The sequence below is a fragment of the Calonectris borealis genome, chromosome 4 (genome assembly GCF_964195595.1).
Source record: "Calonectris borealis chromosome 4, bCalBor7.hap1.2, whole genome shotgun sequence".
Classification (NCBI taxonomy): Eukaryota; Metazoa; Chordata; class Aves; order Procellariiformes; family Procellariidae; genus Calonectris; species Calonectris borealis.
In genome coordinates, this window is record NC_134315.1 from 66999317 (window position 1) to 67068799 (window position 69483).

General features: G+C 46.7%; 2 protein-coding genes across 2 annotated transcripts in view; one reads left to right on the forward strand and one right to left on the reverse strand.

Annotated features, from left to right (window-relative positions):
* Positions 1 to 2580, reverse strand: part of NKX6-1 (NK6 homeobox 1) — a 2825-nt gene extending 245 nt beyond the window's left edge. The window contains exons 1-3 of the mRNA XM_075150623.1: positions 1971 to 2580; positions 1149 to 1321; positions 1 to 7 (exon numbers count right to left, since the gene is read on the reverse strand). The exon at positions 1 to 7 is cut by the window's left edge and continues 245 nt beyond it. Coding sequence (XP_075006724.1) covers positions 1 to 7; positions 1149 to 1321; positions 1971 to 2580 — 790 coding nt within the window. The remainder of the gene's footprint in view (positions 8 to 1148; positions 1322 to 1970) is intronic.
* A 29396-nt stretch (positions 2581 to 31976) lies between these two features.
* Positions 31977 to 53798, forward strand: CDS1 (CDP-diacylglycerol synthase 1). Its single transcript, XM_075149958.1, has 11 exons — positions 31977 to 32048; positions 37095 to 37192; positions 39517 to 39656; positions 41403 to 41461; positions 43656 to 43738; positions 45225 to 45312; positions 46376 to 46444; positions 47256 to 47408; positions 50019 to 50138; positions 52097 to 52200; positions 53391 to 53798. The coding sequence occupies exons 1-11, from the start codon at positions 31992 to 31994 to the stop codon at positions 53518 to 53520; spliced, it is 1101 nt and encodes a 366-aa protein (XP_075006059.1). The 5' UTR covers positions 31977 to 31991; the 3' UTR covers positions 53521 to 53798.
* Positions 53799 to 69483: the final 15685 nt, after the last annotated feature.

Genomic DNA, 69483 nt, shown 5'->3' on the forward strand with positions numbered 1-69483 from the left:
ACCAGACCTGCCCCCGCCGCCACCGTCACCATCACCGGCACCGGCGCCGCCACCCGCGCCGCTCTCCCCCCGCCGGCGCGGCCGAGCCGGGCAGCCCCCACCCCGCTGCCCTGCGCTTCCCCGTCCCTAGCGTGCGGTAGTGACTCCCGCTTCGCCAGCGGTCAGACAATTTCCCCGTCAACGAAAAGCAGCCCGGCACCGCTCTCCCCGCAACCGGAGACACCCGTCCCGCCACGGGTCCCGCCCAGCGCGGGCGAGCAGCCGCCCCCAGCCCCCCCCCCCAGGTCCGCGGCGGGCCCGGGGCGCTCCCTGCCCTACAGCCCGGGGGGGGAAACACACATTTCGGGCTGAATCCTTCCCCAGCCGCCCCTGCCCCGCCAGATGTATTTATTCTCTGGCAGGGCGCTGCCAGAGGAGGGGGTTATTTTCATTGTAGAGGCTACAATAATTTATTCGCAGCCATTGGGACATATTTGCAGTGACAAAGGAGGGTCTCTAGACCAGCCTGAAAGTGTGAGCACGGCCGAGAGGCCCCTCTGGCCCAGCCCGCCTCGTGTCCCTGCGCCCGCGGAGCAAACGCCTTCCCGCATGTCCCCGGAGGGCTCAGCCCGGTCTCCCAACTCCTCAGGCCTCCGCTTTGCCCACAGCTCAGAGTTTAACTAAAACGGAGAGTTTGGGGCGGGACAGTGCGAGTGGGGTGCGCGGTCCCTGCCCGGCAGGCCGGGGCCGCGGAGCGCGGCCGGCGCTGAAGGGGCCAGGCAGTTTTGTGTGGGGTGCGGGACACAGACGCCACGCCTTGACACCCACCCCCCCCGTGCTTTCCCAGCATGGCGGCCACCCCCGTGGCGTTCAGGCTGAACGCACCGGGCTTCTCAGTCTTGCTTGGATTTGTTGTATTTTTAAATAAGATACGCTTTAAAATATCCTTCTCGGCCCCGCCGGTAAGGTAATGAACGGTGAATTGCTGGTAGCTGCCGGGGAAGCCCTCGCCATGTGCCCGCGGGCTCGGCCGCCCCGGCCCGCCGCATCTCCGGCCGCCCGAGATCGACCCGGTTTCCGCGACGGGACCCTTTTGTTCCCCGATCCGAGCCGGGCGCTTTGCACTCCCCCAGCCCCGCACCGCTCCGTGCGTGAGCCGCTCCTCTCACCTTGACTTGGCTCTCCGTCATCCCCAGCGAATAGGCCAGCCGGGCTCGCTCCGGGCCCGCCAGGTATTTCGTCTGCTCGAAAGTCTTTTCCAGAGCGAAAATCTGCTGGCCAGAAAAAGTGGGTCTGGTATGTTTTCTCTTTCCGTCCTTATCCAGCAAAATTGAGCCTTGATCTGGCGGGGGGGGAGAGAAAGGGAAGGCACGGACAGACACGTTAATCTGCGGATTTGGGAAAGCGCTTCGCTCTCAAGCCGCCCTGGGGGACGGGGGGTTTCTCTCCGCGTGGGGGGGGTTCTGTAACAAAATTGCTGCCTGAACAACGCAGCGGCGCCAGCCTCCCGGCTCCCCCCGATTATTTTTCCTTTAAGGAAGGAAAATCTGAGCGGATAAACGATATTGTTTTTTAGAAAAGCTGCAGCCATGCAAGCGGGCGGTAACGGAAAGTCCTGCTCGGGGAAAGTTTGTTCGCGCCCCTAAAATCAGCCCCGGCCCCGAGGGTCCCCAGCGGGGACGGTGAAAGCAGGCGGCAGCGCGGCCGCCTTCCCCCGAGAGGGCTTCTCTTTTCGGCAGCAACAACCGACATTTTACAGGGTTTCGCGCCGACCGAGAGGGAGGGAGAAAGCAAAGCAAACTTAAGAAACAAAAACAAAAGAAAGCGAGGCAAAGCCAGCCCCCTCGGCCATGGCCGGGCCCGGGGGTGGGGGGGCCCGGGAGGGTCTCGCCGCGATGCCGGGGCGTGGGGGCTCCCCAGCACCGGGAGCGGACTCCCGGCGGGGCTCCCCGGGCGTGCTCCCCCGCTGCCCCGCGACGCTGGGTACTTACGGGGGGCGCAGGCGAGGCGGGCGTCCCTCCAAGGCGGGCTCTGCATCACCCCGGGCCAGAAGATGGGCGTCCGGCCGGGCAGCTCGGCCAGCGGCTTGGGGTAGCGCCCGGCGGCCACGGCGGCGGCAGCGGCGGCGGCACCGGGGCTGAAGTAGAGGGCGGGCGGCGGCGGCGGTGGCGGACTGAGGCTGCCGAAGCGGGGCAGCCCGGCCAGCAGCCCGGCGGGCGCCGCCGAGGAGGCGGAGGGTGAGGCGGAGGCGAGCGCGGCGCCCGGCAGGGGCATGGAGGGCCGGCTGAGGATATCGTTGATGCCGTGCGGAGTGGCGGCCGAGAGCTGCGGCGGGGCCGAGCCCAGCGCCGAGAGCCCGCCCGCGGCGGCGGCGGAGGCGGCGGGTGCCTTGAGGCCGGGGGAGCCGAGCGGCGGCGAGGGCGAGGCGGAGGCGGGCGAGGCGGAGGCAGAGGAGGAGGAGGCGGGCCCGGCGGGCAGGGGGTACGCGGGGTACAGCGGCGCCTTCATCTCGGCCATACTGTGCAGGGCGGCCAGCGGTGGGCTGCCCAGCAGGAAGGCGCCCTGCCGGGGCGCGCCGTCCATCTGCCCCAGCGCCAGCATCCCCGCGCCGCCGCCGCCGGGCCGGGGCGGGGGGCCCGGCCGGCCCCTAGCGCCGCGGGGCCCCGGCGGCCGGCCCGGGGGTGCCGCCCGCACCGGCGCCGCGCATCCAGCCCGCGGGGGCCGCCGCCTCTAGCGGGGAGCTGCGCGCCCGAGCGGCGGCCCCGCCGCCCGGCCGGGCATCAGGGCTGCGCCTCGGCGGCCGCTCCCGGGAAGAAAAGCGGTGCTACTGTCGGCGGGTGTATATATACGTGTATATGCGCAGGGTCCGTGCGTGTACACGTATATATCTCCTCTCCCTGTGCCTGCGAGGAGCTGGGGGCTCACAGCGCCGCGGGGGCCACGCTCGCCGCCCCTGCCTCCTCCCCGGCGCCCCGCATCCCTTCCGGCGCTGTTCCCGCTGGCTGGCTGGCTACCGGCGCGGCTGTCGGGGCTGCGGGCGCGGGCGAGGCTCGGGGCGCACTGCTGCGCCGCCCCGCTCCCTGCCTCCTTTAGCGGGGGCACGGCCGGCAGCGGGCGCGGCGGCGGCGGCAGCGGGCGGGGGCGGGGCGGCGGCCGGCCCTGCCCACCCGCGCCGCGCCCGCCTTGCCGCCAACTTCGGTCTCGCCTTGCTCGCCTCTTCTCTCCTTTGCCTTTCTTTTATTTTCCCCTCTTTTCTCTTCTCCTCTCCTTTTTCCTTTCCCTTTTCCCCTCTCCTTTTTCCTTTCCTTTTTCCTTTCCTTTTTCCTTTCCCTTTTTCCTTTCCCTTTTTCCTTTCCCTTTTTCCTTTCCCTTTTCCCTGACCTTTCCTCTCCTTTTTCCTCTCCTTTTTCCTCTCCTTTTTCCTCTCCTTTTTCCTCTCCTTTTTCCTCTCCTTTTTCCTCTCCTTTTTCCATTCCTTTGCCTTTTTCTTTGCTTTTTCCTTTCAGGCTTTCTTTTTCCTTTTCTTTTCCTTTTTCTTTTTCCTTTCCTTTTTCTTTTTCCTTTCCTTTTTCTTTTTCTTTTTCTTTTTCTTTTTCTTTTTCTTTTTCTTTTTCTTTTTCTTTTCCTTTTTCTTTTCCTTTTCCTTTTTCTTTTTCCTTTTCTTCCTCCTTTTCTTTTTCCTTTCCCCCTCTCATTTTATTTTTCACTCTCTTTTCCTCTTTTTTCCCCCTTTCTCTTTCTCCTTTTTCCCTCTCTCTCTTTATCTAGTCACATCCCCCACTCCCTCTCTTTTCTGTTCCTTCCTTCCTTCCTTCCTTCCTTCCTTCCTTCCTTCCTTCCTTCCTTCCTTCCTTCCTCTCCTCCTTTCTTTCCTTCTTTCTTTCTCCCTTTTTCCTTTCTCTCTCTCCCTCCCTCTGTCTCTGTGCCCCCGGAACGACTCCGGGGAGCGGAGCCGCTCAAGTCCCGGCCGGGCCTGCCCCGGCGCCTCCCCCGTGCGGCCGCAGCGAGCCGGTGGCGGGCGGCGCGGCTCGACCCGACCGTCCCCGCACACTTCTGGACCCGCGTGGGTGCTCTCTGTACCCACTGCACGTCGGAACCGCGTGTTCGTCCCGCCGGCCCCCCCTGCCCGGCAACTGGCCGATGTTGTACACCCGAGGCCCGCGGTAACGAGCCCCCTCGACACTTGTCCCCAGCGCCCCCGGCTGCTCGCCTCTCTTCCCGTTGCCTGGGGCTGGAAGGGAAAAAATCCCATGTGGCCCCTACAGAGCGTCCCACGGAGAGAAGAGCGGTGCAAAATCACCCTAAACAATTTTTACCCTGTGCTGTCTGTGCCCGAGTGCGTGTGCCTGTGGGGAACTCTATTTCCTCCAGCGTGGAAAAAGGGGCTGGCGTGGGTTTCGATTTTTTTTTTTTTTTTTTTTTTTTTTATAATTACGGATCTTAGATAAAGCGGAAGCATGTTGATCCTTTTGACCTGCGACGGTGTTCCCTTCTATTTCTAAATATCGCCTGTTGCTCGGAATTGTTTTAGATTAATTTACAAAGCCGCGAAAAAAATACACTTAGAGAAAGGGCGTATAGAGCAGGATCTTGCCTCGCCATAACTTTTGCACAGCCACACAAACTGCGCCTCCGAGAAGCTCGCTTTTAAGTCTCCGGGTTTGGTTTTTTTGTTGGGTTGTTTTTTTTTTTTTTGTCCTTGGGTCACTTCTCAAATATTCTAAAAGTAAAACCAAAAAAGTCCTTTCCTGCCGGTTTCTGTGGAGCCAGAGAGCACTCGGCCGTGGCAGCCCCGCACGGCCGGCCCCGCAGCCCCGGGCGCGCCGGGGCTCGGCTCGGGCAGCGGGCGTAGGGAGGGGGGAGCCTGCCTCTGAAAGTGACCGATTTGCATTTTAATTGGGGGGAGAAAAATTAAACCGGGTTTGGAAGCGTAGAGGCAGGCGCGGGGCGGCCCCGCTGTGTGGCCAGCACCCAGGGGAGCTGCTTTTCCTCCCGCCTGCAGAGGAGACGGTGCAGGGGCCGGGGTCTGTACCGGTGTGACTCGGGCGGGGGAAGACAGGGGCTCGCCCCGCCGCCCCAGACCCGCTGCCTCCCTCCTCGGAGCGCCCCGAGGGAGTTTTGCCGGAGCGGCCACCAGCAGCGGCGGCAGCTTCAGCCGCGGGTCCGCGCTGGCGGCGGGGGCAACCGGGGCCTGAGCCCGCAGGGAGGGATCGGGCCGCCCTGCGCCTGCTTCTGCAGTGCGGTCCTGCCGGCCCCAGCCGCGGGCTGCGGTACCGCTCGGGGCTGCTGCGGGCAGCTGGCGGTGCCAGCGCTGTGCTCAGCCCCCCCGGCCCGGTGGCTCGCAGGCAGCCGCGCCGGCTGTTCCCCTCGCTCCGCGGTTCCTTCCTGGCCAAAGCGGGGGTTCACCGCCCCGCACCTCTGGGTTTGTTTTCTAGAGAAAGCAAAACAAAGCAATCCCTCCCGCACAAACCGCTTCTCCTTCCTTCCTTCCGTAATGAACGGGTGGCATCTTGAAGAAGAGCGTTTATTTGGGGGCCGCCTTGTGCAACTTCTTTCCTAAAATAGCATCACAGGCGAGATGGCGCCAATAGGGCTGACCCGTGCTTGAGAAATAGTTCGGATTCAAAAGCAGCCGTCAACATTACCTCCTTTCTGTGTCTTTAATAACTGTCACCCAGAAATATTTGAAAATATTGATATTTAGTTCCTTTTCCGCACTCAGTTTTTGTTTTTCTTCAGCACAGCCGTAGGCAGGCGAAGTTACTCAGGCGGCAGCCGGGGGCTGTGCTCCGCCGCTCAGCACCTGAGCAGCGGGTGGGGGGCACCGTGAGCACCCTAAGCAGCGGTGGGAGTAAAAACCACCCCAACAGCAAACTTCACTAACGGGGTGAACAAACCTCAGCCTGAAAACGCCGCAAGCAAACCACTCCTTGGGCACACGCGGGTACTGAACGCGTCCGCTGCAGCCGGGGGCTGCTCGTTAATACCTGGCTGCGTTTCTAATTTCACCAGGTCTCATAAGCGCTTCACCGCCTTGTTGCAGATAAAGCAACTACCAAGTTAAATAATAAAAGAGAGAGTAGCCGCCGAGCGAGCGTGGGGGTGAGGGCGGAGAGGAGGAGCGAGCAGCCGGCCTGCGGGACGGGGCAGCGGAGGGCAGGGGGCGAGCAGCCACCCGAAGGAGGGAAAGCCGCGAGAGAAGAGCAGCTCCCGCCGAAACCCCGCTGGGCCTCGGGGAGGGAGCCCGCGGAGCTGCCGGCAGGGGCAGCGGGTGCGGAGGGGTCCCGGGCAGCGAGGGACCAAAGGCTGGAGGAGGCGGCGGGCAGGGGGGCGGCAGGGAGGGGCTGAAGTTGAGGTGGAGACTCCGATCACACAGAGCGGAGGCGAAGGAGAGGTATGAATTAAGAGGTATACAGAAGGAGCGTTGTCAGAAAAAGCTGTAGTTATTTGTTTGCTCGTTCGAGGCGCAGGGAGTACGACTGCTGGAGCAGCTGAGCCTCTGAAATTCACGTTGGCTGGAATGGTCCCAGCATATCTGAAAGGAAAAAAAAAAAAAAAACATGAGAACATCTAAAATTAAAAGGTCCAAAGTGCTTTGGCATAGCAGGGTCAGATATTCTTCAAGCTGATGCGACGGGGACCCGAACTTGCTGCCCCGTGCCACCTGCGGTGTCCACTGTGCCTGGGGTGGTGCCTCCGAGGGAGGGCTGGCTCTGCCCTGCCCAGAGCTCTTTCAGCCCTCCAGCAGCGGGGACAGATGCCAGGGACCCCACCTTGCCCAGCTTTTGCCCCGGGAAGTTGTCGTGACCGGGAGAGGGGTCTGTCTGAACTAAATCAAGTAAGCCTGGGGTTTTTTTAGCAAATAAAGTGCTTTGCCATTATTACCGTATGTTCTTCATTGCAAGCAAGCAGTCGGTTACTTTCTTAAAGTGATGGATAGGTATTTAGACACCTTTTTGTTGTAGCAGCCACTGTAAAGCCACTGAATCATTTGTTGCCTGCCCTGCATGGTGGAAAGGAACTGAGCCAGGAAAGCCTAATGTTCTTCTGGGTGCTAATTCCAACTCTTAATCAAGATCTGATTACCAAAAAGGAAGACAGAGCATAAAAATGCTATAAAGATTTAAAATTTTTCTATCTTGCCCATAATTCACGCTGCAAATGTGTCCATTATGGCATTCACTTTAGCAGGAAATTTGTGATGTTGTTGCAAGATTCCCTACAGCAGAGCTGCTGCCAATGATGATGAATAATCTCAGTCCATATGCTAGCTCTATACAGCTCTATAGTACCAGCGTGCTCTCATTCTGTTTCTGCTTCCTCAAAAACATGGAATATCTGAAGAACAGTAAAAGCTAATTAAAAATAGTTAATAGGTTAATCAGACTCGGTCTGATATTTGTCTAATGCAGAGCACTGATTCTTTAGTGATGTAGCTTTGAGGCATTACCACGAGCCAAGAAAATGAATCAGACATTTAATGGAGATGTGGAAACGGAAATTTCTTGTAAGACTACAAAATCACAAGCCAATAATACACTAAAATATAATAAAGTTATCATTAAAATTCCATGCATGAAATGCCATCCTCTGTGTCCTTTCTCGCTAGGTGATAAACCAAGGCAAAGATGGCCAGAAAATTTTTCAGGAGCCAGGCCTTTGGATCCATCTCACCTGCTTTTTAGCATTCTTGTCCCAGAGTGTCTGCCTGCAGACCTCTGGTGACAGCCAAAGGCAGAGCATCACTTTGCAGGCGACCCCACTGTGGACCCCCTGGTTTGCTCTTCACAGTGCCAAGGGCCATGAAACGCTGCCACCTCTAGCTGGGGGGTGTCCTGGAGACGTCAACCTAGGACTGATACTGCTTTGCGTTACTTATTTGGTCTGACCGCGCAGGAATGGTTTCTGTGGGTAACAGCTTCCACTTTCCAGCCAGTGGCGGATGCTGTGAGCTCTGCCTTCCCCAGGGACTTCCAGTCACTTTTGAGGACACGCTCACGTCACTTCGCTGCTCTAACGCTGTGGTCCCCACATCCTGGCCGAATTTCTGTTTCCATTTACACTGAAGTGTATCCAGAATAACTGGGAACGGAGGCTGAGACTGTAATGAGACTGAGTGGAAACAGGACCTGGTCATTGCCTTTTTAAAAGAGCTGCGAGGACGAGGAGGGTGTTGCAGGCTGCTGCTTACAGTCACCTCTGTTGCCATTTCAATATTTCTTTCGCTTTTCTTAAATAAGATGTTCAAGTATTTTCCATATCCTCAGTAAGGCAAAATATTTTTCTCCTTTCTGGAGCATTGAAAATATTTGATCCTGGAGCAGAGTAGTTACTTTTACTTTTGATTTGTGATCATTGGTCCAGCCTGACCCCTGCTGGGGAAAACCAGGAGGAGAGAATTGCAAGTGCAGTGTCCGTCTGTCCGGGATCTGCAGGTTCACCACAGACCATTGCTGGCGCAGTCCTGCTCCGAACCCTTCTGCCACCCCCAGGCCCGTGCCCTGCTCAGGCTCTGCCCTCACTGCACACTCCCCTCTCAGCAGTACAAGCCTTACCTGAAGTTTGTCCAGCTTACATCTCCAAAGACTGCCCACCACCTCCATTGTTACGCTGTGGAGTGGAAGCGACGTGTATCTATTTAATGTGGCTGCAGGAGCCTGCTGCAGGTGCACCCAGCGCTCCACTGGCATCCTGGCTCTGAAGCTCTGCTAGCAATAGCCGTGTGGCATTACTGATTACCAGGTCTCTGTTTATCCTAACTAATTAGTGCACAACAGATTTCTCAACATTGTCATGTTTGTCTATTCCTGTGTGGTGTTACCAAGAGCTGCAGCTGGCACAGATGTGCCCGTGACGCAATGTGGCATTCAGACAAGGTATTTCCCTCTAGCCACGTGCTTGTGAAGGACTGCAGCCCTTGCGGTAGGGATGGCCCTTCTTTCCACTGGAAATGGGAGCAGCAGCGCCGGGGACCGCCTGCTGCCTCTGCCTGCCTCAGTCTGCAGCATGATCGCTTTTGAGTGACCTGCTTCATTTCCAGGTGGGCTTGGGGAACCCCATGAAGAATGGACGCATGTGGCTGATCAGACACAGGCAAGGAAACTATTTTAGAAACCTGCTATTAACAATCACGCTGGAATGTACATATCATAGGCCAGATGTGTAACAGCAGGGACAAGGAGCACTGGTGCTCCATCTCCCTCATTTATCTTTGCCTAAGGGCTGTGAAGGTGCTACCCTTCCAAAATTACCTTCCTTTTTCTTTCCATTGTGCATTGCTGCACAAAAATTTCCTGCTGTGTGGTGTACGTGCACGAGGTGTGGATAAAAAATGCCAATTTAGACCCAACAGATGTTCACCCATCATCCCCAAGCCCCGGTCAGCCAGTCGAGCCACCCAAGCACGGGCAGGGCAGTGAGCGTCCCCCACGGCTGCAGTCGTTGGATATGGGTTCAGGCACTACCCTGGCATTTATGTGAATGCTTTCTTGATGTGGATAACCAGGTATGCTGTAGGGCTAAAACTAATGTCTGGCTTTACTTTGGTTTCACATCAACAGCAAAAATGTATGGAAATTTAACTGGCATAGCTGGAGCTTTTATATAGTTTCTTCCCTCTGTGAGACAAATATATGTACGGTAGGCCATCGCTGGCTATCGATCTCTAAGCAGCCCCCCCATGGAAATCAGCAGAGAAAGCTTTGCTTAGAAATTGTTGGCACAGGGTGGTCCAGTGTCAGGGAACTGGAAATCGTTAAATTGATGATCTAAATGGGAATGGGAGGGAGAAAGCGGCAGCAGTAGCTATCATTATGTGCATATTTTTATGATTTTTAGAAAATCGTATTACAGCATTTTCCATCACATCGACGGCTGACAGGGCTGCATTGATTAGCAGATTCAGACTAAATGATAGAGAAAATTACTGAGAGCGTTATACTTCATAACACGACTTTGTTTAAGAAAAGATCTTGCTTGCTTCTTTTGAGTTTCAGTGTAACGACACGTCGAGGGGCATCAGCGGTGTGCAGGCGTAGGGAGCGCTCCGGGAGCAGGGCTGGGACACGGCGTGTCTCGGGAAGCCCCAGGAGGTTCCCCCGGAGCCGGCGGGTTCCCAGGCTGCAGCCGGTCGGCAGCGCGGTGCTCGCTCCGGCAGCTCCACCTAGCGAGGAGCGTTCTCCCCGGCCGGCGGTTCTGGCTCTCTGGCGGCTCCCTGGCGCTGGAAACCACAGCGCTGTGTCCACAGGGCAAGGCAGGTCCTCCCTGTCTTCTCCATCCTCCTCAGTCCTGGTCCCACCAACCCAGCCAGGGGTCCGGCGGAGGCAAGCTCTCCTCCAGCCTCGCAGCAGCAAGGACCACGTCAAGCACCCAGCTCTCCTGGCTGAGCCTCCCGAGGAGCAAGGCTGGAAGAGAGAAGCCCTTCTCAGGGAAGGGCACGAGGAATGAGGTGGAAGCTTGATGCTTTCAGCCTCTCTCTTACAACCTGCTGAAAAAACACCTCAACTGGTCTACAGGGGTTTTATCTATATAATGAACTTTATCTGAACTGCCATCCCTAAGCTTTTTGCCTGTGAATCACCGTAACGCACTCGGGTCACACTGAGCTTCTGTTGCTCCAAGTCCCTTGCCTCACTTCTCTGAACCCAGGTGGGCTCAGCAAGGCCCTGCTGGTCCTGGCCTGGCACAAACCGGTGACAAGAGGACAAGCGGCCGGTTAGTCTCAGTGCGCGGGCAAATATCAAGGTGAGTCACTACGCACTGCCTGGGCCAGTCCCCCTGCCCCAGCAGAGCAGCAGAGCAGACCCTGTGGTCTCCTTCCCACCACCGTAAAACCTTACCATGTCATGTCCTGCACAGAGGCCGGCTGCTTGCTTTGTAACTTTATTAGAATATAATAAGGCAAGATACAAACCTATTTGTATAATCGTGAAGGACACAATGCTTCTGCCTGCCCTGTGCCAGCAGAGGCTGCTGTGCCATAATGGAAGGGGCAAGAGCATCTCTTCCCGGATGGCGCCAGGGCTGTAGGCTGCACCATTGCTTTAGGTATGCATCATTGCCTTCCGTGGGATTTGCTGGAGCAGGGCAGCCTGGCAGCAGGTTGAGCAGCAGGAAGGAGTTACTTTCTTCCCTTCCGTCGACCTGTGGCACCATCCAGCCCTGGAAACTCCAGGTCACCTTACTGGCCCCAACAACAGCGTGGGGTTTTGTTACAGGGGCTGCAAGTGCTATGCCATCGAGAGCTGAGCGGCACTTTCGGAGGCCTCAGGGGATGTGGTGTCTTCTGCCAGGCTCAACCCCATTCTCCAGCGGAGAGGACGAAGTGCCTCGTGTGACAGAGGCGACAGGCCTGCAGCCACTCGGGGCTGCGGGGCTGGCCCTGCGGCCGTAGGGAAGTGCAGGACGGCTGGACCTGCTCTCCAGAGGTGTGATGGGGAAAGCAGGGAGAATGCTGTGGAGCCTGGGAGCTGCTGAGGGAAGCAGGAAGACTGATGGTCAGTTTTTTCTCTAATAAGCCGAATCCTTAGGAAAGGAGGGTTGTTCAGGGTTTTGTATTTTCCCTGTGCTTTCCTTTCTCTAGCGAAGGATAGGAGATGCAGACCGCTAAAAAGACTGCAGCCAGAAGGGGCAATTTTGTACTGTGGGAGTTTGAATCCAACTTCCCACCTCAGTTTGCCAAGGACTCCTGGGATAAAGCATGCTGCCATTTCTTGCCCCACAGAGGAAACTCTCATTTTTCTACAGGTTTCTCAGTCATCTCTACCAGCTCCCACTCCTGTTCACATTCACGCTTTCCTTCTCATCTGTCATAACCAGTGCTGTCAATAGGAGTCATGTTCTGCAGCTTGTATGAACTTCTAGTGGTACTGGGAAGCAGGGAATGCTTGGCTGCAGTAAGATACCCAGGGGTTTTTGTCTCTTCTGCCTCCAGGCGTGTTCTTGATGCTTTGCTGTTTTGAAATAATTTCTTCCAGTACTAGCTTAGGTTAGCTGTCATGGTGGCAGGAAGGATGCTGTCCAGAAAGCATCTTCTGAGCGTGTTGGTACAGCAGCTGGCTGAAAGTGAGTCGTCTTGTATTGGCGAACAGGGAATTTCTTCGGTTTGCAATTGCATTAAAAAAACCTGGATCGAAGAGTGAGTGAGCCTGAAGATATGGTTCTGGGCTTCTTTCTCTTGTTTGGCTTTGCACTGCAGGCTTCAGGTAAGCAGGCAGCCATCTGGCGCAACAGTAGAAGCAGCAAAAAGCCACTTGTTGTCGTCGTTCTCCATTCCCATTTCGGCTCTTGCTCTTCTGGCAGTACCTGACTGAGAACAGACCAGTTTGGTCAGAGCCCCAGAGGGAGCTAAAAATGCTAAGAGGCAGACTGGTGCCTCTTTTGGGCCACCAGTACCTGATCCTTCTAGGGTTGCAAATCCCTCCTTCACCATGATCTCAGCACAAGGCAGGCAGCCAGCTGAGGGACGGGTAATAGGCTGATTGACCCCAGCTTCCTTGGCCCATTTAGCACAGAGAGCATGTCTCTAGAAGAAGCTGTCTGTTCAGGATCAGTGTTTTTCCAATAAATCTGGCATCTCCAGGTTAAAAAAAGAGGCATAAGAAGAACTTGCCGACAGCTGCCCCTGTGTGTGCTGGCAACTTAGGGAGGAGAAAAGTGAGATCAGGAACAGGAGTGCTGTGGCATACATCCAGAAGTCACTAGCCAAGATTTGCTGAGGAGCTTTCAACCACAATCCTGAAAACTTAGAAGAGGCCTTGAGTCTCTGTCTTTTGTAGCTCACGTTTTCTTGGGTCTTTTTAGGCGAGAGGAAGACATTTCTCTCAACCTGTATCCCCCTAGTAAAGAGCTCGTGTAATGCAGTTCCAGTCCACAGGGTTTGGAGAAAGATGGCAAAGATGCCAAAGGTATAACCAGTTAGTGATTTCTAGTGTATTTTTATTACTATACCACTGGAAGATAACTCTCAGAGAATTCACCTAAGTGAATGTAGGAGCACCTTTGTAAAGCACAAGATGTACTTCAATCTGAAGACAACCACAACAAAATGGCAGCAAACCAGGACTTTACAGGGCAACCTTTCCAGATCGTGACTGTAATACTTGGCTTAATTGCATCCTGCTGACTGCTCGCCACTTATAAAATACACTCCGAGTGTGCCATAATGCTCCGCCGGTCCCTTGAGATAAGATAGTAAGATGGTATTGCTAGCAAAACAGAGTGATATTTCATAAACTGCTAAAAATCAATGGTGATATGCCTGTTCATACCTTAGATGAACTTTTCTTATGAACTGGGAAGTAATAGGGTGGGTAACACTAGGGTTCGATTAAATGAAATTACATAAAACTTCTTGAAAGCAGTATAAAAAGGAGGGCAGCAAACCCAGTGACAGAAAGCAGAGACAAGAGCAAGCTGTGCTCTGCGCACCACAAATCAAGTAAACAATAAATACTTCAGGTGGAAGCGTTACTCTGACCTGAGAATGGGAGAAGATGTTGCTGAAACTGCAGAACAGCTTTTGCCTTGTGTCGTGGTTTAACCTCAGCCAGCAAATAAACCCCACGCAGCTGCCCACTCGCCCCCCGCTCCGGTGGGATGGGGGAGAGAATCGGGAGGGCACAAGTAGGAAAACTCCCGGATTGAGATAAAAACAGTTTAATAATTGAAATAAAACAAAGTAGAACAGTAATAATAACAATGAGAACAACAACAATAACAGAATACACAAAACAGGCAATGCACAATGCAACTGCTCACCGACCGCGCATTGGTGAATGAACTGGGGGCGAGCTCCCCCCCCCACCTAGTTTTTATACTGAGAATGATGTCCCATGGTATAGAATACCCCATTGGCCAGCTGGGTCCACCACCCCGGCTGTGCTCCCTCCCCGGTGCAAGCATCACCCAGCAACAGCCAAAGCATCCATGGGCCATCAACGCTCCTTTCACACCAAACCCAAAACACAGCACACCCCCAAGCTACGGGGAAGAAAGTTAACCCTGTCCCAGCCGGAACCAGGACACCTTGGCATAAGAAGATGGCTAAATACCCACTGATGGGACTGGGGTTCGGTGTCGTATCTGTCATGTGAGGGAGCACGTGTCTGTTGCAACAGGATGAAATGGGGATTGCAGTAGGAAAGCCCCTTCCCTGAGAGCCCAGCCGTCAGAGAGCTTTGTGGTCTGCTCGGTTACATAGAAAGAACCAGAATGACCTGAGACTGAAGAGGGAAGATAAAGTTTGGGCACAAGCACAGTCCCCTTGAGATCATGCAGAAGGGATTATCTCTTGCAGATGAAAACAGCTGACTGTTAGATGCAGGCACCTGCAGTGTTAAGGCTGGTGCCAACAATATATACGTTAACATAAATGTTCTCCGCCTCCAGTGAAACCGCTGGGAAGCGCACTGGGCATAATGAGTTTGCTTGGCCAAGTTTCTCCTGTCAAGGAGGTTTTGCCAAACAGAGTGGTGGGGTCTGTGTAGGAGACAATAGGCCTCCTCTTCCTCCCTCCTGCCCTGCCCTCTGCAGGCTATGGGTTAGGGTTCCCAACCTTGTCCTGTGGGGTACCAGGTGTCCCAGCACCCCCTGAGTCTCCACCAGACTGGTACCACTCTGAAGGTGCTGGTGAGCTGCCGCGCGGCAGACCCAGCTGTGGAGTCACCCAAAAGAACAATTGTGGATCTAGTGAGGCCTTTATAAAAGCATCTTACAAAACTTTATGCAGAGTGGTTTGCTCTACAGTCCTGCCCAAAACACCCAGAGAGTAAGGTATTTTCTCCAAAGACTTTAGACTGAATTTGGTGGGGAACAGCTGATTCTGTCAGTGCTATGTTTCGTGGGACTTGTCTAGAACAGAGCCAGTTCCTCTTTTCTCTCTGGCAGTCACTTGTGTTTTGACAGAGTGGTGTCGTCAGTCCCTTTAAGTGATCCAGTGATTACCCCTTCAGCCTTACCCAGCTGGAGTTGCAAAGGTATAGTCTCTACCCCTGGCATTAGCCAGTCTGTTTCCTCATCAGGCTTGTCCCCACCTTTTTCCATGCCCACACACTCCTTGCAAAAGATACCCCTGCCAGCAGTGAAGAGTTGCAAGCCGATAAATTATGGTATTCCAAACAGAGGTTTGTATTAAAAGAAAGGATCTGCATGGATAATATAATATACAGTGCATGTGAAATCACACAGGAAGGGTGTGTTGCAGATTCATGGCGTGTTCAGACAATTGCAACAAGTAAGTTCAAGAATTAATTTCACATCTTATATGAAAAGAGCAGCAGCTTGCCAAACACCCACCGCATATGAACTCTTTTTTGGGACAAAGCAAGAGCATCTCAGGGATTGTGGTAGGAAGGAAGGCTCAAGAATAACTCAGTAGCTGTGCAATACTCAGCCACTTGGACCAAACAGAAGGTGACAGCTGCCTGGAGCAAAGGTTTCTGCAGCCAGACCTTTCACAGTGGTCACTAGATTATGTTCCTCAGACTTTGGTGCTTGATTTGGAAATAAAGAGGTCAGTTTGTTTTGTGGTTTGTTTTTTCTGGCATACAAGTGGCCTATTTTAGAAAGTTCAAATGTGCAAGGAATAAGCAAATAATTCTCAACCGCAAATACTACGGACTATGATGTTTTTATGCCAACTAGCATCATTGGCTTTCGACCCACGTTAAACCTAGCAAGACAGTATTAGAGCTCATGCTGTATTCATTTAGAGAGGAAAAAGCAGCCTCTTGATTGATTCATACACTCCTATATTCCAGTCCAGCTTTCCTTTTTTTCAGCATCTGAATCTAGTGCTTAGAGCTGGAGGAGGATCCATCTCAGAGTGCACAGGTTGTGTAATAACAAGCTTCTGACCTGGAATTTCAGCTTCGAGCGTATCCTGAGCACCTGGGCTCCGGCACCCTGCTCGCATGCGCCGTCTCAACGCAGCACCAGGCAGCATTTTGCAGCTCTCAGTTTTGTCAGGGGAGCACAGGGTATTAATAGCTCGCCTTGTGCTTTGGAGAACAAACACTCAGCGTGATCTGAGGCTGTTGTATCGTTGTTGTCTCTGCTTCTTTCTGGCTTGGAGTTATTCTCTTTATAATGATCTAGGGATGCAAAAAGATTATAAATTGATTAAATGCAGCACATTACAATATCATTCATAATTAATATTATCTGAGGGGATACCAAGCCATTGTTGACATCGTTTGACATTGCTCTCTACCTGACCAGCAGGTATCAACATTTTCCACTCATCTCACTTGTTCTGCGCATTAGGAGGAATCCATTTAAAAAGCCCAAAAGCTGCAAACAACTTGTGTTTCCGAGACTGCCAGCAATAGGGCTCCTCAGTGTTACATCTGCAGATGTGCCATTCTTTCCAGCACACATTTTAAGCTGGGTACCTTCTGTTCATCAGCCTCTGAGCAGACAGCGGACGAGTACCTTCCAGTTGCAGCAGCAAGGAAGCAGCCCCGCTCTGCTTCTCTCCTGTACGAGGGGCTTTCTGTTGGTCAGTGGAGACAACAGTAGCCCCTAGCTCGCTGCCTTTCTGTCGAGATGCTGTATGCAGCTTATGTAAGTGCTTTAACGCAGGGCTTATATAACTGTTTTAATGTCAGGGCTTTAGTTTTGCGTCTGCCTGCGGAGAACTCCCCCTTCTGTACAGAGGTGAAGGCACACAGCAGAGAGGCAACTCTGAGCTAAGCAGGCAAGGCAGACCTGCCTGCTGTGGATAACTGGACTGCGGGGCAGGGGAGAGCGTGGCCGCAGGAGGTGACGTGTCTTAACTTTGGGCATGTGGGGGAAGTGCAGGGATGTGCTTCTTAGGGGCTTTCCTCCGCTGTAGAAAATATTGCGCCAGGTCGCTGAGATTTGGGTTGTCTGCTGGCAGCTTTGAGCCACTAAATTCATGTGGGAATACAAGAAGGCGGCAAAGGCAAGACAGAGCAACAAAAACCTCCAAGGCCTCACACATCAAGATTCTGAACTTCCATACAAGAGAGGTGATAATATTTGCATATCAGAAAAGTCAGCGGCTGACATGCTAATACCTTTGTGCGCAGAGAACATGGAGGTTTCTGCCACACGTTCTGAAACCACGCAGGGTCACAACGTTTGGAGAAGCGATGTTACATTCCAGCCAGTGTAGTTACTTGCCCCAAAGGAACCTGAGTAACAGGGTGTTGACTTGGAAAATTCCCATCCAACCAGTCTAACCAGCTGCAACTCCAGAGGCACACTGGGCTCCCATGTCTGCAAGGGGCTGCAACCAAGAAGCGGGACAACCATGGTCCCACGCTCTGCTTGCTCTCTAAGCCCCCTGCCCCACAGCTCTTCTGGGAGCCCCTTGCCTCTTTCCTCTGGGCTGGAGGGGCTTGAAACACTTTGCTGCGATACAGCTGTTCGCTGGCCCTCCTTGCATTTCTGAGCACTCCAGGGGTGAAAAGATGCATGGCAGCAGCAGGAGCACCCGGCTGGGAGAGAGAAGGAGTGAAGTTGGGGCTGGGTTCCCACCTGGGAACCCTGCTGGAGCCTGGTCCTTGTTTTTAATTCTCTCTCTCCTTGTGGCCCTGCCCAGAAGATTGCTCATCCCTCACCCCACTGTCACCAGTTGTTCATTGCTTGCTCTCTTTCTTATTCACAAAATGCAGTGACTCATCTTCTTGCACTCATCTTGCCTCTGCTCATTAATATGTTTCGAGTACTTCACCTTTTCCTCCTTTGCCATTATCGTTACTTTATTCCATCACACCATTTGCTAAACAAATATTTTTTCCTCCGAGCTTTTCTAGGTGAATTCTTTTCCCCTTCACTGTTTAGGTTAAGAATGGAGCAAAGATGTAGGAGAAATGGAGGCTCTTACTCCTCTCCTGGATGGGACATAAAGATCTGCTTAATGGTCTTTATGCAGGTACTGAAACACTGTCTCTGTCTTGTCGACCACAGAAGGGCCTTTTCTGTGGCAAAATCGTAGCATCTAGTCATCCTCAGCCCTGTATTTGTTAGGCCAGGTTTACCAGAAAAGTCTATAACAAGGCATGTACTTCTTTAGCTAAACCCAGCTGCTCTGTGGTGGTTGTAGGGCAGTCGGTGTCTACCCCACCCCAGGCTACTGACCCACGTGTGGGATCTGCGCGCCAGGGGAAATAGCCTGGATGTCTGCCCCATGTGCCGCAGCCACCACGGGTGGCAAACCTGTGGAGCCCAGACAAACCACTTCTTATTTTCTCTGCACAGAGGAAATAATTTTTTATGCTTTCCTCTAGACAGCTAGTCCCATTGCAGGGCCAACAGAGTAAATGCATGTCTTGCGCTTGAAGTAAGGGAAACCGTGTTTTTTTCTGAAAGCTTTGCTGGAGAAACGCTCGCAAGGGAAAACTCAATAGTAGAAACATACTGAAAGAGGAGACAGTGGAAAGGACGCCTCGTTACCCATTGGGATCCACTCTGCGCCCAGCTCACCCTGTATGATTTAGGTTTCTTCGCTGCTGGGGAACTGTCTCCCATGCTCGCATATTCTGAGGAAGGAGAGCTGAGTTTTGACTTCATTTTCCCCCATAATATTTCACTTATGGAGAAATACATTTAAAATTATACTTAGTAAGAGTGAAGTGTTGGAGGATCCAGGCCATATGGCCATATTGCTGATCTGCAGTGGGCTGCCACTGTCATCTTTGTCCATAAAGGACCCAATGGCAGAAACTGTGCCTCTGTGACCTGTCTGTTCTGGCGTTGGGTCTCGGGTTTGCCTTCTGCTGGAGCAGCCCTTCTCTTAGCATGCAGGTTTTTGCACGTGCTTGGTGACGCTGCAGGCGTGTTACCTCCTGACACTGTCAGCAGTGCACGGGTAAAATATTTCATAGAAACAGCTGTTCTTCCAGAACACCGGAGAGTCTGCGCTTCTCAACAGCAAGGTCGGAGTTGGTAAATCGACGCCATAATCCGTGTCCGCTCACAGCAGCTCGCACTAACTTCCTGAACCACAGCGTTGTCATTAAAAACATGCCAAGCATACCTTCAGAGGGACATAATAATAATGTTGTTTACATGATAAAACTAATTCATGAAATAAAACCAATCAAGCTCGGTGAAACCAGTCACCATAGGGATAACATAAATGACAGCAGACACGGCTAGACACTGCCTTGCAAGAGGTGCTGGCCCTGTGTTTGCAGACACAGTAAGCCAGCATGCGGACACCGAGGTGCATCTAGATTGAGTGTCTTTATGGGAATGTTCTGCGGCAGCCAGCTGTTGCCATGGCCAGACTGTCAGTAGCCATACAAACATGGTGAAGTGGGACAGGCACTGTAACAGGGCGGCCAGAGGAATTCAACAGGCTTTGTGAAGCGAAAGTAGTGTTTGCTCTCCTCATCACCCAACAGCAGTGTGCTAGAGCCGAGAGGCACTCCGACACGGTCCTTTGAACCGGACCTGAGGGCCGGGATGACACCAAATTGTAGCAAGCCTCAGCAGACAGGGGTAATTTCCAGACAGCTCGTCAGGTCACGGTGTTCAGCAGGGTCTGCTTGTCCCTGCACATGGATGCGTCTCATTCTGCTGCATACCCAGGCCTGCCGCCGATGTCTCCCGCACAGGTGCAGCTCGGGTGAAGAGGGCCTGTGCACTGTGTGCCTTTCACACCCGCCCTCTGCACAGCTCCTGGGGTAGCCTGTCTAATAAACAGTGGCTATTTCAAGAGGAAGATAGAGCTGACAGTGTAGTTTCTGTTACAGGGCATGTGTAACTGCCCATGCAGAGCATTTGTCTTGACTGTGAACTCTTAGGCAGGTGCATTATGTTTCTGTACATGCTGGTGGCACCATGCTTGGCAGGGCACCAAATCTGCCTTTTTAAATGGACGTACAGCAGGTGGGCATAAGTATCCCAGAGGAAAGCAAAGCACTCCACAGATAACCAGCAATGGCCATGGGGGCTGCAGCACTGGCGTCCACGGGTGTCGACACGGAGCTGGTACCAGGGCTGTGTGGAGATGCCTGCCCCCGTCTCTCTGGGGATTTCACCGATGGACTGCAGACACGCAGCATGCCGGAGCCATTCTGACACCCAGGAGAAAACAACCTTGAGGTCCACGCCCGTGTTGCAGGGGTTTGCGGGGAGGCACGGGAGGAGGCACGCGAGGGGGTGGCTGTCCGGACGTGCGCCGCGGTTGCGGGTGCCCACCGCACCAGTCATCCGGCCCCTGGCCGACGGGAAGCACCGCCGCGGGCAAGGACCGGGCCGGCAGAACCGCGGGCCGGGCTGGGCCGGGCCAGGCCGGTCGCTCCCCGCCCCCCGCGCTACCAGCCGTCGGCGCGGCCCCGCCCCGCCCCGCCCCCTGCGCCGGCCGGGGGCGGGGACAGTGTCGGGGGCGGAGCGCCGGGCGCACCTGGGCGACACCGCCCCGCCCTCTCCGCCCCAGCCGCCGCCGTGGGGACGCGGGTGCTTCTCCGCTCCCGGGGCGGTGGGGTCCGGCCGCGCCCCCGAGCCGTGGCGGCGGCGGCGTCCGCAGCGAGAGCGCCCCCCTCCCCGGGGGGCGTATAGCGCCAGGCTCCTCAGAGGAGAAGAAGAAGGAGGAGGCGGCGGCGTCCGGTCTCCGCGGCGCGGCCTCCGCGCCCTCCCCATCCCGATCGGCCCGGCCCCGCCTGCGGCCGCTCGCCGGCGGGTGGGCGTTGGGCTCCCGCGGCGAGATGTCGGCGCGGCGGCGGCGGAGGGCGGCCGCCGAGGAGGAGGAGGAGGAAGAGGAGGAGGCGGCGGAGGCGGCGGGTAGCGACAAGGTGAGGGCGCGCGGCCGGGGGCCGTTGGCGGCCGTTGGGGCAGGTGTGCGGGCGCGCGCCGCTCCCGCTCCGCGCGGCGAGGGGAGGGACGGGGGCCGGGAAGCGGCGCTGCCTCCCCCCACGGATCGCCGGGCCCTGACGGCGACGCGCGTGGGGCGCCACGCTGCGCCCCCTGCCTCGGAAAGAAATCCTCCCCGGCCCCTCCCCGTGCTGTAACACTGCTGTTCGTTCTCCGTGGCGGGAGCAGGGAGAGCGCGACGTGCCAAGTGGCCTCAGCGCCCCGTGCGCGGGCTTTAGCGGCCCGTGCGTGTCCTGCCCCACTGCCACCCCCCCTCTCCCCCTCAGCGAGACTGAAATGGGAGCGTCCGGTTTCTCTTCGGGCCCACAGCAAAAGCTCAACGCCGCTGACCTGTCAGGCTGCGTCTTGTAGTTCACCCCTTGCCGAAGTAGCTGGGCCAGGCAAAGAGCACGCTTCAGCGTGGTTGGGCCAGTGTGGCAGCACGGAAACAACCACGGAATGGTGATCTGCTCCGGTTCAAGGCTGTGTCAGCACTTCCCCAGCAACTGTTTGTGTTTTATGGCCTTTTAAGTGATAGGCATTCACCTCTGGCCAGGAAAGTACTTACAGTATGACATTTCTGCTAAGCAAGAGGTTTTCGAAATACTAAGTCTATGCATCGAGTTCATTATAGTGGCAAAACAGCCACAGTGCTGTTCTTTTGTTTGCCGTGGAGTTAAGGCTTATCTCTATAAAAGCTAAGCACATCACGGTTGCTAATTGTCTGAATAAAATGAAAGAGATGTTCTCATTTTGGTAACTGGAATTAGGAAAAAAAAAAGCTTTGTGATTGCTAAATTGAGTTTGCAATACATGGTGGAGGGCTCCTGAATTGGTGACTATTTAAACCTTCATGGATGTCAACGTTGCAGAGTGTGCAGTCTGCCTTAGGCGTTGTGGCAGGGAATTGGAAAGTGAAACACAAGAGTCGGTTTTTATTCTGCACTTTGGTTGCGTGAACTCAAAGCCAATGAACTTGAAAATTGCAGTACTGTGCTGCATTGAGGGCTGTGATCAAATAAGGTAACATTTAGACTATCGCTGTGCAGAGAGTATTTCTCTGTAGATGAGAATTAACTTTTAAACATGATTTCTTGTAACAGTATGCTCAAAAAGCTGTTTTTCTGTGGAGTTGCTCAGGTTTGCTTTGTTCTGTAGGCTAAGTTCATTTCTGAGGTGTGCACTGAGCTGCCTTCAAAGAATTCTTCCCGTTCAAAGCCTCTACTCTCCGGATGTCAAAAGGGTGCACCTAAAAATTGCTAAAACTATTCTTGGTTTACCTGCGTGATTTCCAAAGAGGAAAATGCTGTTCTTGCCTACTGCACTTTTACTTTAGCTGCTCGGCAGTCTACTGTTTCATCCAGTTTCAGATGATGTTGAACAGAAAGGACTGTGCTGCTGTGTATGCAGCTAGGATGTTGGTTACAGGAGACGAATTCCAATATGCATACGTTTGTGATGATTGCTTCAACTGTTAGAAATGGAGAGCCTTTTCTGCCACACAGAAGACTTTTTGATGGATTATTTGGACTCTCCTTGTTCCCGTTAGAGTTGTTCAACCTATCTGCAATGTGCACAGCACCAGTGTCCCCTTGTCATGGCTCACAAGTGACATTAAGGATTGATTTTACGTATTAAGCTGTCTTTAGTACTGTTGGTAACTGTAAAGATAAACCAGCATTTTGTAATGAGTTTTCTATCAGTGGGTCACAGTTTGTGTCTCTGTTTTGAACACGAGTACACAGGTAATGTCTGCTGTAGGTGATTTGATGGGAAGCATCGGGTCATCTGGATTCACACATGCCACATTATACGCCGCCTGAGATAGTTATCTTTCTGCTCTACCTCTTGCCTGACCTTTACAAGTGGATAGCTTATTGTCCTTTGGCTATTTTGAGATTACCTATTTGGCATGGTAGTTGCATATTTGGACCCAAAACTTGTTCTTCTGTTCATAACTACTCAGAATGGCCATGATGCAGTGGGTTTCCACTGCTTCCTAGTACGCAGCTCCGAAACATCACTCTCTCCCTCACTTGTAATGAAGGAGAAAACTTGGTAGTCTCCTTTCATATGGTAACTGCTCATGCTTCTTTTAAAATTCCAGTTGTTTGCATTCTCTACTGAAAAGCAAATGACGCTGTTTTCAAATGCTTCCAAAAAATTAGTGTATTCTGGAAGTAATCACACAGTTATTCCTGTTTGTACTGTGCTGAGTTGTCGGAGTAGAACAGGGCGGGGAGAGTGGAATCGTGTTGTATTGCTGGCTGTGGGAACAAGTGCCTGTTTGCCTAGGGTCATTGTTAATTATTTGTAACTAAAACAAGCCTGGAATCACTGACCACTGTTTCTCCTCCGGTATTGAAAAAGCTGTTTCTGTTCCGTGAGACAGCCCTTCCAGGGAATCAATTGCTAGATAAGTTGCTCAGACCTGTGAAGCTGGGTTTGGGACTTGGGTCTTTGATGCCCAAAACCTCCCAAGCCCACTTGGAGGTAAATGAAATTCCTGATGGCAGTATGGGTTATGGTGGAACAATAGAATCTGTCATGGATCACTTAGTTACTTAATTTGACTTACTTCTTTTGGCATATCCAGAAAATGGATGTTTAATTTTCACAGAGAAGTCTGATCTCTATGCTGTCTGCTATAAGCGTGGTAATAATAGTAAGGGCTGACTATTTCCAAACCTCTGTTTTCTTGGAAATGGTGGTGAATTAGTACTAATGCAGATAGTAAGGATCTGTAGGTTTCAGTCTTCAATTCAGTGTATGCAGTTCTCTTGCTTGTGTTTCTGCATATGTCAGGCTTTAACAGTTCGGAAAAAAAGGTTTCATTATTCAGGATCTTCCGACACTTTGATATCTTGACTTCAGAGGAAGGTATCAAGGTACATCTAATTAAATATGCTATAGTGTGGTCTAACTGAACTATTGACTTCATTGTAAAACTTGTGAGAGAGACTGCAGAAAGGTTAAAGCTGGAGGAAAAAACTTACTTTTAGTAACACTTATACAGGTAAAATGACAATAATTAAATTCTTTTGCTTGCTAACTTTTTTCAATAAGCTATTGGAAAATGTCTTCATTTTCTCAGTTGCTTTTCAAGTAGATCCTGCATTCTCCAAGAAAAACATATTTGCTGTGTACTTGGGAGTTCCTTATTGTGTCCTGGAAAAAATGCAGTAGAAGCAAAACATTGCAAGTGCCTTTGTAACTAAGAATTATTCTTGTGCGTGGTTCACTTGGCACGTGTTAATTGTAGTGGAGGGTGTGTGGTACAAAACAACAATTCAGATGTGTATGTCCTTTTAGATGAGAGGTTAACGTGTCTATTTTTTTCTGCATGACACACAGCTGTATTCTGGTAGCTGTTGTGAAGTAGCCAGCAAGCAGAAATCCACATGGAAGCTTAATTTGTGGCAAGATGTCACATGTTTTGCACTCCTGTTAGGGAGGCTCAGGCTCTTAACTGTTTGAGTTCCTCCTTTGTATGGCCAAGTATTTGTGGTCTTGTACAGAAGATTTAGCTTAAGGATGAAAGTCTTGTCTTTAAGAACACTAAAATTAAAACAAAACAAAACCCTACAACTAAATAAACCTTTGTCTCGGGGTACTTTGGAAATGATGAAAACCAATGAGCATTGTAGTGTGTCAGATAGGTGTGTTTATTATGCACTGAGCTGTTTGTAGTGTGTGAATAACTGTCATGTTTGCCTTCTTCCCTGTACTTGTTAGGCCTGCATCATCTCAGCCTTGTTGGACTTGTATTCTAGGGGCTGATCAGATAGGTTCTCTTGAAGGAACATGTGCCTTCAAATGAAGAGAAGCAAGGCAGCGACCTCATTGCAACATCTATCCATTTTAGACACTTGGGGTGTGAATCAAGGAGACTGGAGTGGCATGTAAAGGGCTCTGTCACCTGCGGTTTGAGAACTCCAGAAAAAAATGAAAACACCTCAGATCAAACATTTAATTTGGAGTTGGGGTTGAAAGGTGTCTTAGTCATTTAGGACAGTACAACTGCTGTTTTCAATTAACCTTTGAAAAGCTTGTAAATACCTGCTTAAGGTATGAAACCCATGGTGTTTCAATTAATATCCCTCACAGATCCTTGGTGTTACTGTGTGTTCAGCTTGGCCAAATCCCAAGCATCCCAATCCTGAAGAGCAGGAGAAGGAAGGGCTGCTTGATTTTATACTGAATTCCAAAACTGCTTCTACAAGGTCAAGCTAAAGTAGCAAGACTCTTGCTTTTTTTTTTTTTTTTGAGGGCTTTGATAGTGATTAACTTAGTGATTCCTTCCATAATGATTGTTGTTATTCGTGGCTATAAACTGGAATGTTTATAATCAATCATGTAAAATAATTAAGAAAACAATTAGCAAGAAAGACTTGTCCCCTAGTGATGGGGTTCTATAAGCACTTCATGATGCAGAAGACAATTAACTAGCTTTTAGTGAACAACTTCCTCTTTGGCTTCTGACTTTGCAAATTAAATGCCTTATTCAGGAAATGGTTGTGGCCATTAGAGCAATTAACTGGAAAATAAAGTATTCAAGGTCATTTTTGAGGTATATTACAAAGGGAAGTCGAAGATAGTTGGGGAGTTTGTCTCCCACTGGTTATTGTAGCAATGTAAAGCTAAAAAATGACAAAGTGCACCAAGTTCTATGCAACTTGTAGGTTGCACCAGCCAAGCCCCCAGCAGCAGCAGTATGAAGCACGAGCTACTGAAAAACACATCAGATAAACACAGACTCCTTCTTCCAGGTGTTCAGATACTCTGAAAAATTCCATGCGCCTGTGAATTCAGATGTTGGAAATAGCAAATCTAAAACCTTGCTTCTAATGACATGCGTAAGTGATAGTTGGATGTTAAATATCAGAGGGATAAAACTAAGTATGATTTTTTTTTTTTTAATGTTTAAACACCGGTTGAGTATGGCAACATTTTCTGCAATACCAAAAGCCCAAAAATGGAATAAAAAAGTTTGAGGGTATTCTTAGTTCTGAGTGCTTAAAAGAGAGAACATCTCTGCCATGTGCAAGCAGGGATTAATATTAAAGACATTAAGTCATGGTCTTAGGGCCAGGATTACTGCCCATCATCTGCACAGAGAGTAGTGTCTTCTAGAACTGTACAGATAGCTTGCTGCACTCCAGTGCAGGTCACAGGACTTGTAACACGGCTTTGGGAGAGACCTGTGATCCCCCCCAGTCGCATCTATAGTTGATTTCCTAAGCTATGGTACAACAGTATGAGAAACATCTCTGAATAACAAGGTTGCACGCACAGTAATTTTTTATTTATTTATGTGCTTTTTCAGGTGTTCTACAGACTTTCTGAAGTCTGGACCACAGTTAGAGTATTTGCTCTTTTTACTTGTATTAATTATAGACAGTGTCTGGCTAATAATTATTCAACTGTGGGGTTTCAAGGAATAGGAAAAGCATTGATCATGTTTTTCAAAGAAGTAAATGATGTAAAATCCATTCAAGAATTTCATTTTGGGCATGTGTGTGGTACATAAAGTGAATGAAAAAAACACAGGCCTAACGTTAAAAAAGAGAATTACTGTTCCTGTTGTTACCTGTTTCCCTTGTGTATGTGTATAGTGCCAGCTCACGGTCTCGGGTTCTAAAAAGATAAAAACAATTTAAAAATGAAGAGAATGGTGTTTTCCTTCGGACTCGTGTCCCTGCAGAGAGCGCCGTGGACGGTGAGTGGGGCCTGGGGAGGGTCCGAGGTGAGAGCCCGGCGCCGCCCGGGGCTGCGGGGGGAGCCCGCCTGCAGCACCCTGGTCAGCTCCCGGCCGCCCGGAGGACGGGGCCCGACCCCCAACGCCCCCCACAGCCGCTCCTGCGCAGCTTCTGGGTGTAGTCCTTGACTTTGGACGGTGAGGTTTGAAAAGCCTTATCTTTTCCACCTGTGTTGCTTATAAAGGTCAGTCACTGAGGCAATGGTTACACTGAAGTGTAACTTCCTGGAAAAGGCCAACGGATTGAGAGGAAAAAGTGATAGCTTATAAACAGAGTAACCATGCGATGGCTGGGATTGTAGGCCGCCTTAATTCTGTGGTGTCTTATGGAGGGGGCGAGGAGAGGATGTACCTCTGCTGTCTTCCAAATGCCAAAAATACTCAGAACAAGGGAAAAAAAAAATCATTACGGAAAAGTAGGAAAGAAAAGCAGCCACAGAAATAGATTAAGGAGAAAGAACCAAGATCTGTGATGAGGAAGTTGGAAAGAGAGGGAGACTGAGAAATAGCAGTATAGAGGTGGTGAAAAAAGTTTTCAAGCACAGTTGCTTCACAGTACCCAGAGCTGTTAAGAACTGATGAACCTGAGGTGGCAGGGCAGGCTGGAAGCAGTTTGGGACTGTAAGAAGGTGAGGCAAGTCAGGGAGGTCGGGAGGAAGTTCAAATCTCAAGAGAGCCAGACACTGAGCTAGAGACAGCTGTCTGCCTTACTGCTGCGCGAGGGCCAAGTCCAACCTTCAGACTCCCCGGAGTTGTGGTGTTGGTAACATGGGAACGAGTGAAGTAAATCATCAGCACCCTTAGTGTTAGCTTTAACTGAGGGAAAAACAGTCTTGACAGTCTACTCTAATCGCTGGTGACAATTTGTACGTTGTCACCAACATATGTACTGCCTATTTTGCATTTGGGTTAGACACACAGTCTGTCTAGGTGACGTCTTCCTGAGTGGTTATTAGTGAATACTGAAGAAACAACTGCAGTGTTGGAGTCATACAAGAAATTATTCTGAGTAATACTCTGTCCATAGGACACTTGGTCACTTCACAGTTTGTTTTTGGATTGTTCTTTTCAAGTCGGAGTGTTCAAGTCCTAATGTATGTATGTATGAGATTGTGCCAGCCACCTCTTCATTGTACAAAGGGTCTGGTTTTTCATGCATTCCATCTCCTTTTTTTTCTTAATGTGACATTAAACCACCAGAAGAGCCTTTTCCTTATTCCATAAAAGGTTAGTTTGAGGTGTAGGTGAAGGAATGTGTTAGAGGATTGGGGATTTCTGTTAAACTCATGTATTCTATGTCAGCTGTAGTATTTCTGGAAAGATATATCCTCATGCTTATAGACGTGGGTTGAAAAAGTGCCTAGAATGTGAAGTTTCTTGAGCACAGCAGGTTAATGTCACAACATCTGAGTACTGGCCTTCTTATAAACATTTGTTGGGATACATTTGTCTCCTACAACATCTACAGTTTCACTAGTACACCATTGTTGCCTTTTATAAGGTAATGTAGATATTATCGGTTTATGACTCTGAATACTGTTTTCTGACATAATAACTGATAATCTTGTGTGTTGTGTTGGCTTTCTTTTTTTTTTTTTGTCATAGGAATTGGATTTGGAAGAAAGACTTGGTGAGTTGGATCTTAGAAGTGATTCAGATGTTCCTGATGTTCCTCCACCAACAGACAGCACTCCAGAAATCCTCAAAAGGGCTTTGTCAGGCTTGTCTGCCAGGTACGGTAAAACAAACAGTTCTCAAATTTAATAGCTGCTGGCTAAAATTCTTACAGATTATGTTGCAGTTTTAATTCTTACAGATTGTACTGCAGTTTTACATTTCATATGATACACGTGAAAATTCAAGGATAAATTTTTACTGGATATCATTGATTTATTTATGCTTTGATAGTCCCTTCAGTGTACTATTTTTTGCATATACCTGAAGATGGCCCATTGCATGCATTTCTAAGTAAATCGCTGCAATGTTTAGCTAGAGTTTACGTAAACATTTGCCATTGCTCAGTCTGAGCATTGCAATAAAATGGGCTAAAGAATAGTCATTAGGTTTGATATACAGAATAACTATTTCTGGGGGTTATAATAAACTGATTTCCTATATCCAGGGTTAAGGGGGGGCAGTATTTGTGCATAAATGAAAAGGGAAGAAGTGTAAATTCTCTGGGTGAGCTTTTCTAGCTTTTTGTGACAGCATTTCCACTTCTAAATAATTTTTCTCTACAGTTAAGTACAACATAGCTTTTATTTTTATACTTTTTAAAGCAATGTTTAATTTTTCCTGCCGTCTCTTTTCAAACCTAGGTTTCTGCCTCCAACCCCTGTTCACAGGAGCTTAAGGGCTAGCAAATGCAGGGGGCAGGGTGGAGGGTGTATGCGTGTAGATAGACAGATAATTGTGGGGACCTGCATATTCATGGAGGCTAACAAATAAAGTTCCTAGTATAATTTTGTATACTCTCCCTTTACAACACTTGATCAGTCAAACCCTTTTGGAGGTGGCAATTCGCATTACATTTTTTTTCACTAATGCAATGAAAGAGCATTTAGGTGTGTGATAGATCACATACCAAAGAACTACCTAGTAAAATGGATGTATGTATCATATGTACCTTATACTCAACATAATAAACCAAGCAATATACAATGTATATTTTAGATGCAATTTAGGTCTTGCAAGAGTCGGAAGAAGGACCTCCAATCCAGACTAAGATTAAAAACTTCCAAGTCCTTGTAAAAAAAAGATGATCTCCAATAGGTATCTCCAGTAGCAGTGTGAAACTACAGCTTTTTGACTTGCTCCTTTTCTAATCTGTTGTCTGTTTCTGCTGTGATGTCTGGGAACTATAAACAAACTTATTGTTCCCAGGTTTCAAAAAGCATGTTTCTAAACTGCACCAGCTGCAAGCAGAATGTGACGTTCTCTACTGCCATCACACTGCAAGGAGTATCTAGTTCCTGTCACTGTCAGAGTTCTCTTACCATATTAAATGTTGTGGAAATCTTAGGTCTCCGAATCAGACTTGTTCCAAAGGGCAGTTGCATGGTGATACCTCAAAGCCTGCAACTAAGAGGCACAGGCGAAACCTTTCCTGTTTCACATGCTTGAAATTCTTTATTGGAGTGTTTGGACAAAGGTGCTTTGAGTGCAAAATTAAATTCTTGGTGCTTTATGAATTCTAGATTCAAAATTACCTGCTGGTTTAATACCTGGCAGTCCCACCACAGCTGTTGTCATAATGCCCAACATGAGTGAGTTGCACTGTAACTCTCAGAAATATAGTTTCTCTTTGTATTTGGCCTTTAGAGGAAATAGTATCCGTAACTTTCCAGTGGAGACGTAGGACACAATAAACTTGTCAGGTGGCTTCCTAGATTCTGGAGCTTGTTGTCTTACTGAAGCTGTCTTTCCAGTGCTGTGCTTTTCAACACCCTCAAGATACTATGTGGTATTTAACATTATTCTTAAGGGAAGTTGAATTCTTCTAAAGGAGTCTTGCTCACTATAGATATGCCACTAGGAGCAAGCTACTACTCTATAGTCCACGTCACAGAAGAACATAAAGCAGCTATTGCAATAAAGCCTGTTGTGCCTTTGTTCTGATACTTAAGGCAAATCCAATTAGTGTCTTTAGCTGCCATTAACCTGCCGATGAATAACATCCTTGAAAACCAAATTAATATAGTTGAAGTTTACATTAAAACTGGAGTGTGATGCAAAACCTACAGTGACCCCTGAATCAGGTGTATCTCCTGATGCAGCAATGAAACACAAGACTGATACAAAGCAAAACACTAGAAAGAGTTTCGTTAAGCTATACTACGTTTTTTTGTGTTTAGCAGTAACTTGTGATTAGTTGGTTCAGTGTACATTTAGAGGCAAAATTCTTGAAGGGAAAAACACAGGCAAAAGAGGAGAAAAACTTACTGAAAAGAAATACGCACAATAAAATACAGACTATTGATAACTAGAAACATTTTCATGGCAGAGTGGAGCGTGTGATGAGTTTTTTTAAAATGAACTGGGCTCTTGATTTTTCCTGATACCGGCCTTCAGGGGTAGGGGCTTGGAGGGGTGGGAAATAACACTAGAAATGATGGTTACTCTAGAAATTACCAAAAAAAAAAAACCAACCCAAACCCAACAGCAAAGACTTCCCAGTTGTTTGGGTTTTTTTAAAAATAACTCTTATTTTTTTGAAGAAGGCATTCTGCACCTCGAGTACTGTGTTCAGTTCTGGGCCCCTCACTACAAGAAAGACATTGAGGTGCTGGAGTGTGTCCAAAGAGCAATGAAGCTGATAAAGGGTCTAGAGAAAAAGTCTCATGAGGAGCGGCTGAGGGAACTAGGACTGTTTAGTCTGGAGAAAAGGAGGCTCAGGGGAGACCTTATCGCTCTCTACAACTACCTGAACAGAGGGTGTAGCGAGGTGGGTGTTGGTCTCTTTTCCCAAGTAACAAGTGATAGGACAAGAGGAAACGGCCTCAAGTTGCACCGGGGGAGGTTTAGATTGGATATTAGGAAAAATTTCTTCACTGAAAAGGTTGTCAAGCATTGGAACAGGCTGCCCAGGGAAGTGGTTGAGTCACCGTCCCTGGAGGTATTTAAAAGATGAATAGATGTGGTGCTTAGAGACATGGTTTAGTAGTAGAATTGGCAGTGTTAGGTTAATGGTTGGACTCGATGATCTCAAAGATCTTTTCCAACCTGAATGATTCTATGATTCTATGGTAACAGGGATTTCTATTCTGCTTTCCTTAGGTAGCACAAGCAGCTGTGAAGGTCTACAAGGGCAAAAGAGTACAGCTAGTTTGGCCCATCACCCCTCATTGTCACATGTTTTCCTGTCCTGGTTCCAGTGCTCACAAGAGCACAGGATTGCTTTCAATAGATAACCCTCCACCTGGCAAAATAGCTACTTTACTGCTACGGAAAGTTGGTGATCGCCTGGGTTTTTTTTTTCTGTTACTCCTCAAAGAATCGTATGCTTTTTACCTGGCAGCCCTTCTTTCATATGTAAGCCATGGGTGGGCTGGGCCCCCATCAATCTTGCTGATTATGTGATGCTTTTTGAGGGTCCTGATGTATTTTCACAGGAGCTTCAATATGGGGTTGATCCATTTAATTGCAAATGACATTTCCGGAGGCGGGGAGCATGGGGGAAGAAGAAAGTGGCTAATTTTAATTTCTTTTACTGTGTATTCTATTTAGTTGGCTAGTTGGTTGATTCTGTGTTTCTTGCTATGTGTTTTATTAAGCACGAAAATTTTGGGAACTCCCACTGTTTCTAATACACTTTCATCTCTAGTTAGTAAAGGAAGTGGCATTTATTTTCATTTATAACTGCTTGCTTTTTATTCTCTTTTTTTTAAATAGATGGAAAAATTGGTGGATTCGTGGAATTCTCACTCTAGCTATGATTTCTGTGTTTTTTCTGATCATATACCTGGGATCATTTATGCTGATGCTTCTGGTAAGTTTGTTTAAATACATTCTCCCATTTAAGAGTTACTTGATCTCTTCGTTCATCATGCCTAAGACAGCTGGAAGCACAGACAATTCAGAGCAATTTGTCTCTTACTTGTGTAAACGTAAATAATTTTGAAAAACACTGGACAGATTCACAACTGGACCTTGTGGATTAAGGACTTCTTATATACTGTAATTTTTTTTTTTTTAAGTAGTAATTAAAGTAACTCTAAGAAGTTGAACGATTCTTGCCTTGAAGTTTACTAAACTACTGTCATCCATTTCCTTGTCCAGTTCCCATCACCTACTGCTACGTTCTTTGAGGTTTGTTTTTAAAACAACAACAACAACAAAACCAAAAACCAAAAAAAACCGAAGACATAAGAGTTTCATTTTTGAGGCTGAGGAAAGCAGGCAGCTCTGGTCTGCTGTCTGTGACTGGCACTGAAAGGCTGTCCTCAGGCATGCTCCATTACTTACCTACTCCTCCCCTCCCACAAGGGACTGCCTTGTGGCCTTGGGTTTATCTGTAGAATGGAGCTAGATCACTTTCCAAGGTACAGAGATGAAGTTCATTTTTAGCTCATGAAGTGAAATAATAATAATAATACACCCTGCATACCCAGTCAGCTTTTACTGCTTCTTTCCATCATTTTTATTGCTGGTATTTTTTATTGAATAATGGTTTAACTATCTTTCCCAGTCATGGCAAGTAACGGGCGGGGATGTGGCTTCTAAAACACTGAAATTGGTCCTTCTGGGTAACTGCTTTGATTTTGACTCTAAGTTTGTGTAACTGTCAAAATGTGCTTTTACTTTTTTCATGGCCTCCTCTGAAACACCTTTTGGATTGTATTCATAGAATCATTTAGGTTGGAAAAGACTTTTAAGACCATTGAGTCCGACCGTTAACCTAACACTGCCACGTCTACCACTAAACCATGTCCCTAAGCACCACATCTACACGTCTTTTAAATACCTCCAGGGATGGTGGCTCAACCACTTCCCTGGGCAGCCTGTTCCAATGCTTGACCACTCTTCCAGTAAAGAATTTTTTCCTAATATCCAATTTAAACCTCCCCTGGCACAAGTTGAGGCCATTTCCTCTTGTCCTATCACTTGTTACTTGGGAAAAGAGACCAACAGCCACCTCACTACACCCTCTGTTCAGGTAGTTGTAGAGAGCGATAAGGTCTCCCCAGAGCCTCCTCTTCTCCAGACTAAACAGTCCCAGTTCCCTCAGCCGCTTCTCATGAGACTTGTGCTCCAGACCCTTCACCGGCTTGTTGCCCTTCTTTGGACACACTCCAGCACCTCAATGTCCTTCTTGTAGTGAGGGGCCCAAAACTGAACACAGTATTCGAGGTGCAGCCTCACCAGTGCTGAGTACAGGGGCACGATCACCTCCCTACTCCTGCTGGCCACACTATTTCTGATACAGGCCAGGATGCCATTGGCCTTCTTGGCCACCTGGGCACACTGCCGGCTCATGTTCAGCTGGCTGTCGACCAACACCCCCAGGTCCTTTTCCTCCGGGCAGCTTTCCAGCCACTCTTCCCCAAGCCTGTAACATTGCATGGGGTTGTTGTGGCCGAAGTGCAGGACCCGGCACTTGGCCTTGTTAAACCTCATGCAGTTGGCCTCGGCCCATCGATCCAGCCTGTCCAGATCCCTCTGCAGAGCCTTCCTACTCTCAAGCAGATCAACACTCCCGCCCAACTTGGCACCGTCTGCAAACTTAATGAGGGTGCCCTCGATCCCCTCATCCAGGTCATTGATAAAGATATTAAACAAGACTGGTCCCAAAACTGAGCCCTGGGGAACACCGCTTGTCACTGGCTGCCAACTGGATTTAACTCCGTTCACCACAACTCTTTGGGACTGGCCATCCAGCCAGTTTTTTACCCAGTGAAAAGTACACCAGTCCAAGCCATGCGCAGTCAGTTTCTCCAGGAGAATGCTGTGGGAAACGGTGTCAAAGGCTTTACTAAAGTCTAGGTAGACAAACAACATCCACAGCCTTTCCCTCATCCACTAAGCGGGTCACGTTGTCATAGAAGGAGATCAGTCAAGCAGGACCTGCCCTTCGTAAACCCGTGCTGACTGGGCCTGGTTGTTCTGTACATGCTGTGTGATGTCACTCAAGGTGATCTGCTCCATAACCTTCCCTGGCACCGAGGTCAGACTGACAGGCCTGTAGTTCCCTGGATCCTCCTTCCAGCCCTTCTTGTAGATGGGCGTCACATTTGCCAACCTCCAGTCAACTGGGACCTCCCCAGTTAGCCAGGACTGCTGATAAATGATTGAAAGTGGCTTGGTGAGCACTTCCGCCAGCTCCCTCAGTACCCTTGGGTGGATCCCATCCAGCCCCATAGACTTGTGTGTGTCTAAGTGGTGTAGCAGGTTCCTAACCATTTCCCCTTGGATTATGGGGACTTCATTCTGCTCCCCTGTCTTCCAGCTCAGGATGCTGGGTACCCCGAGAACAATTGGTCTTACTACTAAAGACTGAGGCAAAGAAGGCATTAAGTACGTCAGCCTTTTCCTCATCCTTTGTCACTATGTTTCCTCCTGCACCCAATAAAGGATGGAGATTATCCTTAGCCCTCCTTTTGTTGCTAATGTATTTACAGAAACATTTTTTTATTGTCTTTTACGGCAGTAGCCAGATTAAGTTCTAGTTGGGCTTTGGCCCTTCTAATTTTCTCCCTGCATAACCTCATGACATTTTTCTAGTCCTCCTGAGTTGCCTGCCTCTTCTTCCAAAGGTCATAAACTCCCTTTTTTTTCCTGTATTGTCTTGAGAGACTGGAATGCTGTTTCACCAGTATTATGTTCTGCATTACGGTCTCTACATATGAATTAGTGTGGTTTATATTTCCTGTTTTCAGGTGAATGACATAACAAACTAGTAATTCATTGTTTCATTGGTGGAGGATTTTCTTTTTTGTGTGTGAAGAAAAAACAAAAAAAGGCCCCTTAAAGTGTAAGTCATTGTAGAGAGATACTTTTTTCACAATTCTTCCTTTAGTAGTCTGTTACACTTGAGAATGATGATAACGAATGAAAAGGAACTATCAGTTTGCAGTGTGATTCGGTATATTCATGGTATACTCTGAGATTGCAGTCATGGGCAAAGCTGTCAAGAGATGAACCAGAAAGTAATTAAAGTTAGTATAGAATTGGAATAGAGTTCTTCCTCTGTTGCACTATAAAGCAAAAACTCTGTCTTCTAATATAATAAGCTGTTCATAAAGTTGACATTTGAGACTACATAAAAAGAAGAATGGAGGGAAAAACCAGTTTTGTTCATGAATTATTTCATTTCACATGAATCAAATAGCTTACATTTAAACAAGAGTTGTCGTGCTAAAATAAAATCTTAATACTGAGACTGAAAATGCACAGAGACTTGTAGGAAGGGTAATCCAGTGAAGTTTGGAGGACAAGCCCTGAGACTGCTCTAAAAAGTTGGGAGGCATGTTTTATGTTTGCCTGCTGCTAAGGTAACAGGCACAAGCTTCCATGCCTTTGGACCCCAGTGTCCTTTTCCACTGTAGGTGCAATCTTTTAATGTTGCACTCGTGTATAGCGTTTAAGTTTTATAATGTAGGCCAAGCAGAAGAAAGAGCACGAGATAGGGGAGCTTCAGAATTAACTCACTGCGATGGTGTAAGACTATTCTAAACTGTGTTCACATGTTGAGCGAGATGAAATTTATTCATGAATGCAGGTGGTAAGAGAATACTGCAAAGCCTCGCATGCCGACACGCGCAATACATGTGGGTAGATTCTTACTTCTGCCTCTGCACAGGATTACTGATGACCTGTGTTTGGCCATACTTGATATCTGGGCAGGGCGATCTGCTTGGTGACTGTGGATTAGACAAAACCGGCAGAGAGTCCTTTGGAGCCCAAAGACTGATAGGTCATACTACCAGACTTGCACAGGCAAGCACTGAAGTAGTGAGATCGGCAAAACAAAATGAAGGCCGTGGAGGGTGTGACATTCAGACCTGCGTTAGACGAGCTTTGCTTCTCATCATCAATTGGATGCAATTGGAAGACCTGGGTATCCAAGTTGTGTTGCACAGCTAGTTTTTTCCATTGGGCCTAGAAAATATGTCTTAAACTAAATTTAAAGATAAAACTTAGCCAAAAGAAATAGAAAAGCCTTCTTTACAGGAAGTACTTTTGACCTGCTGCCAAACTGTTTTAATGAAGAAAAGTCAGGAGCTTTCCCTTGTTTCAAGAGCATATTCTTGCAGCTAGCTGTTGTGGTTTAACCCGGCAGGCAGCTAAACACCACACAGCCATTCGCTCACTCCCCCGCAGTGGGATGGAGGAGAGAATTGGAGAAAAGGTAAAACTCGTGGGTTGAGATAAAGACAATTTAATAGGACAGGAAAGGAAGGGAAAATAATAGTGATGAAAGAATATACAAAACAAGTGATGCACGATGCAATTGCTCACCACCTGCTGATTGATGCCCAGCTAGTTCCCGAGCAGCAGCCGTGCCTCCCCAGCCAACTCTCCCCAGTTTTTTTTGTTCAGCATGATGTCATGTGGTATGGAATATCCCTTTGGCCAGTTTGGGTCAGCAGTCCTGGCTGTGTCCCCTCCAAGCATCTTGTGCACCTCCGGCCTCCTCACTGGCAGGGCAGCATGAGAAGTTGAAAAGTCCTTGACTTAGTGTAAGCACTGCTCAGTAACAACTCAAACATCAGTGTGTTACCAACATTATTCTCATCCTAAATCCAAAACACAGTACTATACCAGCTACTAGGAAGAAAATTAACTCTATCCCAGCCGAAACCAGGACACTAGCCGAATGTGGTTTTTCACAGCATGCCTAGTGGTTTTGAGGTTTTTGGGGGGGTTTTAAATGGAGCTTTAGTTTTCCTTGGGCTTGCTTTGAAGCTGTCTGTTTTCTGTGTGGAATTTGAATTCAGAATAATTTCTCCCCTTAATGCAGGTTGCAGTACTACTTACTGCCTTTAAGAGACAACTGCAGTGTATTTACATAGTTTTTTTATTTCTCTTATTTTAGGTCTTAAGCATCCAAGTGAAGTGTTACCACGAAATCATTACTATAGGTTACAGAGTCTACCACTCGTATGATTTACCATGGTTTAGATCCCTCAGCTGGTGAGTAGCAAGCAGGAACATCAATAAGTAGGGATGTGTAACTTAAATCTTCATGTTCTTCATATCCTGTCATGGTGAAATGATAGCTTTGTAGGTCATGTGTGGACATAAAACTTGACATCTGCCTCTAATACAGGATTCTGTAGTTGTCGTCCATCTGTGAACTTGGACAAGTCAGTTGGTCTTTTACTGCTTCAATTTTTTTCCTTGTTATAGATATGTATATATGTACACATATATATATGCATGCATATATGCTTTAAGTCAGAATTAAGCATGTGTAAGCTATCTAAAAATGTGCATAGCCAAATAATCACCTGACATGTATTACCTGAACTGCTTTGATTTTTTTTTTTTTTTTTGTGGCTGTTAACCTTGCACAAGAAATAAATAGAACAGGTACCTTAAAGGCTCCTCTTCACACACACAGAGAATTAAAATAATAACATACAAGTTTTTAATCCTTTCCAAATGTGCACTTAATCACAGGACTGCATAAATATATTCTTGGGAGATCTTCTGAAAGCCAAAAGACGAGATTAATTTTTCTGGCAAATCCCAGATACCTGTGACAATGTCCAGCTTATGTAGGGCTGGGTAGAACTGGGGAAATCAATTCTTCTTCTGAGTTCTGGGAGGAAAAATAAAGGCTTTTGATTAGAGTCAGCGTTATGGGAATGTGTTGGGCACATGTAATATCTAAGGTGCTTAAGGACATAATTCTTCAGACATGACCTATGTTGTGTTGTTTTGGTTTTGTGTTGGGTTTGGTTTTTAAGGAATTGAAATATCTAGGTTATTCCCTGTCTCTTGTCACATTGCTTCTTCACTTCTAGAAGCAACTTTACTGTATAATGTGGTGGATTCCTGCTGTCGGCTCTTCTATAAATGTTAATCAGTTCCCCTCTGGTCACTCCTGGATTATCCAGGGGAACTGATCTATTGTTTGCTTTATTCCATGGCTTCTGGATCTACAACTAGAGCAGACTCATACATGAATGATTCTGCGGTCTTGCCAAAATTTTTAGATGTGCACTCTACCACTTAGTCTACTTTGGCAGTTTACCACCGTCGCTTTCATATGTGGAGCTCAAAATCAACTTCTCTGCATTGCTACACTAGTTAACATTAAAGCTCCTTTCAGTCCAACGTCTTGTCACTGAGACTAAATATTAAGACATTTCAATGAGATGAGAGAGTCTTGTTAGTAGTCTGAACATCAACTATTTGGCTTATTTAGAGATGTGAAGGCCTGCAAAGTGAGCGTTAACATCTATTGCGGGGAAGAGAATGAGTACTGATTGCTCTGAGACTATCCAGAGATCCAGTCTTGAATCACAAGTTTTTATCTTCTGTGGCTGACTTTGGTAATAAGCCGAAGAGTATGTTGCCTAGAAAGGTGCATCTCTTAGTGGTTATGGATTTGCTATTTTTTGGTTTTTATTGAGTACTGCCTTGGCATTTGAGGATCCCGTTGTGACTTAAGTCTAGAAAGCTGAGTAACTGAACTTGTGTGAAAACCTGTGACAGAATTACTTGTGTACTGACTGTTTTGACTGAAAGGAAATTCTCTGAAGGTCCTTCAAAAAGAGATGGCTGAAGGTGACACTTCACCTCAGTTGAACCTTGGGTGTGGACATACTCCCACAAAATTGTTTTGAAAAGGTTGTAGTAATAGCTGCATTTACTAATTAGTTGATGGATTTAACCCTGTAAGATTATTGCTTGGTCAAGTGGAGTAGAAGATACAGATTCAGATGAGAATCTTCAGGCCAGATGGCAAAAGTATAGTTACATTCAGATCCTCAAGCCCCATGTCAGATTCACTGTCTTACAACCTCAGAGGATTTGTTATGCAAGTACCTTTTTTTCTGTTTGTAAGGCAGAAATCACAAACTACCCTTATTAGAATACAGGAAAAGAATATGCAGAATTGCTTGTGTCAGTATCAATGATAGCAGATACTTGTTCTCTACTTCTTTTAGAATATCTGAAAAGGACTTGCATAGGTGTGGAGTATTCAATACTGTAGTTAAGGATGAAAGGAATTTTCCAACTGTATCCGGCAAAATGTGTTTGTTTTTCTAGTGCGGTTGCTTTAGAAGAAGTAAATTACAAAAATTGGCTTATTGGAGGAGATGCCGACCCAGAAGTATAAGACTGGATTTATACTTGAATTTTATTTTTATCACGTCTTTTCTACCCTTCTGGTTTTCCTTTTGTGTGGTGTTTTTTGTTGTGGTTTTTATTTGTTTTGTTTTTAAGAATGACACCTAAATATATATTATCTTGTTAAAATAACTGCTAGCTGTTGTATGTTGTAGGTACTTTTTGCTGTGTGTGAACTACTTCTTTTATGGAGAGACTGTAGCTGATTACTTCGCTACATTTGTTCAGAGAAGAGAACAGCTTCAATTCCTAATTCGTTACCACAGATTTATATCTTTTGCACTCTATTTAACAGGTAAGTGTAGGAAATTGCAAAAATGAAAGAACTTTGTGCTGCATTTGTTTCTGTGCTTATTTCTTTTTTTAAAAAAAAAATTGCTCCCCAGCTGTATGCACTTTCAGTTTCTTTTTCCTCTTGATGTTTAAGGAAATTAAGTGTTCGCAGTTCCATTTTTCCTTTGAAAAGATGAATATAAACTTTGCATTCACTGAGAAGAAGAAAGCAGCCTAAACAAGTAGATGATCTTGAGAAAATTGAGCTAATAGCACTCAAGAGAAGTTGGCGTGAATTAATTTTGATCGCTGAAGAACTGGGGCTCAGAACCTCAATACATGAACGCTATTTTGGCAGTCTGTGGAGATGACTTGTATATGTAATTGCTGTGTTAGCAATTACTAGCTGGGCATCAATCAGCAGGTGGTGAGCAATTGCATTGTGCATCACTTGTTTTGTATATTCTTTTATCATTATTATTTTCCCTTCCTTTTCTGTCCTATTAAATTGTCTTTATCTCAACCCACGAGTTTTACCTTTTCTCCAATTCTCTCCTCCATCCCACTGCGGGGGAGTGAGCGAATGGCTGTGTGGTGTTTAGCTGCCTGCCGGGTTAAACCACTTATTGTGCAAGTGTTCTGCTAGGTCTACAGCAATAAGATTTACCAATATATTTTAAACTGATTATTCAAAATGCCTGAAGCTTTATTTTGTCTGCAAGATATTCAGATGCTTGCCTCATGGATAGATTTTTCTCCCTATCCAAAGAAAGACTTTTTAAAAGCCTCTTCTCTAGGAAGAAGAGACATAAACTGGCCGTCTTGTGGGGTATTGCTTTGTGAACATGTAAATATAGTCCACAGTGTTTTCAGCAATGCAGTTAATATTACTTTAGCCTAAAATTAAATCAATTGAAGACTCAGATTGGCCTAAGGGACAGGAGACTGCTATGCTACAAATCCTTGTGAAATATATTAAGAAACCTGATCTTCATGATGAACTGTGAGTTTAATTTTTTTTTTAAACCAGATAAAAATTCTAGTCGATGCTTAGATCGCAAACTTGAATCCAGCTTTGCAAGACTTGACCTTTTTCAGCTGGCTTTGGCTTGAGGAAACTAACTTAACTAATGCCTCATAACTGCTGAAGGGCGGTGAGGGGACAGATGAGACAAGCCAGTGATGAACAAAAGCAGGAGGCAGAGCATAGCAGAGCCCCTTGGCGGCTGTCGCATTGGGATCGTGGGGTCACTGAGGGGCTGTCCCCAGGGTTAAGGGTCTTCTGAGGGCCTCTGACCCCTGCTGGCACAGGAAGTTGCCCCAGGGGAGAAGAGGTGCTCTGTTAGCCACCCAGAACATTTCTTTCAGTCAGTTGAATTCTCCAGCGCTTGCGTTGCGTGCAGCTGTATGCCTGTCTGGGGGAAAGGGGCAAGCTGGTCTCTTCCTTTCAATTATTTCTGTTAATTATTAAAAACCAGCTTGTCGACCTGGTTTTTGAGTGGTTTTTAAAGGTGATGGTCTGCTCCCCTAAAAATTGATGTCTATGATGAGACCTTGTAAGTAATGAAATGGATGCTCTTTACTGATGTTAACTAAATCTGGTACTCTAATGAGAATAATTATATATGTACACGTAACTGAATACAAGCAAATGCTCCTAGCAGCAGAGGGATTAAAAGCTGCTTCAAGGGAAGAGAATTACTGGTATATCACAGTTCCATGTAATTAAATATAAGATGGTACAAACTACACTTGCTTTGTTTTACAGGCTTCTGCATGTTTGTTTTGAGTTTAGTGAAGAAGCATTATCGTCTGCAGTTTTACATGGTATGTATTACCCACTTTGCTGCGGTTACTCATGTTATGAATGTCACTAGAAACAGTCATGTCCCTATGTTCATAAAATAGCTTGCAAGAGGGGTGTGGAAAATGTGCTTAAACCGACAGTAACTTGAAATGAAGTCGTGGTGGGCTGTTCAGTATCTGTTCACCTTGCAGCTTATTATTATTATATCACAGGATGTTGCCTTTCAGTCAATACAAGCTGTCATTGGTGAGGCCTTGTGCATATATAATGTGATATGTTTCCCGTAGTGATAGGCTGATACGAAAGAGATTCCTGGAGAAAGGGGTGTGCATCTCCCTCCCGGGTCTGAAGCCAAGTAGTTCAGCATAGCATGAGAAGTGGTTCTTGTGACTCAAGTGTTACTTTGTAGAGGCCCCACTGAAGTACTATGAAGGGAACTTGATCTTAACCCCTATGTGGAAGATTTATTCTGTGACGCTTAACAGCAGTTCTGGTCTTCTGCTCTGCTGTGCCTCAATAGATCATTAATCTTTTAAAATAAACCAGTATTCTCATCTCTTGTATTTGTCCACCTAATAAACAGCATAGTAGCTAATCAAGAGCATGAACTTTTTTCTTATATGTATCTTATAGGTCAAAAACTAATTTTGTAACGTCACAGGTAAAAAAAAAACAAAACAAACAAACAAACCACCCAAAACCAAACCAAAATAAACCCCAAAACACCACTGAATCCCCCACTTCTAATCATAGGAATGATTAGAAGCAACAGTAAAACAGTAATGCAGTACAGCTCCTGTCTTTAAAGAACTTGAGCAGTCAGGGCATTGTGCAACTTTAAAGATTTCCTAAAGCTCTGGGGATGCTTTAGAGAGTTAAGCCCTCTGTTTCTACAGTGCTTTAGGTAGCACTTTACCATTGAAGATCCCTAATTCTAGACTAGGACTTAGCTGAGCCCTGTATGAGATGAGAAAAAAATCTTTTACTCAAAAAAATTTACCCTGTTTATGGGAGAACTTGCCTGACAGGGAGATGCAGCTTTTTTAGGAGAGGTGGTCTTTATCTTCTCATCTGCAAAAAAAGTCCTCATCTTCAGATTGGCACAATCTGAATTATTTTATTAAATATATTAATTTTCCATCATTTTTTTTCCTTTTTCCCTTCTGGAAAGAAGGCAGAAAAAAATGTGGTGTCAGTCATATGACTTGGTGCCTACCCAGAAAACATTAAGGTGTGACTACCTAAGAATTGCAGTAAAACAGAGGGAAACCTTGTATCCACTGTGTGGCAACACAGTGTTTGGACAGACAAGGATAGTAGCCATTTGGGTTTAGGTTGTGTTCCAGTATCACTGTACGATACTAAAAATTTTTCTGCAGAGATGCTTTAATTAACCAGCAGGTAATATTTTCAGAAACCTTTAGTCAGTTCTTGCATCCCCCCTTTCAGCCTTCTTGAGTTGTCTTAACTGGAAGTAGATGCTGGCTGCCATAGGAAAACACATGTGATAAGAGAATTAAATTAGGACATTCCGAGTGTTAAATCGCCCAGACATTTAGAGTGCTTAAATTTGGTGTTTCATGGAAAAACTACTAGTTCTTGATTTAAAAGTTTTTGGAAAATAAAATCTTTACTGGTAAACTGTTTGGACACCACTTTATTGTACACTGGTGCTACAGAATAAACACCAAGTACGTACAGTAATACTGAGGAAAATGACTGTTTAAATGACCATGTGCATAAAAATTTGCTTTGTCTTCGCTAATCCTGAGAATTTTCATGTTTCATAATAGGACTGGTATTCTGTTATGAGAGATATCCACATCTGTGTAACATGACTCTTTCATGAGTAGTTCATTGCCATTTTATTGTTACAGTTCTAACATGTCTGTTATATGTATATACAGAATATCACATTGCTTACATTTCTTTGCTGCTTTCATGCTGAAGGTGTGTGTCTTACTAAATCAGATGTTAAACTGCACGTTAAAAAATTCTGGGTGGAGGTAAGTGATGGGGAAACCTGTTAAAGTTTCAGTACTTGCTTCAGAAAGCCAGCTAACTTGTGATATACTGTATGCACACATTGCATTATCACTAGAACTGGTCTTTCCTTTGAGCTCCTAAGTAGCTCCTCTAGCTGACACGCCAGTATTTATCAAGGTGTACGGGTCAGTGTTTTCACTAACTGTTGTGTTGTTGCATTGTTAACAGTTCGCATGGACTCATGTCACTTTGCTGATCACTGTAACTCAATCTCATCTTGTCATCCAAAATCTCTTTGAAGGCATGATCTGGTAAGGGGACAGTAATAAACCGATTTGTAACTATTGCATTGAAAGGTTGATTCTTTTACATAGAACATGGAGAATAATTGTGGGAACGCTTAAAGCAGCACAAATTAAAGCCGTATTAATGTCTAGCTGGAAGGGGAGGAATTGGGAGCGATGAGGTAAAGGATACAGGAGAGGAAGCAGAAATCTCTTTAACTAGATTGGCAGCCACAAGTACGATAGTTTTGAACAACCACTTCATTTACGTGCAAAGAATAGGATTGCTTGCATGCTTGGTAAAACAGTTTCCATAGCATTTTGCTGAATGGATGAATATCCAGCAATTCTTTTTTCAATTACTTGGGAGCTTCGAGTTGCTCAGAGCTATTGAAGTTGGACCATTTAATTTGAAATCCCCAATCTGGCCACCTTCCCTGCCACCTTCCCTGTTCAGATAAATTCAGATTACTTGAAATATTTTAAGAGTTTAAAGCTTGGATATTTTTGGGTCATCTTAATGCCCCATTTCCAGTGATATATTGAATTCTGATGATGCAGTTAAACTTGATTACTTAAAACGGCTCCTCAAAGAGAAGGATGTGTTTTCCCACCCCTCCACTTCTTTAGGGACAGGGTAAATTACAAGTTGAGACAGAAGGAAGAAGCACCTGGAAGATGATTTGTGTTCTTCCAAGGACATAATACTGCATGTTCTCCTTTTTCTTTTCCTGATATATGTACAACTGGGGAGATTATTGCAGAAAAGACGTGCTTATAGTTGGAAAGAAAACCCAAAGCCTTTGACAAAGTTTGTATAAACAAATTCTTTTCATAGTGATCACGTTCATGTGCCAAAAACTGAACCTAGTTGCCTTGCTAGCCTACTATTTCTCATTTCCACTGGTGCTAGGCAATTTGGCAGATGGTCACAAAATCTGACTTTTAGCTTATTAATACATCCCTGCTTTGAAAAGGGAAAAAAAAAAGGTTAACAGGCTTGAGTACCAAATTCAGATGCTGTCTGCATGCAAAAAAATACTTAGAAAGCTAATGAGGCTGCTCCAAACTGACAAGAGGAAAAAAAGGAAAATTTTCTTTTTTTTTTAAATTTAGGTATCATTAAACTTTACAAGGAATTTGCTTGCTTTGATGTTACCAATAACATTAACACGTTTATATCTGTTGATTTCTTCTTAACTGTGGTACCAGTCTTCAAGCCTGATAAGGAAAAAGCCAGCCTGTTTCACGTTTTAAGCTCATGCACTAAAATCATATTTTAACTTGAACTAACATGGATCTGTAATGGTCTTGATTGGCTGAAGACTAAAACCAGTATAGCTAAATATGCTGTTTATGGGAGAACTAGGTGAACACATTATGAAACATAATTCCTTCTAAATACTACAGAAAAATTTCCCAGAAAGAAATGCTGCTGTTTCAATTTCTGTCCTGTGTTTACATTTGGGCAGCTTTTCTTTTTCTCCATGAAACTTTTAATGTCTTTCTCTAGGTTTCTGGTTCCAATTTCAAGTGTTATCTGCAATGATATTACCGCTTACATTTTTGGATTCTTCTTTGGCAGAACTCCATTAATTAAGGTATGTACTTAGGCACTTCCTCACTAACATTCTTTTACAATTTGTAGCATTTTTGATACTTGTTCGAAAACATGTTCATGGAAAAAATACTTTCCGCTGTACTGCATGATACACATCCTTGCTAAAAAAACAAATTGACTATCCTGTTTCTGAAGATTTGTAAGTGGAAACTGTGATTAATACGAATGTAATATTGACACTACAGTATAATATAGTTCAAGCCTATTGCATCGTTATTTATAATAGCTTCCTTTTTGGAAGCATGTTTACTGTACAGAAACTGTAATTTGAAATAAGCCTCTAGGTCATATATATCTATTCCTCATATGATCTTATTGACGTAGCACTGAGAAGGGGTCAAGTAGTAATCTTCCTATTCTGGTAGAATATGCAAGACCCCACAGAAAGCCATGAAATATTATTTTCATTATGTTGCCATGTTAACTTTTGGGTATTTAGTTGGTTCTGATATTAAACTGCTCCTAAATTGAAAACATGATAGAATTTGATGAAGAAAATAGCTTGCTACGCTGGTCTCTCTAGGCCTGCAGTTATTTGCTGTATTAGTTTGCCAGAATGTATGTAGGAAGCTAGTGTCTCCCGAGGAGTGTCCCCAGCAGTAGTTGTCTAACACCCAGGCTTCTGTCACTATCTAAATGTGCACGTGCTAGCAGCGGTCTCCAACAGAGCCATAGCGTGCTTGTGCAGGTTTCCAAGTCTTCTGCTTGAAGGAGCTCAGCTGCTTAATCCAGGTTAGCTGTGGTCAGAGGCAGGCAGCAGCCTCCAGACGGCAGCAGCAGATGGGAAGGGAGCTCTCTGTTCCCTCAAGCTGCCCAGTGGCACCAACCAAACTGTGGCACTTTCCCTCCCTGCTGGGACAGGTCCTAGCCATACTCCTCTATTTATCATGTTCAGTGGCTGCAGCTGCTGACATTCAGTATTTCACACATACCTTTGAAAAACCAAGTAGGAGCTTAATTTTCACAAACAAGGTCCAGAAATAGAGTAAAAAAGGGTTCAGTGATGCAACTGATGAGGCTAACACTCTCTCTTTTGTGCCTAGCTGTCTCCCAAGAAGACCTGGGAAGGGTTCATTGGAGGCTTCTTTTCCACAGTTGTATTTGGATTTATTGTAAGTAACCACAGGACTTTCCTTGTATAGGTTCAGTCTTCAACTTCCTGGTTTTTACTTGAAGTAAAATTACTGACAAATTTGGTCATCTCAAACTGCTGAAAGCCTAAGAGTTAGGAGGGTTTTTGGCTAGAGAATTCTGCCAATTCGTAACTAGCTGGAAAGGCTAGGCAAGGCTTGCTCCTCTCCTGAATAGGTTATATTGACCATCTTTGCCATTACTGTTAAGATATCTGGAATTGTTTTATCTGTTAGTTGCATCCCTATTTTGAAACTGAAGTTTATTGGTAGCATTATTTATGCTTTGTAAAGTAGTTTTGTATTACATACTTTATAGTGACAGTTCTCCTGAGTAGTTTACACTGACGATATGCATAGAAGATAATAACAGCATACAGTAACTGTTCTGATAAATAATTTATCACCAAGGTCAGCAGAACTTGTAACTGCCAAACTTGGTAGAAGCGGTAGTTCAAGCTTTAATGGAGAAGTGAACTGCAAAGTAATGATGAGTGGTTAACGTTTTGGGATTTTATAATGCAGAAACATCCAGTAGATATGAATCTGAGAGATATGAAAAGGAAAACAGGTTGGGAAATCATCACTAAGCTCATTGAACATCCACATTTGTCTGCCTTGTTGAGGCATTCTCCAATTTAAACAGGCCGATTTTACTCCATTCTGGGTCTCTTTGTTATTAAAAAGATTTTCATTATCCTCAGCTGGCGATGACAAAGCCATCCATTACAGTATATGATTTTTGACTGTAACAACAAATGCCTATTTCAGGAGTCCTTGTTTTGCTTTTCAGTTTTCCTATTTTTTGGCTCAACATCAGTACTTTGTCTGCCCTGTGGAATATAACAGTGAAACCAACAGATTTGTGACAGAGTGTGAACCTTCAGAGCTCTTTCAGATGAAGAAGTACGCTGTGCCACCATTGCTTCAGGCTGTGTTGGGATGGGTAAGGAAAAAACCAAGGCTTTGATTAAAATTGAAATAGTACTTCCCAGCTTGAATGGTTTTCTAAACATTTTTAGAAAGATAGATGAATGCTGGTAAGGCTTGAAGGGTAAGAATTGGTAGCATGAGCCTCTCCATTGCTCAGACGGGGGAGGTGGTCACCCAAGCAGAGTTGAAATGCATTGCTGGAGTCACCCGAGGAAACCCGCCTGTGTTCTTGTGGCCTGTGTTCTCTTTGTGCTGGAAATGGATGTCACTTAAGCATTTTGCAGACAAACCTATTTTTGAAGAGCAACCTTTAAATTTTTGTGGCAAGTGGACAAAGCCTTGTTATGGCCCGAATTAGTAGCAAGCTTAAGTAATCTTGTAGAACTTCATTCCATTTTCAGCTAGTGTGTAACTGCTGTTAGGATTGGACTTTTACTTTTTTCACCACATAGCGTCTTGTGCATTAGTGCCATTACTTCCGTGCTGAGTGAAAAAGGAGTACCAGTAATAGTTCCGTGTAATGTAGTCACCGACCCTTTTCCTCACACTCAGCCTGCAAATTCTTTTAAGTAAGTTGTTGTATCTTACCTGTCAGGAAGTAGGTCGTCAATTATCCTACTATACAAAGCACTGCTTCTGAAGTCACAGGCTCCAGAGGCACTCCAACGGGAAGAGAATACCAAATGCAACCAACACAGTTTGTCATTACCTTTCCTTTAGGGAAAAGAGGAGGTGACTGGGATAAATGCAGAACAAGTGGGTTCTGTAGTGCTCCGCTCACCTGTGCAGTGGCTCCGCACAGAGAGTGAGTGCACAGCACTAGGGAAGGCAGTGGGCTTTACCTGTGGTTACATGGGTGTACCACTGAAGGAGAAAAGTTCATGTGGTTACAAGAAGAAAGCACAAACTGGAAACTGTAGCAACCAAACTTAAGACTAAAAGTAATTAAAGGCTATAGTTGGTACTTAGAAAAGTAAGATTGCATCTAGAAGGAGCTCCGATATTTTCGTACCAAATGAATGTACTGTTGCTTCAGGGACTGTGGGGTTGATTGCAAATTTAATAAGGACTTTTCTGCACAAAAATATAATCTGGACTGAGCAGAGAGAAATCTTACTATGTCCAGCTATATTGTGTATTTTAGTAAAGGGCAAGGCGATGGGAACGGCCAGCTCTGTGCCAGTCTAATAGAGAGCTATCGGTTAACCCTAAAAAGAGATGGTAGTTCCACGTGCAGTTCTGGAGTACTTTTGCCAGGCTCTAACAAGCCTTTTGAGGAGAGAATTAGTTTTAGCACTCTTTATAGAAAGTCAGATTGAATCTACTTTTTTGGGCAATAGCCTGTTTTTGGTTTTCCCTCTGTTAATCATTTCCTGATGTTCTCTCTCAGAAATATGATCAGATGTTATGTTTGGAAGACATTTTGCTTGGTGTCAAAAGATGTTGAGCCTTGTGTTCTCTCAACAAAATTGACTTAATAATTCCAACTCCTAAACTTTTCTGTTTGACCTACTGAATAATTTAGTCTAAAGAAAGGTGTCTTAAGATAACTGCACAAAGTAGTCAAGAAGTTAATTGGTGTTGGCCAGCTGTGATACAAATCAGAAACACAAGGTACAGGATTTTTCAGCTACAGAAAATATAGGTGTTTATCAAGACTTGCCAGCTGAGGTATGCTCTGCTTTAAAGGATGAGGCCAGCATAGCATTCCCCCAAAGGCTGGAGCTTGTACCATTGACTTGAAAGTGCTCAAAGCTAAGTTACGAAAAAAACCCAAACAACCCCAAAACCCAGAATACCCAAACAAACCAAAAAACCCCAGTCAAAAAACCCCAACAAACCCAAACAAACGAAAAAACCCCAGTCAAAAAACCCCAACAAAGCCAAAACACCCCAACCAACCAAAAAAACCCCTTTTTTCTAATCTGTGTCAGGAAGGAAAACAGGTACCCGTTGCCAGTGAAGTCTCTCTTATCTGTAAGAACTTGAACAGATCAAAACAAATTTCAAATCTGTGAACAGGCTGAGGGGAACAATATCTGTTTAAATGCAAACCAAAAAGTATTAATGGGGGTAAACCTTCTATCTCCCATTATTGCCATATGTACACAAAGGTGACAGTATGGCGGACTAGTGCAAAATTCCTATCTATCCTGTGAGAGCACTTGAAAGAAGTGACAGTGAATGGCATAAAGGTGACAAGTTTGTGGAGAGCATCGGGCCGCTTACTAGAGCAATACCAGGAATTTGTGGAAAACTCCTTTGTTTACAGGAAGTGGAGCTGGAAAAGCAGAGCCAGGAAAAGACTAGAGAGTCCCATCGTACGTTATGGAATTAGTAGTTATATTCCTTATGATCAATTAAGGGATTGGCTGAAAACCACATCATTTGTTAAAGTTAACTGCTCTAGCAACCCCGAATAAATCATCCTGTTCACATGACCAGACCTTTCAGCAGCTTTCTACAGTGTTCTGCTTTTCCTTTCTTTACAGTATTACTTTGTGTCAGAAAAACTGGAGCTTTGTGGAAATTTGCTCTGTAACAGCCCCATTTTAAAATATTTAAGCTTAAAATGCCTACAGTCAAACATATTGAAATATAGTGCTAATTATTTTTCTTGTAGGAAATGGTGAATATGTACCCATTTCAGATGCACAGCATTGCACTGTCAACATTTGCCTCGTTAATTGGGCCATTTGGAGGATTCTTCGCCAGTGGATTTAAAAGAGCTTTCAAAATCAAGGTGTGTAATGACTCCTGTAAGCTGGTTTTGTTTCGGTTTTCTCTTTGAATTAGATTAATTGGTGGGTTGGGTTTGTTGGGGTTTTTTTTAATCGTTCATTGTAGTACCTAGTGTTTCTATTAAGGTGCAATGATGTTTGAGCTGTTCTTTAGCATCAGCAGCAGTACTTAGTTTTATCAGATATATGTATGTGTTATTCTTAAAACTTTGCATAATCAACATGTGACTTTAGTGTTGAAATCTAAGAATAATCTGGTTTCATATTTTGGTTGATAATTACTCTTCCAAGTCATGTTGCAGAAGTGGTTTGGACAAGCAAGATGTGAGATATTATACTTGTCATGAAAGGCAATCTGTAGATGCCTAAGAAGCATCAACAGTGGTTTACCCTTCAGATTGTGGCTGGCTGTGTTTTACCAATAGTATTTGTGTCGTATGCAGATGCTGACGTGTCAGGTTCACCAAAGCATGAGATGCTTGGCTGCCTTTGCCAATACAGTGCTGCCTTGCAACAAGAATTTGTATTGGCAAATGATGTGACGTGCTAACTTCTGTTTATTGCAAGGTGTGCGCTGTCGCTTGTGGCAGTGTTGTCCCTGGCTGGTATTAAGTGGCAGCAGGAGTATGGGAAGAGGGCAGCCCCAAATTTTCTCCCGACCTCCTTTATGTCTTGGTAGGACTGCTGTAATTCTTACCCTGTTGCTTGTTGTTCCCTATGTCCACCAGTTTTGGCATGTGCTTTGCACAGAAGCCTCTCTGTTTGTGCTGAACTCCCATTCATGTGCTTGTACTTAACCCCTCTTTCTTATGCCGGTCCGAGCAGCTTGTCCGGCACTTTGCTAGCCACAGCCTCATGCGCTGTCGTACCTGTACGTCCAGGTAGCAAAAGACTGTTTGTGTGAAGAAGGGCTTTTTGGGGGAAAAAAATGCTTCTGAAAAGCAGCACTTATTCTTAGAGTAGAACATTAAAAAGTACATTTTTTTAATACTTCTGGACCCCACGGTGGTGACCAAAGGACTGTCGTGAAGACAGGGGTATTGTGGAATTGTTACTGAAGGCAGCACGTAGGTTGGGTTAGACACTCCATGCCTGCCCAGCGCTGGAGGGCTGGAGTGGCACCGGCACAGGACTGGTTTAACTTGCTGGCAGTTGCCCCACATGACTAAGGTCAGGGTTTTCACCCAGCGAGTACACAAGTGAGTGTGGATGACAAAAAGGATATATGAGGGTAGTTTGACTGATAAAGCTGTTCTACAGACAAGATCGGGTAACACAAAGGCAGTGTATCGAGCTTTGTTTGCATCAGAAACTTTTTTTTTTAAGTAGTGGTAATTTTTTCACTACAGGGTTTTTTGATTCTGTTAAATATATTTATATTGTATGCACACATTATGGTTTTTAACTATGGTTACCAAGAACCCAGTGAAAAAAACAGCAGGCGAATGGGCAGTATGACTTGCAAAGCCAGTGTTAGTGGAAAAAGTCCTCAGGTTACTGCTTCTCCTGTAGCAAATGTATATTCCCTGGTAACAAGTGCTTCAGCAGCAGCCACCAGTAGAGGTGAAAGCAATAAAAGTATTAAAGAGGAGAATTAGATTCTGTAGAGGCAAGAAACGACAGCCATTAGCTTAGGAGGCTTGCTACAAAATGAAGTATGTATAGGCACGCAAGTGTACTCAGTACTGGCAAACCTGCACCTGACCTACCGCTGTCCTCTTGCGTGATACTGTGGACAAGTTGCTTCATCTCTTCTTTTTCTTCTCACCCCTTGACTCACCTTTGCAGTTAAAAACTCCTTTAGCAAAGGAGGCTCTTGCTAACTTTTGGCTCAGTGCAGTGAAACCGTAGCTTGATTGCGGCCTTAATGTGCTGCTGTCAAGTGATACATCGTTAGTGTGTTTCATCGGAATCACTGACCATGATTTTTTTTCTCCTCCCCCTCCTTCACACCCGAAAGGATTTCGCAGACACAATCCCTGGGCATGGTGGGATAATGGATCGCTTTGATTGTCAGTACTTGATGGCCACTTTTGTTCATGTCTATATCACCAGTTTCATAAGGTATGGGCTTTTTACAATATTAACTATTTAAGCTTGCATAGGAGCTGTACCGTAGTTACTTCATACAAGTTATGTTCTGCACTGTTAGCATAGAGGAGATTGCAGGTTTCTAAATCTGATTTATGCAATGATTTCAAATACAGAACTATTAAGAAAACATATGTCACTGCCTAGGATTTGTGTCAGGTGCAAGCTATGCCTTAATGTTTCTGTGACTGCTGTTAAAGGTAACCTGTGTACCCTAAGTACTAGAAAGTTTTGTGTAGCAGCCTCTTAGAAGTTTTACTAGAATTTACTGATTACAGGGAGGTATGAGGATGGGGTTTTGGGCAGGAGGGTTGCAGCAGCATCTGCTTTCCCTGTGTGGTTCCTGAAGAGCCTGTAGGTTGTGAGACTGCAGTTCTTCCTACAAGTTTCAGTATTTCTGTTGCTTGACTTGTGATTTTCGGTTTAAGATGAAAACACTATGGTTAAAGAGAGCAGACAACTTCTTAAAAATACTGCTCATCTTCCCTGAACCATACCAGCTTTCAAGAAGAAATCATGGGAATGACAATTCTCTTACAGTCAGTCATTTTAGTTCCTAGGGCAGGGGGGGATCAAGGGGCTGTAGGTGTCCAAACTGATACATGCCCTTCATTTTGAAAATGCATATGGCTAAATAATTATTAGATACCTAATCAGCAACAGGTTCTTTGCCTCGTATTTGGTCCATCTTAGAAGCAGACTGTAGATAAGAGACTAGCTAAAAATGAGGCTGTTATTTAGAAAAGCTTGGTTTAATTTGCGGTTTTCTTTACCAACTTGACCAACTTTCCCTTTAGATCAATAGTACACAGCTTATCTGGCAACAGATACTAAACTAAAAAAGATCTGTTGATGAAAAATGTTGATTACAGTGATTAAGGATGAATCAGTGAATCTTACTTGTCATAAGCCTTCTGAATATCCCCATTTGACAGCAAATACAAGAAATGCTGTTTAGTTTCTGTTCAGATTGAGCTAACGAGCATGCTTTGCCAGCAATGCTCGCCCATGCATCCTGAGGAGATAGACTGGGAGAAATCCATAACTTGGTGTCCCCAGAAAAGGGAAGGCATTGTTTGCGCAGCAAGAGGAAAATGGAAAGCTGTCAAAAAGTTTCTTTAGAGCTGCTGCTCACAAAAAGAATTTTCTTTTTTCATTGACAGGGGTCCAAATCCCAGCAAATTACTGAAACAGCTGCTGATACTTCAGCCTGAGCAACAACTAAGCGTGTATAAAACCCTGAAATCTCACCTCATCGAAAAAGGGATCCTGCAGCCATCTCTGAGAGGGTAGTTTGTCAAAACAGAGGACTAGAAGAAACTCCATTTACAAGAAGCCTGTGGAAAAGCATTGCAAATGTGCACATAGATAATAGCTAAAGGAAGAGTAGTTTGTGGTCTGGAAGAGGTGAACGTTTCCTGAAATGAATGTGAATGCTATGACTTCCTATTAGGACACAGAAGATCTCTTACTCCTAAAATAATTAAAATGCGTGCAAAGTAACACTACACGTACTGTATATTGTAGTTCCTGAAGTGGATAGCAGCACCCAGCCTGACAGGCTTTGTATTTAAAAAAAAAAAAAAAAAAAATTCACTGTTAGTTTTTAATGAGTTATTTAATACTGTATATCTTAGCCATCCTTTTTTGGACTCCAGTGGTTACGAAGCATAAACAGATGAGGCAGGCAGTCACTTTTATGTAGCCCAGTGCTGAAATGACAATTGGCCAGAAAATACTTGCTAGCCTGGTCAAAGAGGTACTTACAGCCTGCTGTATCAGACTACCTGTATTTCCTAAATCGCTATGAAGATTAAACTTAGCTCTGTTTTTAATTAAACAGCTTGCTTATGAAACTATTTCATGCTTTCAAGAGAAAAGTACCTTTACTGAAGTATAGCTGGGCTGTTTGGGCTGTGGAGCTGCTGTTTTTTTTTGTTAACGTTAGAGATTATAAACAAGCGTCTATATCCAAGAGCAGAGATTACCTGAGAAAATGGGATTCTCCAACCCAGTAAATAGATTGAGGAGAATCTGGGGTTTAAGCCCTTGGTTTCCACCGCCTGGTCAGTGTCTGAGGACAGTAATTCAAGCCTTATTCCTTGTGCCTCTTAACTACTGCGTAGAATGGGGGTATTTCCTTCTTTTTAAAAGCACTTTGAGGTCCTGAGTAAAAAGTGAAGTTTAAGTGCTCTTTTATTAATGTGTTACTCAGTGAAGGCAGAAACTTTTATCTCATGAATGTGCACAGTGCAAGTCAGGATGCATGGTTCTTCTGCTGTGTGTTATTATTTGTTAAGAAGATCCTCAAGCAAGCTTGGGTAACCACATAGATGTTTGAATGGAGAATTTGTATAGAAAGCAGCTATTCTGTAGACTTAGAGTGGGGCATATGAGGAAAGCTGATGCTCTGAAATTCTCAATCCTAGCTGTTTTCTAACTTTTTTCATCACGTGACATGTCTTGATGCAAATAAAAATATAAATTTTTTTGAGATGACAAAAATTACTCCTGTACAAACAGAAAGCACAAATGCCAATTTTGTTTTGGTATACTGTAACTTGATACAATTTAATTTTTCCAACTAATTGTAAATAAGTTTCTCCTGCAGTGAACGTACTGATGCCACATATGTGTGTGTGTGTGTATATATATAAAATATTAAAAGGTGTATGTATGTATATATATAAGATAAAAATTTTAAATGATTGGTGCTACTTGAGGATAAAACCATGGAGAAAATCACTAGGGTGAGTGATAAGCTGTATCTGTAAAATTCAGACTGCTTTTTGTTGAACACCATGCAGCTGAGACCACCGTGCACTCTATTTGCACTTAGGCCATGGCAGCGTGTGTACAGCTTGTGTACGGAAAAGCACCCCTGTACATCGCTATGAAATGAAATCCAGGTCTGAAGTAATTCCTGTTGATGTCAGGTATTTGACAGAATTAAATTATGTCTGACCCGGAGATTGCAGTACTGTATTGAAGGAACGCTCCAAGAAGTGAAAAATGTCGCCAGCTGCTTGTCCATCAGTGGCCTTGCGACTTGGCTTATTAATTGGAGGGGACTGAATTTCAGCCCTTCCACTGGAAGGGCAGCATAGCCTGAGGTTAAAAGGTAGCACAGCCAGGGAGTGGGACATGTGAAAAGGTGCTTTAAAAAGAAGGGAAGGGAAAATGAGAGGGCGACCAAAGTAGCATTCCTAGAAAACCATTAGATGAAGCTTTGGTTATGTACAGGACTTTGGTGGATGCTTATGAAAAAACACAGCCGTACTGGAGCTGATAGATCTTTATCCTGCGTATTTAAAAAAAAAAATTAAAAATTTAAAAATTATATATATCTCTCTCTAGAAAGATAATTGTTACTTCAGAAACTTGAACTTTTTAGTGTAATTTTATAGCATGTATAATAAGGAAGTTAAAATATATTTTAGCATTTAATACAACAGAGCATTTGAAATTAATTGCTATCTATTTGCACAACAGAAAGTTCAACACTGCAATTCTGCTGTTCAATGTTGAAATGAAGAAGGGATCACTTGTGACCTCAATGATCAATTTTTTGCATAGAGTAATAGCTTCCTGCTGGCTTAGGCTTGGTGTAAATAAAGCTCAGCAGGACTTGTCACTGAAGTGACAACTACGCTTGCTTACTATGAAGTACATTTACCCCACTTGTTACTTCTGTTAGTTCAAGCATTGCAACATGACCAAGAGGAAAGTTTAACTTTTTACACCAGTGATTCTTTTCACTTGCACTTTTGTTCCAAGTTGCTATAATTACCCGTTGAGCAAAAAAAATGTATATTATGTAAATACTGTAAATGCTATAAGCATATAATGTCTGGTTTAGTTTGACTGTTTCAATCTTTCATTGAAGCAGGCGTTGTAAAAAAAAAATTAAAATAAAACTGGGACAGAAATCCCCCTGTCTTGTATTTCCTATAGCATGCACATTCAGTGGAGATTTCTTAACAAGAATTTATATTCCTTTATATTATTCCCTAAAGTTGTGTTCTTAATAGCAAAGCCTGCTATTGATTTCCTACCTTTTGCCCCTCAAGACTTCAGGCCATCCTTGACTGTTGCTGCAAGCAACTTGTATGATGTGCCTCATCTCCAAAGACATGCAAACTTGTCATCTTTTCCAAAAGGTGCTCACTTCAATGTCGTGTGCTTTTCCCCCCAAGTGGATGGTGCACAGTGTGCGGTCACTTACCTGGAGCTGACAGAATGGAAAAGCGACGCTTTCATTGCCCTCTGCAGTTACTTCCCTCCATGTAGGCAATACCGCTGCCTGCGGCCCCTATAGCACACCAGCAAGAGGCTGGAAGAGGCTGCCACAGGCATCAAGGCCTGATCCTGGCTCTCTTGGTTCTCCCCGAGGTTCACAACCAGTGAGAGAGGTCACTCACTTGGGCTAGACCGAACCACCAGAAGTGCTGCGGTGAGTGCGGCGCTTGCTCAACGGGCGAGCTCCATTCGTAGGGCACTTCTGGGACAGCCAGGTGGGACTTTCTCTGGTGTCTGGGGCCCTGCTGTGTCACAAGGATGGCACTGCTGCTCCCGGCCACCACTGGTCCCTCTTGCTTCCACTCCAGCTATCTGCAAAGAAATGGCAGAGAAGGGAGGGTGCAGCAACACCAAGACTAAAACTGCTGCTCAGGGAGGACCCAGTGACTCCTCTTCCCACCCTGCCACATTCTGCCTCTGGAAACACGAGTAATCTTTCCGTTTTGTTGGTGTTAGGCATTGTGAAATTTTCTTGGTTTGGAACCCCACTTCCTGTTCGTTATTCCTGGTGCTCCTGGTATTCACTGTGCATGGGGGTGATGGGGCGGCAGCTGGCAACTGCCTCTCCCCTGCTTTCCTGTTCCTTCCCTTTTAAGTCTTGGATCTGAGGCTCTTCCCCTCCTGCAGCCTCAAACAAGCCGGGTAACAAATGGGTCTCATTTCTAAATTACAAAGACTGTAACATCTGTTAAACACTCACCATCAGCAAATCATGTCTGTGCTGTGTGCCTCCTCAGACTTTAGAAAACTACTGGAGAAGCACAAAGGAAGCTTTCCCGTGGCCTGCATCCGCTTCCTGATGCTCTTCTGCGGAAAGGAAGGGGAAAGTTAGTGGTGAGTTTTCTCCTGCTAGACAGATAACGTTTTGGACTGTTACTTGCACAGGAACAGGAAATTTTTACCTTCAACAGACAAAACCCATGCTCGCTGAGGCAGCTGGAAGGAGCTGTTTTCAGGGATACTAGCGTAGCAGTGGGCTGGCCTGACAGCCAAAGAAATCCTTGTTTGTGCAGTTGCAGCACAGGGAATTAGTGACTTTTTTTTTTTTAAACGCTGACTTCAGTTGTCCTACATAACATTTAAGCCACACTGTGCAGAGTCCCTTTGTCCAGCTTGTGCTAGAACCTGCACATAGCTAAGGTACAATTGCTCTTTCTCTTGTAAATCGTTTCTCAATTATAAAATATATATTCAATTGCATGGTTTAGCAATTTCAGATTGCATAAACTTAGACGTAAGTCCTGTATCTGACAGGATTCTAGAAACAGGCAGTAATGTAAGTGTCATCCATAAACATAGAATCATAGAATCATGTAGGTTGGAAAAGACCCTTGAGATCATCAAGTCCAACCATTAACCTAATACTACCAAGTCCACGTTTTGTTCTCTAAAGGAACAGGTGAGAATCATAGAATCATAGAATGGTTTGGGTTGGAAGGGACCTTAGGTCACTTAGTTCCAACCCCCCCTTGCCATAGGCAGGGACACCTTCCACTAGACCAGGTTGCTCAAAGCCCCATCCAACCTGGCTTTGAACACTTCCAGGGATGGGGCTTCCATAGCTTCAGCCCTCTGATGATCTTCGTGGCCCTCCTCTGGACTCACTGCAACAGGTCCATGTCTGTCTTATGTTGGGGCCCCAGAGTTGGATGCAGTACTCCAGGTGGGGTCTCACGAGAGTGGAGTAGAGGGGGAGAATCACCTCCCTCGACCTGCTGGTCACACTTCTTTTGATGCAGCCCAGGATACGGTTGGCCTTCTGGGCTGCAAGCGCACGTTGCTGGGCCACACCGAGCTTCTCATCAACCAACCAAACCCTTCTCCTCAGGTCTGCTCTCAATCCATTCTCCGCCCAGCCTGTATTTGTGCTTGGGATTGCCCCGACCCATGTGCAGGACCTTGCACGTGGCCTTGTTGAACCTCATGAGGTTCGCATGGGCCCATCTCTCAAGCCTGTCAAGGTCCTTCCTGATGGCATCCCTTCCCTCCAGCATGTCAACTGCACCACACAGCTTGGTATCGTGGGCAAACTTGCTGAGGGTGCACTCGATCCCACCGTCCATGTCGCTGACAAAGATATTAAACAGCACTGGTCCCAATACTGACCCCTGAGGAACCCCACTCGTCACTGGTCTCCACTTGGACATTGGGCCGTTGACCGCAACTCTTTGAATGTAATCATCCAGCCAGTTCCTTATCCACCGAGTGGTCCGTCCATCAAATTCATGTCTCTCCAATTTAGAGATAAGGATGTCATGCGGGACGGTGTCAAATGCTTTGCACAAGTCCAGGTAGATGACGTCACTCAGCTTTCATCAGAAAGACCGGTATTATTAGGATTTCATTAGCACAGACATATCCTTTGCAAGTGAGTATGAAAAGGCAACATATTCTCATAGGGAAGCCAAGGTATAAAGCTTCAGCCCCATTTAATTGCCACCGGTTCAATTGCACTTGCCTAAGTTGAGGTGCAATAGCAGCAGTTTACTTCCTCAGGCAGTTGCTGCTCCCGTGCAAAGCGACCAGGCCAGCTGCCCCCGGCTCAGCAGGGACGCAAGTTTTGAGCTAATCTCACGCACAGCTTTCAGAGCAAGAGGATAGGTTTTCATTTCTGCTGTTAGGACCCTGCTCTTTGATCACTGGAAATTAAATACTTGTGCTATCTGGCAGGAATTGTGCACACCTCTAAAGAAAACATAGCGAGAGCTTTAATTGCGCAATAGTGGCTTATATTAACTATTTAACTGTGGCTAATCATTGGGGTTTGTATGTATTTGAAGGGCGTGTGTAGCTCGGCGTACTTTGACCTTGTTTCTGGTGTGACAAACTATCATACCCGCCAAATGTAGGCTATCCTGAGACAGTGAGAAGCAAGGTCTGCCAGACTCGTGCTGTGCAATGTCCAGCTGCACCGAAACAAGTTTCTGACTTCAAATTCAGACGGAAGCTCTGTAAAACTACAGGCCAGCTCCTTTCTTTCTGCTGCAGCTAAGATGCAGGCAAGCCTCTGGACAGTTGACTCATATTTGTTTTGAAGAAGAAAATCAGTGTGAAATCCAACATGTCTGCATTTAATCTAATTGTGCCTAATTTTGCACAATCTTTTTTTTGTACCGCGTCCTTCAGGCTAACTTTCAACCCCTGCACAAGCGGCACTAGCGATGCTTTGAGGTCTCTCATCTACCACATAGCAATCCACCTGAATTATACCTGAGCCCAGCAGACAGCCTCTTACCTGCTGCCTGGTTTTCTCAGACACCTGCCCCACAACATTAAGGCCTGGCAGGGGAGGCCTGATCCCTCCGCTGCAGAAGCCTTGTGTCAGCGTGACTGTGGTCGTGAGCTACCTGCCTGTGCTGGGTCACTGGAGAAATCAGGGCTTTCCCTAGGTACGTATCTTCCTAAGCCCCCTGGGGAAGTGACCAGGCTCTAAACCTGGCTGGACCTCAGGCTTCTAGTCCAGGAGCATGAACAACTTTTTTTTTCTGGAACAGTTGCACCGTAGCATACACCAGGCAAATTAACTTGGTTTTCATGTACTGGAGGAGAAAAACTTGTTTATCTTATCTTGAACACAGCCAGATAAGGCTGTGTTCTCTCTAAGACACACATAAGCAGAAGATGGAGGGGGCGAGCTGCCATTCCAGAGCAAGTCCTTGCCAGGACTGGGGTGAAACCCTGAACAAGTCCATTCAGTGCATGGGTGGCAACACAAGCAGGTAAGCAGCAGGCAGGCCCTGTCCTCTTGTGCCTTCTGCCCCTCTGTACAAGGCTATGCACTGTGGCGGGGAGGAAAGGCTGAGCCTTGCGACATAGGGAGTTTCCCAGGTGGTGCAGAGGACACGTGAGAGGGGATGGCTTGGGCTGAGCGGATGTGAACCAGGGTCTCCATGCCACATAGCCAGGCAGCGAGTCTCTCAAGGAACAATGGCTCTCGAGGCAATTGTGCCAACTGACAGCAAATCTCCAGGACTTCTTGCCAAAGGATCTTCGAGATGCATAATATTTACACGGGTTTGAGGCAAGTCTGGACAAGACTGAGGTTTGTTAAATAGATAACACCGGTATGTGGCCTAGGATGAACTGAAAATTATGGGAGGCCAGAAGAGTACTTGGAGTATTCTAAATACCCGCTCTGGCCTGATGTTTTTGTTGCCACCTGCTTATGGTCAGTGTTGGACACAGGACACTCAGGGGAACCTTTGGTCGTACCAAGTACAGACCTTTTTTTTTGTTGACCTCCCTTTTCCTGTCTAACTGTTGGTCTCCCTTTTTAGGCTCAATTTGTAAGACTCAAAAATCCCTAATAGGGTCAGGCTAAATAACAAGCGTGCGTCACCTGCAAACAGCCTCGCTTTGTGGACCCAACCACACAGGTTTGCGGCCAGCGCTCCCTCCCCAATGCATGGACATCACTCCTACTGAACTTCGGTTTTTTTCCCTCTTTTAAACAAAGCAGACCGCGTAGTCCAAAGAAACAGACTTTCACTTTTTCCACAAGCCTGTCGCCAAGTATCTATGCAGAGCAGCAGGACCTGAAACCATGCCTGGGCTGGGCGGGCTCCCGCCGGCAGGGCCGGGCGTGCCACTAGAGGTCCCCCGCTGTCCGCCGCATCCCGCCCCGGGACCCCCGCCCGGGCACCGCCGCTGGGCTGGCAGCTATTGCTCCGGCCTGGCAACGCGGGAGGCTTTACGGGAGGAAAAGCCTTGTGGCCGGGCGCATTTCCCAGCGGCGGGCCGAGACCAGGCTCGGTCACGGCGGGGTGGCAGAGGAGGGCAGCATCGCTGCATCTGCAAGCGACACAAGCACGGCGGGGGCTGCCAGCACCCGGGCACGGTGCAGAAGTTATTGGGGACAGCTCAGCAAAGAGAAGGAGCCATGCTTACGCAGGGCGTAGGTGGCATATAGCTGCTTCTCCTGCTCTTTTTCTGAGGGCCAGTGGGATCACAAGCTCGCTGTTGGTAGGCCACGTTGTGGTACTGGTTTTTGCTTATTGTTTTGGTAGTTCCAGCTGCAGCAGCCGGAGCAGGCTGCCTGCTTTCTAGGTGCAGAAGGGAATGCACAGGATGCCCAAAATAACTCAGCTGAAGCATGGTACTACAAGAAACACACCTGACCAGACTAAGCATTTTTTCAAGGGAACAGCATGATCAGAGGAAGGTTTAAACACACAGCCTGGAAGGGATGTCTGGATCACCCCAGCAGAGTCAGTCTGGGGAAGGGACAACTTGAAAGGGGATGCACAAGAGAAATTAGTAAAAAGCCATTAGAAAGAGGAAGGTACTAGATGAGAAGGGATGTGATTAGATAGGACAAGACTGCCAACTCAGCTAAAATAGTAATGCGGTCACAGTTTGGAAAAAGCACTGGCAAGCCTGGACCGTGAAAGCAGCTTCAGTGAGAGACACCTCAGCAGGAGGGCCGGAGCTGTGAGTGGGAGCCTTGCCGGGTACAGTAGAACCAATGCCTTCACTGCGCCTGCACCGGCGCTTCAGTGGCCGGCTTCTCTAACGACTGCTTGTGTTCACATGGAGAGATGTTTATGAAGTCTGCAATCCCAAATGCTTGCACTTTTCAGGAAAAGGACATATTTGACTTCATGGGGATTCAATGCAGAGGTTGCTAACGTAAACATGAAGATTTCAGGACAAAATCCCTTCTACTAATATCCCCCATGATTTTACAAGGCACAAATTAGTACCTCTGCAGGTAACTCCTGTAACGACTGACAAAAGCAATACTATGCCCTGCCATGCTTCCAACCACCCTTTTCTTTTCCTCTACCACCTCCAGCCTCCTTGCAAATGGACACATCTGGAAGGACCAGTTCTGCACAGACACCTGCTGCAGAGCACTGACCCCTTGCAGAGAGAACCTCCCCGCCTGGCTAGCAGCATCCTCATCAGGGTATAACAAAATTCACATTTCTAGTAAGTGAAGTGATGGTGTTATGGTCACAGAAAAGATTATTTATTGCACTGAAGCCTCCCGAGGTTTCAGTAGCCAAAAAGCAAGCAGCTGGTGAACTTCAGGGAACACCAGAGAGAATACACTGCGCATGAGCCAGCTCCGCAGAGCTCTGCAGCTTCCAGGCAGACACAGAGCCCTCCCCTGCCAGGGGACGTGGAAACGCTGAGGGTTGGGACTGCACAACCAAGGGTGGCCTTAAGAGAGATGCTGCAGCCTCCTGCTGCTCAGTGCTGAAGAAAGCTACAGCCCCTTAGCTGAGGCCGTCTTAGATTATGATCGCCCTGATGGAAAAAAAAAAAACCTAGTATAACCAGGTTAAAAATAGAGAAGCTGTAAGAGTCTGGAGAGTTGTGGCATCTGTCATCCCAGCCAGTCTCCTATTAATACCAACAGCAGCAAGGACCACACGGTCAGCTAGCTGACCATGCAGCCGAATTGCAGAGCATGGGAGCGAGGACTCTAGCTGATGCTCGGTGCTGCCCATTGCAAAGCTTGCCCTGAGTAACTCCTGATTTTATTTTACTCCACATTTTCTTACTGATTTATTACCGTGAGTTAAGAGTTAAGATTGAACCAGTTTGCAACAGTCTGTCTTGCTACCGTTTATTTTTTCTGGGTGTGGGCTTCAGGAAAAACCCAAGACAACAAGGTATGCCGTTAAAACAGGCGGTGTTCTGGGAACCCTAATTCAGTAGTGCAGAATAATCCACTAAAAGCTAGTCAGCGGTTTCTAGCATTATGATCTGTTTCCATGATTTGAAGAGAGGTGATGCTGACAATCTGTGCATTAGCAGGTACCCTTAGACTGACATTTCTACCGCTACTGCTATCTCTCTTCCTCACACCCTTCTCCTGCACACCATGTGCTGGAGCCACTGTCTGCCAGCCCTAGGACCCTCAGTCAGTTTTCGCCGTCAATAATATGCATGTTGACCTTGAAACACCTGCTCCTTGCATAGCTGCCTTTTGACCCCGAGACCTGAACAGAACAAGGTTTCACCCAGTTTTTTTCCCATTACATTTTTGTAGTTGCCCACGAGGTTTCTGCCTCGCTAAAGCAAAAGAAGAGGTGCAAAAAGACTGGTGAGAGGGGATGTGCTGACAGGAATTGCCCATTTAACCGCCCACTGTCCTCCAGACATGCAAGCCTGCGGTGCGAAGCCTGCTGTAAGTCCTGGGGAACGTGCAGTGCACTGCACTTTTTTGTGGTGCTCAGATGTGTGTGATAACATTTCCCTGCTTCCTGTGTCATTTCTTCACACAACCACAGCCTGCGCTGCAAGCTGCGGTGAATGTAGGGTCACCTGCCAGACCAGAAGGGAAGACCAAACCAGAACGGTGTGGCCATGATGGAAAGGAAAGCAGGAGGTGGAGGTTAGTAAGAGGAGACAATGTCTAGTTTGGTTTTCCATAAGGAAAATACTTGTAAGTTTTTAATAGTTTTAAGCCCTTCGGAGTGTCCAGTTTGTGCCTTGGTTAAATGTCGGAGGCACTGCTCCTCACCCAGGAGGCCTGCGGGTGCTGTGTGCATGAGGTGACTCGTTCATAAACCCGCTAGAAGCAAGAAGCTTTACTAAGCAGTTGCTTATGACGATTTATTTTTTGGGAGGCAGTTTTCCAAATCAAATTTGAAGAAATAATTGCTTTCTGGACAGCAGACACGCATAGGAATGCATAGGAACAAGCACAGTCTGCAGTGGACCCGCAGCCCACGGCCAAACAGCCAAAAACTCCCTCCCCCACCGGCACACACAGAAGGGAGGGGGGCCAATAATGCAGAAGAATGGACGGTTGCAACGGCAAGGACCAGCAGGAGGAAGAGGCTTCCCCCAAAGCCTGAGGTGCCCTTGCAGAGCCACTTCACCGCTCTGCAGGCTGAAGAAGAAAGTGCCACCACAGCAGGAGAGGCGCTGGAGCTGAGTGAGGCAGCCCGATCTGCCCCCGTATAACAACCAGCGCAACTAAGAAAAGGCGATGGGTGATAGTAGTAGGCGACAATCTTCTGAGAGGTTCGGAGGCACCCATTTGCCGACTGGACACACTCTCTAGAGACGTGTACTGCTTACCGGGGGTTCGTATCAGGGATGTCACCAAGAGGCTACCAAGCTTCCTACAGTCCACGGACTATTATCCGCTGCTGCTGTTTCACGTGGGCACCAGCGATACAGCCAGGAGCAGTCTGAGGACTATCAAGAAGGATTACAGAGCCCTGGGAGCGGTGGTAAGGGACTCTGGGGCGCAGGTAGTTTTTTCAACAATCCTGCCAGTCAAAGGGAAAGAGTTTAAAAAGGTCAGTTGAATCTGGCGAGTCAACAAATGGTTACAGGACTGGTACCAGAACCAGGGGTTCGGCTACTTAGACCATGGGACTCGCTTTGAGAAACCTGGTCTACTGGGGACTGATGGGGTCCATCTGTCAGAGAAGGGGAAGAGCATCTTCGGGCATAGGCTTGCCAAGCTGGTGAAGAGGGCTTTAAACTAAAGTTGCTGGGGGAGGGGAACCTCAATCCATCCCACTCCTACCAGTTTGATGCCAGGGCCAGCAACAGATGCCCAGAGCCTGAAGAAGATCACAGGTTGGCAGGAGAGCGCCTGAAGAGCAGCACAAAGGAATGCCAGCCAGTAAGTCAGGTTTATTGGGGGCCCAACTTAAATGCCTCTATGCAAACACACGTAGCATGAGGAATAAACAAGAGGAGTTAGAGACGTGCACACGCCTGCAGGGCTACGATCTTATTTGCATCACAGAGACGTGGTGGGATGGCTCCTATGATTGGAGTGTTGGGATGGAGGGATACAGACTCTTTAGGAAGGACAGGCAGGGGAGATGAGGAGGGGGTGTCGCCCTCTATGTCAATGACCAGCCAGAGTGCCTGGAGCTCTGCCTGGGGATGGATGAGGACCCAACTGAGAGCTTATGGGTCAGGATTAAAGGGAGGGCAGGGACAGGTGACATTACGGTGCGGGTCTGCTACAGGCCAGCTGACCAGGAAGACCAAGCGGATGAGGCCATCTATAGACAGATAGGTCTTGTAAGGTACACATTCACAAGACCTTGTCCTCATGGGGGACTTCAACCACCCCAATATCTGTTGGAGGGACAACATGTCAGGGCATAAGCAATCTGGGAGGTTCCTGGAACGCGTCGATGATAAATTCCTTCTCCAAGTGGTAGAGGAGCCAACAAGGAGAGGTGCTATGCTGGACCTTGTTCTCACCAACAAGGAGGGGCTAGTGGAGAATGTGAAGCTCAAGGGCAGCCTTGGCTGCAGTGACCATGAAATGGTGGAGTTCAAGATCCTTAGGGCACCGAGGAGGGCGCACAGCAAGCTCACTACCTGGACTTCAGGAGAGCAGACTTTGGCCTCTTCAGGGATTTGGTAGAGTGCCATGGGACAAAGCTCTGGAGGGAAGAGGGGCCCAAGAAAGCTAGTTAATATTCAGGGATCACCTCCTCCAAGCTCAGGAGCGATGCATCCCAACAAAGAGGAAATCGGGCAAAAACACCAGGAGGCCTGCGTGGATGAACAAGGAGATCCTGGACACACACAAACACAAAAAGGAAGCCTACAGAGGGTGGAAGCAAGGACAGGTAGCCTGGGAGGAATACAGAGAAATTGTCCGAGCAACAAGAAAAGCTTCTATAGGTACGTCAGGGATAAAAGGAAGACTAGGGAAAATGTGGGCCCTCTCCGGAAGGAAATGGGACACCTGGTTACCTGGGATACAGAGAAGGCAGAAGTACTCAATGACTTTTTTGCCTCGGTCTTCACTGGCAAGTGCTCGAGCCTCACCGCCCAAGCTGCAGAAAGCAAAGGTGGGGACTGGCAGAATGAAGAGCAACCCACTGTTGGAGAAGATCAGGTTCGAGACCAACTAAGGAACCTGAAGGTACACAAGTCCGTGGGACCCGATGAGATCCATCTGCGGGTCCTGAAGGAACCAGCGGATGAAGTTGCTAAGCCACTATCCATCATATTTGAGAAGTTGTGGCAGCCTGATGAAGTTCCCACTGACTGGAAAAGGGGAAACATAACCCCCATTTCTAAAAAGGGAAAAAAGGAACACCCGGGGAACTACAGGCCAGTCAGTCTCACCTCTGTGCCTGGGAAGATCATGGAACAGATCCTCCTGGAAGCTATGCTAAGGCACATGGAGGACAGGGAAGTGATTCAAAACAGCCAGCATGGCTTCACCACGGGCAAGTCCTACCTGACCAACCTAGTGGCCTTCTATGATGGACTGACTCCATCAGTGGACGTGGGAAGGGCTACTGATGTCATCTATCTGGACCTCTGTAAGGCCTTTGACATGGTCCCCCACAGCATCCTTCTCTCTAAACTGGAGAGGTGTAGATTTGATGGGTGGACTGTCCAGTGGGTGAGGATCGACGCATCCAGAGGGTGGTGGTCAACGGCTCAATGTCCAGATGGAGATCGGTGACGAGTGGTGTCCCACAGGGGTCTGTACTGGGACCCGTACTGCTTAATATCTTCATCAATGACATAGACAGTGGGATCGAATGCACCCTCAGCAAGTTTGCAGACGACACCAAGCTGAGTGATGTGGTTGACACACCTGAGGGGCAGGATGCCATCCAGAGGGACCTGGACAAGCTCAAGAAGTGGGCCCATGTGAACCTCATGAGGTTCAACAAGGCCAAGTGCAGGGTCCTGCACCTGGGTCGGGGCAACCCCCAGTATCAGTAGAGGCTGGGGGATGAAGGGATTGAGAGCAGCCCTGCCAAGAAGGACTTGGGGGTACTGGTGAACGAAAACGTGGACATGAGCCAGCAATGCGCACTCGCAGCCCAGAAGGCCAACCGTATCCTGGGCTGCATCAAAAGAAGCGTGGCCAGCAGGTTGAGGGAGGTGATTCTGCCCCTCTACTCTGCTCTGGTGAGACCCCACCTGGAGTCCTGTATCGAGCTCTGGAATTCTTAGCACAAGAAAGACATGGATCTGTTGGAGCAGGTCCAGAGGAGGGCCACAAAAATGATCAGGGGGATGGAACGCCTCTCCTATGAAGAAAGGCTGAGAGAGTTGGGGTTATTCAGCCTGGAGAAGAGAAGGCTTTGGGGAGACCTTATTGCAGCCTTTCACTCCTTAAAGGGGGCTTATAAGAAAGAAGCGGAGACAAACTTGTTAGCAGGCCCTGTTGCGACAGGACAAGGGGGAATGGTTTTAAACTAAAAGAGGGTAGATTTAGACTAGCTATAAGGAAGAAATTTTTTACAACAAGGGTGGTGAAACACTGGAACGGGTTTGCCCAGAGAGGTGGTAGATGCCCCATCCCTGGAAACATTCAAGGTCAGGTTGGACAGGGCTCCGAGCGACCTGATCTAGTTGAAGATGTCCCTGCTCACTGCAGGGGGGTTGGACTAGATGACCTTTAAAGGTCCCTTCCAACTCAACCTATTCTATGATTTTATGATTCTATATGAAGTTGAATAAATATCCAAGGCTGAGCTGCTTCACAGAAGACAACTCCTGGCATTGGGTAGTCTCCACCTGAGGCCTGTTTGCTGTTCGTTAGGTGACCACTCGGTTTTACTTCATTGATGTGAGCAGCAAAAAGCACCTGGGCTGTGCTCTAAAGGAGGAGCTTCCCTATCACCCATGTTTGACCAGGAGGGGAGGTGCTAACACATCAGTTTTTCAGGGATTAGAAGGGCTTGCTTCAGGAACTCCAACCACTAGGTTTTCAAAACACTGAGTATGGTGGCATTTGAAGCTAGCTGAAACTCAGGTTGAAGACGAGTCTTTTACTGTACTTGCAAGAGTGTGTTTAACCCTCTCTCATCAGAAGAAATGCTTCATAATACTTGTGGCTGGCTCAATTACATGCTATTAATTTTATTCCCAGACCTGATGTGGAACAGCTGCAAACATCAACAAAGTGAGCCACATGTCAATTGTTTTGTTAACGCTCAGTCTTGAAGCCAGATGTTTGAGCAGCAGCAGAGGAAAAAATGAGTTCAATTTCCTGGCAGGGATATAAGCCTTTGTGTCACGGGATCTTCTCCGCTCCTTTGAGCCATCATTTGTATAGTTTTCCCGAGTGCTTTCCTCAAAACAAACAGGAGCACCTGGAAGCTGAAGAATGGCTATCACATGGAGGAAACCAGAGCAGATAAAAAGGGCTGACCAAGTATGCTGGCTTCAGCAGATATGCAGACTGTCTGGGCTGGAGGGTCCACACCCAAGCAAATGAGCCCTGCTGAAGTTCAGCATCTCCACCCAGGTTGCTTCCCTGGTGCTTCCCTAGCAGATCAGCCTTCCCTGGGAGAGAAGACTGCGCTGCGGTGGGCTTTCCTGGGCAAGCACAGCGAGGGACAGCCAACTGTGGCACAGGTCACGGGCAGAAAGGACAGCTTCTACTGGGCAAAGCTGTGCCTCAGCAGACTCCCAGTTTTACCAGGGTATGCCACTTTGGAGCTAGAAGGCTGGATGTCCAAATATATTTGGGGACTTCAGGATAATCTTGGCATCAGGTAATTTTTGAAATGTTTGTAAGAATTAGGTGTTTCAGAACCAGGGGCTGGCAAAGTCAGCTGCAGAAAACTTTCTTTACGTCCTACAGACCCTTAAATTTCTGGTCGGAATACAGTGTCTTTTGTTACTGTGATTTATAGTGAGGTACCTGCTGCTGAAGAGAGAGAACAAATTCTTCTCTCTTGAGAGCCAAGTAAGGACCATCGTTCCCCTCACACCCAGGAGAGGGGCAGGGGTGCAGCCATCACCTTCCATGTCCACTCCAGCATACAGCAGTAGAAGAGGAGTTGCCCAGCTCAGGGTTTGGTCTCCTTGCTGTCTTTGAGAGCAGCTCTGTGCTATGTCAGGAATGAGACCCTCCTTATCTCCCAGGGTGGCTGTTTGTAGCAGAAATCTTTGCTGCAGGGACTGTCTGAGAAGGAAAATGCATGTTTAGTTACCCTAAAGGGGAAGGCATTCACCTCCAAAGCTGCAGGTCTCAGTCCCAGCTCC

What these genes read in the sequence shown, in the direction of transcription:
- CDS1 (XM_075149958.1), top strand. Translation starts at nt 31,992, where the DNA reads ATGATTTCTGTGTTTTTTCTGATCATATACCTGGGATCATTTATGCTG. An exon ending in CAGTTGTATTTGGATTTATT is followed by an intron (nt 46,445 to 47,255) that starts GTAAGTAACCAC and finishes TTTGCTTTTCAG; the next exon opens with TTTTCCTATTTTTTGGCTCA. An exon ending in TTCAGGCTGTGTTGGGATGG is followed by an intron (nt 47,409 to 50,018) that starts GTAAGGAAAAAA and finishes TTTTTCTTGTAG; the next exon opens with GAAATGGTGAATATGTACCC.